The 71,492-nt window shown below is 46.3% G+C and overlaps 2 protein-coding genes and 1 long non-coding RNA gene across 11 annotated transcripts; 2 read left to right on the top strand and 1 right to left on the bottom strand.

Annotated features, from left to right (window-relative positions):
• Positions 1-165: 165 nt before the first annotated feature.
• Positions 166-11,302, top strand: LOC309702838 (H-2 class II histocompatibility antigen, E-S beta chain-like). 2 transcript variants are annotated; one of them, XM_082527459.1, is made up of 6 exons: positions 166-276; positions 750-1,022; positions 8,417-8,630; positions 10,422-10,489; positions 10,580-10,693; positions 10,940-11,302. In XM_082527459.1, exons 1-6 carry the CDS (start codon positions 222-224, stop codon positions 10,963-10,965), a joined length of 750 nt encoding a protein of 249 aa, XP_082383585.1. In that variant the 5' UTR covers positions 166-221; the 3' UTR covers positions 10,966-11,302. The 2 variants fall into 2 exon arrangements, with proteins under 2 accessions (XP_082383585.1, XP_082383584.1); XM_082527458.1 differs by having other exon boundaries at positions 10,568-10,693.
• A 3,386-nt stretch (positions 11,303-14,688) lies between these two features.
• LOC309702922 (disks large homolog 4-like) lies at positions 14,689-68,211 on the bottom strand. 8 transcript variants are annotated; one of them, XM_082527568.1, is made up of 22 exons: positions 67,910-68,210; positions 67,624-67,828; positions 64,597-64,780; positions 58,841-58,960; positions 54,658-54,728; positions 45,442-45,567; positions 32,322-32,372; positions 29,522-29,646; positions 29,162-29,331; positions 28,556-28,692; positions 28,324-28,474; positions 26,476-26,744; positions 23,171-23,273; positions 20,762-20,858; positions 19,392-19,568; positions 18,590-18,627; positions 18,040-18,087; positions 17,845-17,946; positions 17,595-17,767; positions 17,402-17,511; positions 16,839-16,930; positions 14,689-16,752 (listed from the first exon to the last, which is right to left on the bottom strand). In XM_082527568.1, exons 3-22 carry the CDS (start codon positions 64,613-64,615, stop codon positions 16,646-16,648), a joined length of 2,286 nt encoding a protein of 761 aa, XP_082383694.1. In that variant the 5' UTR covers positions 64,616-64,780; positions 67,624-67,828; positions 67,910-68,210; the 3' UTR covers positions 14,689-16,645. The 8 variants fall into 8 exon arrangements, with proteins under 8 accessions (XP_082383694.1, XP_082383692.1, XP_082383693.1 ...); XM_082527566.1 differs by having other exon boundaries at positions 67,624-68,210; XM_082527567.1 differs by lacking the exons at positions 67,624-67,828; positions 67,910-68,210 and adding an exon at positions 66,197-66,676.
• LOC309702942 lies at positions 61,068-69,234 on the top strand. Its single transcript, XR_014275797.1, has 3 exons — positions 61,068-62,675; positions 68,248-68,434; positions 68,538-69,234. It is a non-coding gene; the product is annotated as an uncharacterized lncRNA (long non-coding RNA).
• Positions 69,235-71,492: the final 2,258 nt, after the last annotated feature.

Below are 71,492 nucleotides of genomic sequence, written 5' to 3'. Positions count from 1 at the left end.
TTTTGAGTAAAGAGGAAATGTGCTGATGATGTCACAGAGTGCTGCTCTCTGCTTTTAAAGCTTTAAAGCAGCACACTCTTCATACAGGATGATGAAGAGTGTGAGCTGGTGTCACACAGTTCTTCTTGGTAACAGATGATGCTGTGGTCATGTGACCTCTCCTCTGTTTTTAGAGCAGCTCTCAGTCAGACTGAGTCAGTTTGTCAGGAGAACTCAGGAACATGGCTTCATCCTTCCTCTGCCTCAGCCTCCTCTTCATCAGCTTCAGCACAGCAGGTACTATCAATACACTGATTAATACACTAATCAATACACTGCAGAGATACACTGATCTGTAATCAGTATAGTGATCAATAAATGCATCAGTGATCAGAATCAGAAAGGGTTTTATTGCCAAATGTTGAGCAGATTAACAACAGTAGGAATTTGCTGCGGTGCTTAGTCGCCTCTGTCAGTGCGCCCCAGGGTGGCTGTGGCTACAATGTAGCTGCCATCACCAGTGTGTGGATGGCTGGATGTTGTGTAAAGCGCTTTGGGGTCCTTAGGGACCAGTAAAGCACTTTACAAATACAGGCCTTTTACCATTTACTTAGTGCAAAACATTCTGTCAGACAACGCTTAAATAAAGATAAAAATAAGAATTAAAAGTGCTAAGTAGATAGATGTATACATGATCAACATAAGTTATTTGTACATCTGTACTCAGCAGGTGTGATCAGCTCACAGTCTGATGTTGTGTTTGTCCTCAGATGGATTCAAAATGTTTGTGGTGTCTCGCTGTGACTTTAACTCCACTGAGCTGAAGGACATCGAGTACATGAGATCTTACTATTACAACAAGATCGAGGTCGTCAGGTTTGACAGCGATGTGGGGAAGTTTGTTGGATTCACTGACTTTGGAGTGAAGCAGGCAAAGCACTTTAACAGTCAACCAGGACGGCTGGCTACATTGAGAGCTGAGAAGGAGAGGTACTGCCATAACAACATTGGTGTCTGGTACAGCAACCCTCTGTCTAAATCAGGTGAGTGTGCTGGTCTGTGTGACATCATCAGGTGTTCATGTTGACCTCACTCTGAATCATTCATGATGGACTCACAGCTGCAGGTCAGACTCTGGTGATCAATAACTGTAATAAATCATTGACTCTGAACACTCTAACCTCAGTCTGTGGCGCTCCCTGCTGGTGAAACAGGCAAACTGCAGCTGTTCTTTAAGCTGAATTATTGCTCATATCTATTTTTAAATATTTCCACATAAATATTTCTAACAGCATGAAGCAGCCTGACAGGTTGATAAAACACTTTCCTTCTGACTTCCGGTTGAGCTTTGATGGAGTAGGACGCGAGTCTGGGAGCTCCCGCCGATTTCGATTAAATTGTTATTTATTCGCGCGTTTTGGCCGTATTTTCAGTCCTGTTTTGGTTTGTGGATTGTCTTGTTGAGAAGTTTTACTCGGGCCGGCGTAAAATGGCAGCAAAAAATGTTAAAACCCGCAGTACTATTCAGACACAACTGAGGCCTAGTTTGCAAACCGCGACCACACCCTCGAGTGAGCCGTCGTCTCCTGCAAAGCCCCCCACATGTCAAGCTAATCCTGATATTGAGGCTCTCAAGGTCGAGTTGCTGGCTTCGCTGAGGAAAGATATCGCCGACATCTTTAAAAAGGAACTTCAGGATACTCTGGGTGATGCTTTGTCTACCATTAAGTTCGACCTGCAGGCGGTGAAGACGCAGCTGGCGATCGATAAAGCTGCAAATGACGCTACCATGTCTGAGCTAAAAGGTACGGTGAAGGAGATGGAGCATGCACTTACTGTCTGCTCTGATGATATAGCTGAGATGAAAAACACTATCAAGGGTCTCACAGCTCATGTAGCCAAGCTGGAAAGTAAGTGTGAAGATTTGGAGTCCAGATCGCGGCGCAACAATGTTAGGATAGTGGGAGTACCGGAGGGCCCTGACACGTGCACCACTGCCGCCGTAGCTTCCTTGCTAAAAGAAGCATTTGATCTGGGGAAGGAGCCGCTTTTGGATCGTTCGCACAGGACCCTCCAACCCGCACCTAAGCCTGGCGACCGTCCACGAGCCATTGTATGCAGGTTTCATTACCACACTGACTGTGTCGACATTTTACGACGTGCTAGAGAACGCCGACAGATTAAAGTTGGAGATCGGACCATCTCAGTCTTCCCCGACTACACCGCCAGGGTGGCACGGGCTCGTGCTGCATTCAACACGGTCAGGCAGCAACTCCGTGGCATTGACGGTGTTCGGTATGGCCTGCTTCATCCAGCGCGACTCCGCATCACATATAAGGGTGTCGAGAAGGACTTTGTTTCGGCAGAGGAGGCCAGTGATTATGTCAAAACTTTGATTTCTGGGTGAGCCTCGTTAGCTCCTCAGTTTGATACTGTAATGCTGCTAAGGGTTCACGCTCTCCTTAGGTTTAACGCCACCTGTGCATTGTTTTCTTAGGCCATTGTGCTGGTTATTGTACTGTTGGTGTGCTGGTTCCTTTTATTTTCATTGTTATTTATTGAAACTGGATCATATAATATACTCTTGAACTTCGGACCAGTCCGGTACAATCTTCTCCAAGCTTGCTGCATTGATTTGCATAGGACTGAGTTGTTTTTCGTTTCTGTTAAATTTTTATTTATTTATTTTTTTGTTTGGTTGTTTTTGTTTTAATTGTTTATCTATTTATGTATGTTGTTTTTGTTTTTTGTTTTTTTAAATTTTATGCACGTTCGGTGATTTGTTGGAAAGTTCTCCTTCTGAGGAAGTCATATTTTGTACTGTGAGATCTTTTTTTGGTTGGTTGGTTTCCTTTTTATTTTTTTATTTTTTCCCTTTTTAAAAAAAACATGTTTACTGTTACGCGCACACTGTTATGCTGTAGAGAAGTTGGTGAGAGGTTATTTTTCCCTCTCTCGCTTTTATTTTTATTTAGACAACAATTAGTCCAGTCACTTCGGTGAATCATTTTTGCTACTTTGGGGGTACACTGCTGTCTCCTTTGTTCTGTTCTGTGGAGACTTGGGGGTGTATTTGTGTTCAGGGTTGGGTTGGGGGGGGGCTGTCCCATTTCGGCTCTTCATGGCCACTGGCATTTTGGTTTGGTCTTTTTCCTCTTCCTTTTTGTAAATGGTTAATGGAAATATAGACCCCAGCATTGCTGGGTCAGGTATGCCTCTTAGATTCATTAGTTGGAATATCAGAGGTATGGGTAACCCTGTTAAGAGATCTAAGGTTTTTACTCACTTGAAACGTCTAAATTCTGACATAGCATTTTTACAGGAGACTCATCTTCGCATTAAGGATCATTATAGGTTATATTGCCCTTGGGTAGGTCAGGTCTTTCACTCAAATTTTAATTCGAAGGCTAGAGGAGTGGCCATTCTCATTAATAAGAAAGTTCAATTCACTTTGACCAATGTTGTCGCTGATAGGAACGGTAGATACATCATTGTTGCTGGTACCCTAATGCAGAAAAAGGTTTTGTTGGTAAATGTATATGCCCCGAATTTTGATGATGCTGAATTCGCTAATAGATTGCTGAGTAACATCCCCTTTCTGAATACACATTTGCTTATCCTTGGTGGTGATCTGAATTGTGTTTTTGATCCAATTTTGGATCGATCTAGTCCTCGTAATTTGACTCAATCATCTATGTCTAAAACATTCTCAGATTTTATGAAACAGAATGATCTTGTTGATCCATGGAGATTTCGCAACCCTTCAATCAAAAAATTTTCATTCTTCTCTCAGGTCCACCAGTCTTATTCCAGGATTGATTATTTTTTCATCGACAGAACTCTTAATTCATGTGTTAATTCTTCCGACTATTCTGGTATTGTAATATCTGATCATTCTCCTCTGCTATTGGATGTTCATCTTTCTACCCATAAACGTAGCCCTCCACTTTGGAGATTTAACTCTCTCCTTCTGGCGGATAAAGAATTTTGTGAATTTATTTCAGGCTCTATTGAGGAGTTCTTGTCCTTCAATCAGGATGATTCTGTCTCATATTCTCTGCTATGGGAGACTCTTAAATGCTACCTGAGAGGTCAAGTTATTTCTTACTCTGTCCGTGCTAATAAAAAGATTAATGCCAGGCTTAAAGAACTTATAGCTGCAATTAGTAACCTTGATCAAAGTTATACACTGAACCCTTCTCCAGAATTACTGAAGCAGCGCCTTGATTTGCAAGCAGAATTTGATCTTATGTCAACCAAAGAGGCTGAGCACTTATTACTACGCAGTCGTGGCTCATATTACGAATATGGTGACAAGGCTAGTCGCTTGTTGGCACATCAGTTACGACGTCAGGCCTCCTCGCGTGTGATCCCCATTATTAAACACTCTGATGACAATATTACTACAGATCCCTTGGAAATTAATTCTACCTTTAAAACATTTTACTCTTTGTTGTACAGGTCCGAATTTCCCACGGATAAAGCTAAAATGAATGCATTTCTTCATAATCTTTCAAACCCTGTTATTGGTGCTAATGATGCGGGGCAATTGGACTCCCCATTATCTGTTGAAGAAGTATTAAAAGCTATTACAGCTATGCAGTCTAATAAAGCCCCGGGCCCGGATGGGTTTCCAATTGAATTCTATAAAACATTTATTGGTAAATTGGCACCATTGCTTTTGTCTGTGTTTAACGAATCCTTGGAAACCGGTTCATTACCACCTACTCTCACACAAGCAACCATAGCGCTCCTTCTCAAAAATGACAAGGACCCAACCTCCTGTGGTTCCTACAGGCCATTATCTCTGCTTAATGCCGATGCAAAGGTATTGGCTAAAGTAATTTCATCTCGCCTTGAGGATGTGCTTCCTCGAATTATATCTGAAGAGCAGAATGGCTTTATAAAGGGACGGCAATTGTTTTTTAATACCCGTACACTCTTTAATGTTATTTACTCAAAGCGTCTATCTGAACTTCCTGAACTTGTGATTTCTTTAGATGCTGAAAAGGCGTTCGATAGGGTGGAGTGGGAGTACTTGTTTGCAGTTTTAGAGAAATTTGGTTTTGGTGATAAATTTATTTCCTGGATTCGGCTTCTTTATTCGTCCCCTAAAGCCAGTGTTCATACTAATGATGTTTACTCTGATTATTTTGCGCTGGGTCGTGGTTGTCGTCAAGGTTGCCCTTTGTCTCCCTTACTCTTTGCCATTGCCATCGAGCCTCTGTCTATTACATTGCGATCTTCTTCTGTATTCAGGGGAATCATCCGTAATGGAATTACACATAAAGTATCGTTGTATGCGGATGACTTGTTATTATATATGACTGACCCGGCATGCTCCATCCCTGCTGTTTTAAGTATTCTGGAGAACTTCAGTTCGTTTTCAGGTTATAAATTGAATTTGGGGAAAAGTGAGTGTTTTCCTGTTAATACGGCAGCACGTCAACTTCAACAGTCCGATCTACCCTTTCGTCTCAGTCCGTCTGGGTTTAAGTACTTAGGGATTAACGTGACTCGCTCTCTAGCTGGCCTTAAATCAGCAAATTTGTCTCCTCTTATATCTAGGGTCACATCTGATATTCAAAGATGGGGTAATCTCCCCCTTTCTTTAATCGGTAAGATTAACGTTGTTAAAATGAACATCTTACCAAAATTTTTATTTTTATTTCAGTCAATTCCCTTATTTTTGCCGAAACATTTTTTTGTTTCACTGGACAAGATTATTGGTTCTTTCATTTGGGGAGGGAAGCCACCTAGGGTCTCTAAAACTTTGCTGCAGCGATGCAGATTTAGTGGAGGACTTGCATTACCTAATTTTTTAGTCTATTACTGGGCCGCTCACATCCATAAACTTTGCTACTGGCTAAAATCTTCTGGTTCCTCGTGGTGTAAATTGGAGCTATCATCATGTAAGGGCTCTTCTTTACCGGCTTTGCTCTATTCCTCTTTACCCGTGAGACCCTCTCTGTACACTGATAATCAGGTGGTTCTTAACACACTCAAAATCTGGTTTCAGTTTAGACGTCACTTTAATTTTGTAATGCCGTCTTCCTTGGGTCCTCTAAGCGACAACCATTTGTTTCCCCCTTCACTTTTGGACTCGACATTTTCAGTGTGGTGTGACAAGGGTATAAAACAGTTCAAACATTTATATGTGGATGGTGTTTTCGATAGTTTTCCCAACTTGTCTTCTCGTTACAATCTCCCTGTTACCCATTTGTTTCGCTATTTTCAAATTCGAAATTTTGTTGCTAAGTGTTTCCCAAATTTCCCCTCTTTGCCTCCAGAACAGCAGTGGGAAACTACGTTATCATTTATTCCTCATCACAGAGGAACCATTTCGAAACTCTATGATGCTATTCTGTCTTTTAGTAACCACTCTAATGTTAAGCTTAAGCGTACATGGGAAGAAGAACTGGGATTTCGAATACATGAGGAGTCTTGGGAACAGGCTATAGCGAGAGTACGATCTTCCACCTCCTGTGCTCGTCTTGGACTTATTCAATTTAAGGTCATACACAGGGTGCATTTCTCTAAGTCTAGACTTTCTGAATTGTATCCAGAAGTGGAAAATAAATGTGATAAATGCCATGGTTCTCCTTGTCACCTTAGCCACATGTTTTTTCTGTGCCCTGAGCTACAAGGTTTCTGGACAAGGTATTTTGCTATTATGTCAACTGTTCTTGGGGTAACTCTTCATCCTTGTCCTTTGATTGCTGTATTTGGGATTCCTGCTCGCTCACTTACACTTGATTCCACACAAAGGGATATTATAGCCTTCACATCCCTATTAGCGAGACGTCTAATATTGTTGCATTGGAAGTCTGTTAAGTGTCCTACTATTTCCCGGTGGCTTAAAGATGTCATGTTTTTTTTAAAACTTGAAAAAATTAAATATACGTTGAGAGGTTGCACAGCCAAATTTTTTCACAAGTGGCAACCCTTTATCTCTTATTTTGCTAGTCTAGAGGTATTGCCTGTTTAAATCTACTTTTGTTACTGTTATATTCCTCTAATATGTTTGATGGCTGTGTTGATCTGTGTGGGACTGGGGGGGGCGTTGTGTTTTGTTTTTTTTGTTTTTTTTTGTTTTTCTTTTCATATATATATATATATATATATATATATATATATATATATATATGTGTTAATTAGGAAAATTAAGAAAGGTTGATTGTATTTCGGTAACTGCAAGTACTGTTTTCTTTTTTCAATAAAAATATTTTCAAAAAAAAAAAAAAAACACTTTCCTTCTAATTCATTTATTTTAATTCAAACAAAAATGAGAAACACTGATGTTTGTTTGAAGGCCGTCTGCTGTTTATTTATTGATTCTGACTTTCAGAGCTTGTGTAGCAGCTTCACACCTGCACACATTACAGCTCAGATCTATGAGTCAGTGTAACAGTGGAGCTATTAAACATGAGGAAACAATTGTAAAGTTCCCATTACAACCCAGAGGAAACACACACAGATATCCCGTGTCTTATTAAATATTTCACTATTTTGGCACTTAATGTTCATATTTATTTCAGCCTTTTGTGTGCAGCGGTTTGTGACTGTTTGTCTGTGAAAAGGACTCAATGAATAAACTTGACTTACTTGAATGAAATCAGCTCCCAGCAGCAGCTCAGAGGAGCATGAGGAGAACCAGCTCAGACCTCCTGTGGAGGGGAAGCTGTCTGAGAGTGGAAACTGATTCTGCATCTTCTGCTTTTGGGCTATAGATGGCTAGATTTACGAGTGCACATAAATGCACCACGAGTGTTGACCAGGCTGTTTACAGGAGTGACTTCGTCTCTGTGCAGTGAGCAGGAGAGCAGAGCATTTTCCTCCATCAGCCAGCAGCTGTGTTGTGACCCATCTGTGTGTGACTTGTGGATCAATACGATCAAATACACCGACAGAGCGCCCCCTACTGGCTCTGGATGCTACAGTCTGACCAGACTCCCTCCCCCCGACTCTATAATTTCTGTTCAGGAACCAAACAGCTGGATGAGCAAAAATTCAAACTGGGACCAGCTGTGGATTCAGTCCTTTAGTTTCATGTTGATATTAAACTGAGTGAAAGCAGGCTGGCTTCATCTATGTGTGGATGAGTTAAGGTGTTAGTTTATCATCAAGTCTCCATGTGTCAGATTTTACTTTCAAACCACAGCAGCTGATCTGCAGGAGGAACAGTTCACTGATGGTTCACACTGGTTTCACTGGTTCAAGTCTGGTAGATTTCCAGCACATACAGCTCTGCATGTCTTACTTTATAATAATAATGTTTACAGCCTGATGATGTTTCTCCTCACAGCTGATTCATGATCTGATGTCAGACTGGTTATATGTGACTCTACTGTTGACAGTATCTTTATTAATACTCATGTATACAATCATCCCTGATGATATGACGTTAACAATAACAGAAACTCATAATATCCTCTAGTTAAGCCGTATGTCAAACTTCACTCCACAACACCTGCTTACAGTCAGCATCCTGCCATGTTGGTCTGCAGCGTCTATGACTTCTATCCCAGTAAGATCAAAGTGAGCTGGCTGAGAGATGGACAGGAAGTCACCTCTGATGTCACTTCCACTGAGGAGATGGCAGATGGTGATTGGTACTACCAGACCCACTCACACCTGGAGTACACACCCAGGTGAGTACTCCAGTATACTCCGGATTACCACACAAAGATCACTACTCTCCTCAGTGACAACAATACCTATGAAGCCTTAAAGCGAGACCACACAAGCAGCTACAAAAGAAAGTTATAGCTTGCCTTCAAGACCTTGAAAAGGACAAAATCATTGACCGCCTCACATATCACCGCCTTTACCCAGGGGATGCCATACCCTGCATAAACTGCATAGCATAAACTCAGCCACTTATAACATTGCAAAACACCTTGCTACCATCCTTGCTCCTCTTGTGGGGAGCACCCCACACCACATCAAGAACTCCACCGACTTCACCGACAAGGTCCAGAAACTTCCCCTGGATCCAGATGAAACCATGGTGTCCTTTGATGTAGTCTCTCTCTTCACTTGCATACCCACAACGGAGGCCGTGGAGACTGTCAGAAAACGACTACAAGAAGACAGCTCCTTGGAGGACAGGACCAACTTCACACCCGATCAGATCTGCACACTGTTAGACCTCTGCCTCACCACTACATACTTCAAATACAACAAAGGCTTCTACAGACAAAAACATGGCTGTGCCATGGGCTCCCCCGTGTCACCTATTGTAGCCAACCTTTGCATGGAGGAAGTGGAAAGGAAGGCTCTTGGCTCTTTCAAAGGAAGAGTACCCAGCCACTGGTACAGATATGTGGACGACACCTGGGTCAAAATCAAGACACAAGAAGTGGAATCCTTCACTGCGCACATTAACGCTGTGGATAAAAACATCAAGTTCACCAGGGAAGACACAAAGGATAACTGTCTGCCTTTCCTGGACTGCGCCGTGCACATTGAAGAGAACGGCAAACTCAACATCGAAATTTACCGGAAGCCCACACACACGGACCAGTACCTCCTCTTTGACTCCCATCACCCTCTGGAGCACAAACTTGGAGTAATTAGGACCCTACACCACCGGGCAGAACATGTTCCCTCTAAGCCTGAAGGGAAAAAGAAGGAACACACACATGTAAAGGAAGCACTCAAAACGTGCGGCTATCCTAAATGGGCGTTCTTAAAGTCAGCAAAGAGGCACAGAAAAGAAGACCAGACACCAGCGAGGGAGGATAAGAAGGACAGACGCATGTCTGTGAAGGTTCTCAGTCATCCAGGTCATCGTAGTCTATGGAGCTTGCAAAGAAAAGCGTCTGGACTTCTTTAAGTTACTTGAAGACGTTTCACCTCTCATCCGAGAAGCTTCTTCAGTTCTAAGGTCAAATGGTGGAGAGTCCCAGATTTAAACCTAGTGGGAGTTTCCCCCCACAGAGGGACAAAGGACCCCCTGATGATCCTCTATCTAATGAAATGAGCCGAGGTGTGAAAACGGGTGTGGGTCCCAAGCAGTCAGGGTTTTGGGTGAGCTCATTGTGAAACCTGGCCCCACCCTATCATGTGGTTTCCTGAGGTCAGAGGGCCCAGGATGTGAGTGGGCGTTAAGGCGTCTGGGAAGGGATCTCAAAACTGGATTATAGATGGCAGACAGTTGGTGTCGTAAACCCCCGCCTCTGTTCAAAGATGGTCGCTCACAGTGGAAATCTGGGACTCTCCACCATTTGACCTTAGAACTGAAGAAGCTTCTCGGATGAGAGGTGAAACATCTTCAAGCAACTTAAACAAGTCCAGACGCTTTTCTTGCCAAGCTACGTAGAATGAGGTCCAGGAGCGCCATTTCTGATGATGGAAACCTGAACAATTTTTAATATGAGGTCTGCAAGTTTAAATGTTAAAAGTTTAAGATCTGAGAGTCACTGATGTTTGTGTTGAAGGTCTGGGGAGAAGATCTCCTGTAAGGTGGAGCACGCCAGCCTGGAGAAACCTCTGATCACTGACTGGGGTAAATACCTGTCTGTATCTACACACCTGTACACACCTGTACATACCTACCTGTCTGACTCTCACCTGTGTGACTCAGATCCCTCCTCAGACTTGTCCATGCCTGAGTCAGAGAGGAACAAGCTCGCCATCGGAGCCTCAGGACTGATCCTGGGTCTGATCTTATCTCTGGCTGGATTCATCTACTACAGGAGGAAGGCCCGAGGTCAGAGCAGGACTCTCACTCACAGACCAGTTCATACCTGAAACCAGTTTAGAACCAGACAACTGTTAGTTACATTAATGTTTCAAACACAGGTTTTTACTGTTGTTTTTGAGGACTCTCAGACCTGGTTCAGGCCCTGAAACATGAAACTTTACTGAATCATTGCCATTGATCTGTTAAAACCAGTGTCCATGGTTTGTTTTCAGAGTGTGTTGGTGACTGTGTCCTCATCTCTTCTTCTTTCAGGTCTTATCCTGGTTCCCACTAACTGAGCCTGGGTCCTGGTTCTGTCTGATGTTATAAAATCTGCTGTTTCCTGTGTTCAGCAGACTGATGATGATGATGATCTCTGTCTGGACTCTAAACCGATCCAGGACCATCTCAGTGTTGTTGGTGGTTGTTGTGGTTTTACTGGGAAGCTTTTGGACCATGTTTAACATGGACTCTTGTGTTTGATGCTTTATGTGCACGTCTGCTGTTTAATCCATGTAATGTAATCCCTGTAATCCATGTGTCTGAATGATTTGGGTGTTTCTGCTGTTCTGATTACCATAGATGACAGATTTTTACTGGAGGTCATTGTTGCAAAATAAATGACTCAAACTTTGAGCTGTGTGTTTGTTTACCTGCATCCTGTTATTTTCAACCTGAGGATTGAATTATTGTCACAGAAACCAGTCTGTAGACCAGTTTTAACCAGTTTAAGTAAATAAATAAATTATCCATCCATCCATTCGCTTCTGCTTTTCAGGGTCGCAGTGAGGCGCTGGAGCCTATCCCAGCTGTCATAGGGCGAGAGGCAGGGACAGACAACCATTTGCACTCACATTCACTCACACATTCACACCTAGTGACAATTTGGATTATCCAATTAACCTATCCCCACAAGCTGCATGTCTTTAGACGGTGGGAGGAAGCCGGAGTACCTGGAGGGAACCCACAAACACGGGGAGAACATGCAAAAGTCACACAGAAAGACCCCGGCCTGATGTTGGTATTGAACTCAGGACCTTCTTGCTGTGCGGCAACAGTGCTAACCACTGTGCCACCGATAAAAATAAATAAATAAATTAACTAATAAATAAAATTTTAATTATATAGCACCTTTCTAGATAGAATCACAAAGTGCTGCACATAAGATAACAAGTCATAAAAATAAAAAAGAGAATGATTTTTACCTAATAAGTAAATTTGTGACCCACCACACAATTAGATTTATACTGAATATAAAAAATAACTCATAATCAGTTGATAACAAATTGGTCAAAGTTAATCACGTAAACATATATTTAAAATTTATATTCTGTACCTTTAAAGAAGCCATCAAAGTCCTTTCATTATTCATTTTAACATTGCTGCAGTTTTAATGTTCAGATAATGATGTCAGGGCAAAATGATGAAGTCCAGATTTCTGGGTGGAAATGATACCAATGAAACCAGGCGTGAACATTTGATTAAGAGGCCGGGGTTTATCCAACAACACTGACTGTATCACAGGATTAAAGCATAAATCACAGGATATCAGTTTGTATACAACAACGAATGTCAGCTGACATATTCACACAGTGACTTTGTTCAAACAACTGAAACAAAACGATTAACACTGAAGTGTTTAAAACTGTTAGGATGCCTGAGTCGTTGACCCGGAGTTTTGAGTTTATTACATTATGTATCGTTTTATCGATACATAATGTAATACGATAAATATCGTTTTATTTATCGTATCGACCTCCTTCGCCTGCATCGCCACCGCTGCCCTCTGCGAGGCCTGCCTCCAGACCGACTTCGCCTGCATCGCCTGCATGCCTCTTCGGCCTCCTCCTCCTCTTCCTCCTCCTCTACCTCTTCCTCTTCCTCTTGCTCTCCCTCCATCCATGCTTGCAAAGTTCTTGGAATGGCTACGCTGAGGGCTTTTTGTAGTTGGCTACTTGGTGTTCGGTTTTGCAAGTAAGTGCCTTCAGGTGTGTATTTGAGTGGTTGCAATTACCCGATGTGTTTTGTATTTTGGATACATGTGTTTTCCGAATGGCACCCTGACATTTCATTTTGTGAGCGAAGTGTCTTATGTATGAAATAGAGTGTAGCATGCAGGACCATGTGTGTTGCATAAAGGAGTAGGTGTGTTGCATAATTGGAACTGGGGTGCAAAGCAGCGCTTTTGTTTAAGGTAGGGGTACATGTGTTTGAGGTATGGTGACAAAAGCTTCAAGTTGTGTTACTTTAGTCTAGGCATGGGTTCATGGTGTTCAAGCAACGGGCAAAAACTGTAATAAAAGTTAACATGAGGGTTCCTGATGGTCAGGGACAAATGCAATCACATGGCAGGATGCTGTAAACGGACCAAACTTCAGTCAGGAGAACAACTGAGATAATCCATCCACAATACGAGGTTAGTCATTAATATACTGCTGCTGGGCTGGGCTGGAGTTACATCGTAAGGGTCTAAGGAGCTTGGAAGGAAAAAAAAGAAGCCATCTATGTCTACTGTGAGCGACCATCTTTGAACAGAGGCGGTGGTTTACGACACCAACTGTCTGCCATCTATAATCCAGTTTTGAGTTCCCTCCCCAGACGCCTTAACACCCACTCACATCCTGGGCCCTCTGACCTCAGGAAATCATATGATAGAGTGGAGCTAGGTTTCACAATGAGCTCACCTTAAACCCTGGCTGACTGTGACCCACACCCGTCTTCACACCTTGGCTCATTTGATTAGGAAGAGGATCAATAGGGGGTCCACTGTCCCTCTTGGAGCAGGGCTCTAGAGTGCGACCAATTTGGTCATAAATCCCAGGTCGCACCAGTGTGACCAATTGTTTGAGTAAAAAAAATAAGAAAAGTCTCTGCAAAAAAAGTCTCCGTGTGGTCAACAACAGACACACATTATGGCCCTATCATAGTCGAAACCAATCAGAGATAGTCAGGGGCGGGACCTCTCTGATTGGCCGTGGTCCAGTTGAAAGTACAGGTGGATAGAGAGAGGTGAGTAGCTTGAATGAAGCAATAAAGCTCAAAAACTATTTCAACAACCACCAAAGAGCAAATGAGAGCAGGTACATGGACTCCACACAAAGACGTAAACACAGAGCGGACCCGACGCATCAGAATCAGCTTTCTCTTTCTCGGCTTTCTCACTCAACAGCCCGCACACGGACGCGCCGTCGGGGCTGAAAGCCGACAGCTCGCTGTTTCTGATGCGTCGGGTCTGTGCTTTGTGTTTACGTCTTTTTTGCGCTAGATTCTGAGATGCAGGTTTTGTCTCTCTCGCCTAACTTTTATGCAGGTGCGCCTAAGAAAAAAAGTGTGCACCAGGACAGCTGTGGCAAACAGCTTCTCAGATGAGAGGTGAAACATCTCCAAGCAACTTAAAGAAGTCCAGACGCTTTTCTTTCCAAGCTCCTTAGTTGTATAAAGTGGTTTGAGTGCTCAGATTGATAGAAGAACCAGTCTGTTTGTCTGTCAGCATTCACACTGGAGTTTCTCCTGCACACTTTGTTCTGCACACTTTGTTCTCCAGAAACTGTTCTGGTATCCAAACTTGCAGCTTTTTAAGACTACACCACTATTACTGTTCATTCTGTAGCTTTTAAACTTTTTAAAATATTAAACTTGTTATTACTTTTTATTTCCATTCAAATGAATGAAGAAATCTTTAAATCCTCTTTACACCCACCCTACTCTGTAACCTCACTAGTTCAGCATACATACAGTTGGCACTAATAGGGATCATTTCTGTAGCAGAAAATGACCTGTGATTAGATTCATAGATGACCTGCAGATTGTTGGTCTGCTGAACAGGTTTCATGTGAGGCGTGTTCACTCATATTTATCACCTGTGGTTAAACGTGCAGGTCCTCAGCTCCATCTATGACACCACCTTGGTCATATAATCAATAATAAATTTATGTTTGTCAGGATTTTCAGCTGATGGGCGGAGTCAGCAGTCAGCTGTGCACGAACACACAGGATCCAACATGGAGGAGACTCAGTCAGCTTTTATAAGGAATTTATTTCAATATTTCAAGAGTTTCATTTATAACTAATTCATGTCATTATACAACGAGCCGCTCATCAAACTATCTCAACCCTGTGTGAGTGTGAGTGTGAGTGTGTGTGTGTGTGTGTGAATGTGAGTGTGTGTCTGTGAGACAGTGTGTGTGCATAAATGAGTGTGTGTGTGTGTGTGTGAGTGTGTGTGTGTGAGTGAGTGTGTGAGTGTGTGTGCATAAATGAGTGTGTGTGTGTGTGTGTGAATGTGAGTGTGTGTCTGTGAGACAGTGTGTGTGCATAAATGAGTGTGTGTGTGTGTGTGTGTGTGTGTGAGTTTGTGTGTGTGTGTGAGTTTGTGTGTGTGTGCATAAATGAGTGTGTGTGTGAGTTTGTGTGTGTGTGTGTGTGCGTGTGTGTGCATAAATGAGTGTGAGTGTGTGTGTGTGCATAAATGAGTGTGAGTGTGTGTGTGTGCATAAATGAGTGTGTGTTTGTGTGTGTGTGTGTGAGGCAGGCTAATCAATACTCAGATTTAATGATACATCAGTGTTTCTGTCAGTGCTCACAAACTAACGTGACCTCAGGTGACCCCGCTGAGTGCACGTGTGTGTGATGATATTACATCATCTATAAGTAGGATTACTTTCATTATAATAATTATTATTATTCACACGACCCTGATATTCAGTCTGGGAAACCCCGCTGGAACCCATCTACACCCAAAGCACTGTGGGTAACAGAGTCCTGTGAGCGGGACACATGCCCCACCCCCTGATGCTACCCCAACCTCAAGCTTTAGCTCCGCCTTCCCCTCAGCAGGGTAATTTCACAGTCTCCACCCTGCCATCTGAGCAGGGAATCATGGGTATTGTAGTCAAGCACAGACCCACAGGCAGCATGTGTGGCCTGGATCAGCTGAGACTTGTGGGTAATGTAGTCCTTCTGTGCTGTAGACATTTGTGGGTGGAGTTTATCCATCACCACAACTGGGAAGTGTTGGTGCTGCAGTCCAGACGTTTTTGCTTAAAAATGGAAGTGTTTCAATCCAAACTGTCCATCAGGAGGGGATTATGGGAGCTGTAGTCCATATGAGGGCAGTTCAGTGTTCAGCTAAGAAGGATTGTGTGCGTTTAGGTCAAGACAGAGGATTGTGGGTCATGTAGTCCAGCATAAAGTTGTTGCAGTCAAAACCAAGGAGGATTGTGGGTGCTTTAGTGGAAGCAGGGGGAAAGACAGGGAGTTGTAGTCCAAACAAAGGGTGGTTTGAGGAGTTGTAGTCCAAACAAAGGGTGGTTTGAGGAGTTGTAGTCCAAACAAAGGGTGCTTTGAGGAGTTGTAGTCCAAACACAGTGCGGTTTGAGGAGTTGTAGTCCAAACAAAGGGTGCTTTGAGGAGTTGTAGTCCAAACACAGTGCGGTTTGAGGAGTTGTAGTCCAAACAAAGGGTGCTTTGAGGAGTTCTAGTCCAGGCAGAGGAGAACAGTAGCAGATGAAGTGTGGAAAGTGAGGGCGTGGGGGTGTAGAGGTGCAGGCAGAGGAGGATTGTGGGTGTTGTAGTCCAGTGGTTGTTTGTTACTTTAAGCCCTGAAATAGACTGTGTGTTTGAGCCCCATCGTTTATTTACAGTCACACAAGTCTGTATGTACACTACACACCAACACGTGCACACTCACACACACACACGCACACACCATCTTCACATCACACAAACCAATAAATAAATAGATAAATAAATAAATAGCATGATATAAATACTTCAGTACCAGGTCTACAGGCTCTGATTCATCATGTACTGATAATAAACCAATCAGTGTGAGTCTGTCCTCGTCTCAGATTAAAAACATCCTGATCCATCAGTGCGTGCGCCCGTCACCCTCCCAGAGAAGAAAACAAAAACCCGCTGGAGGGAGGGAGGAGCCTGGGCGTGACGTTAACAGCAGTTCCCGTGAAGACAGTCGGCCAATCAGAGCCTGTCGCGTGCGGGGACCCAGATGTAGGGTCCGCTCTGCTCCTCGATGACCACTTTGACGTGGTGGTAGACTTCCTCGAAGCTGTCGCCGTGCACGATGGCTGGAAGACAGGCAAAGATGGCATCAAACCCCGAGACGCACGTACGTTTCACACGTGAACGCTCGTGAACTTAATCATTGTTTTACCTGTGAAGCACTCCAGGAAGTCCTGCTCCAGCTTGATGGCTCGATCCAGAGCTTTCCTCGCCTGCTCCTCCGACAGGCGCTTGTTCAAGTCCCTGCACCAATGTCACACGTGTTAATTCTCACAGCGACATGAAATGCTCTGTGGCTCCGCCCACAAAACAACAACACTTTGAATCAAATCTTAAAAAAAGAAAATGTAAAATTTTAATTAATTTTCTTTTAAAGAATGTAATTGAATGACATTTGAGATTTTCATGTTTGAACTTTAATTTACTTTAAGAATCAAAAATTAAGAACCTCCCTGATTCGCAACCTGTGGTGTTGGGGGCTTTTTGTCCCTGGTAGGGTCTCCCGTGGGGGCCCAGCTGGGCACCCACACTAGAGTCTGTGGAGGAGGCACAACTCGTCTATCACCAGGTGGCAGATGTCAGAATCTCATCTCTGCTTTTGCAGACCTCTGTCTGTTACTGGATCTGGGAGGTTGGTCTGATTTGACCTTTATGGGCGGAGTCAGAGAGCAGTATGATCTGACCTCATGATTTTACGTGACGTGTTAGACTCACAGGATGTTCTCCAGCGACCGCGGTCGGATGAAGATAGCGATGGGGTGGAGCTGTGCCGCCTGCAGCCTCCTCACGGCGTTGGCCGACACATCCAGGATGCAGTGCTTCCCCTGAACACACACACACACACACCGTCACAATACTGCCACTGTGGGAGTGGAAACGGCCACTGTGGGAAAGTGCGGACTGTCACCTGCTCGGCCACCTGTCGCACACTCTGCACCGACGTCCCGTACAGGTGGTTGTTGTACTGCCCCGCCTCAATGAAGCGGTGCGACTGGATGTCCCGCTCCATCTGTTCCCGTGACGCCACAAAGTGGTAGTCCCGCCCATCCACCTCGTAGTCCCTGCGAGGGCGAGTCGTATCTGTGAGAGAGAGCGAGGCACACATTAGAAACCTGTCTGTTCAGTTCCTGTTCGACCACCTGTAGGCGGAGCCTTACGGGGAACGCAGGAGCCGAACTTGTCGGGGAACTCGGACAGCAGGTCGTCGTTGACGCGGTCTTTGGTGGGTCCCAGGATGATGATGGGGCGGGCATAGTCCACTGAACACACACACAGAGGTCATGTGACCCACAGTCAGAGGCGGGAACAGTTTGATTTAGAGTCTGGGGTCAAAGGTTACTGGTGACACTGACCTTCAATCTGAGTGATGAGCTCGTAGCTGTGAACGAAGCCTTCTCTACCTGCAAGAAGAAGAAACACCTGAAAACACAGGAAGTGACATCATACGAAGATCTGACCCATGACGGGGACATGATGATGAGGAGGGTCTGAGGTTACATGAACCCTCAGTTTGACTGAGTCACGTGGTTAGAAGTGAGAGAGGTCAGAGGTCACTTCCTGTCTGAAGGTTCCTGTGATGCTGTGATGAGGTCAGAGCTGATGGACGTCTCTGTGTTTTTGTGTTTCTGAGTCTGAGTGACTTCCTCTGGATCCTCACAGAGGAGAAAACAGGAAGTAGATACTTCCACTTCCTGTATCTTCAGCACAGGCTGCAGGTTTTATTTAACTTCCTCACACTGAACATGGAGCTTCGATGAATGACCTCTGACCTCTTCCTGAGCTCTCAGGCTCCTCCTCACTGATCATCAGGAGGTCAAACTATCATCACAGGAGTGTGTGTGGAGGAGTCACTGATGAATAACCACGCCTCCTCCTCCTCCTCTGCGTGTGTTATTATTTTACCTTTGCTCTTCATCCGTGACCACTCCTTCCTCTCCACTCTGAAACACACACACACACACACTGGATTCATTGTGTATTATTGTCTTTATCTTACAGTATAAAGCACCCTGAGGTGGCAGTCAGTGTGTGTGTGCAGCATTCACTGACCTGTGTGTGTGTGCAGCATTCACTGACCTGTGTGTGTGTGTGTGTGTGCAGCATTCACTGACCTGTGTCGTGTGTGCAGCATTCACTGACCTGTGTGTGTGTGTGTGTGTGCAGCATTCACTGACCTGTGTGTGTGTGTGTGTGTGTGTGTGCAGCATTCACTGACCTGTGTGTGTGTGTGTGTGTGTGTGCAGCATTCACTGACCTGTGTGTGTGTGTGTGTGTGTGTGTGCAGCATTCACAGACCTGTGTGTGTGTGTGTGTGTGTGCAGCATTCACAGACCTGTGTGTGTGTGTGTGTGCAGCATTCACTGACCTGTGTGTGTGTGTGTGTGTGCAGCATTCACTGACCTGTGTGTGTGTGTGTGTGTGTGTGTGCAGCATTCACTGACCTGTGTGTGTGTGTGTGTGTGTGTGCAGCATTCACTGACCTGTGTGTGTGTGTGTGTGTGTGTGTGTGCAGCATTCACTGACCTGTGTGTGTGTGTGTGTGTGTGTGTGCAGCATTCACAGACCTGTGTGTGTGTGTGTGTGTGTGCAGCATTCACTGACCTGTGTGTGTGTGTGTGCAGCATTCACTGACCTGTATGTGTGTGTGTGTGTGCAGCATTCACTGACCTGTGTGTGTGTGTGTGTGTGTGCAGCATTCACTGACCTGTGCTTGGAGGGGACGTAGCCGAGCTCCTCCAGCTCCCCCTGCTGGTTGACCCTGCGTGCCTGCCACCACTCCTCATCGGCGCTGTCGATCACGTGGAAGACCTCGCCAAAGTTAAAGTCCAGCGCCTGAGACAGCACGCCGCAGTCCCACTGCTTATCGTAGTCGAAGAGCGCCCTGTAACACACACAGCACGCCATGGAGAACGCCGCTCATCGCCTCTGAGGACCTCAGGAGGTCATGTGACCACCTCAGACTGTCAGCTGACTGGGAGTCATTTAAATTTAGCTGATCTGGAGTCAGAAGTTGTTCCAGGAGTTCTCTGTGTGTTCTTCACGCACTCTTCGGACCGACAAACACAGACACACACAGTCCTGTTTTCATATCTTAGTGAGGACATCAATTGACATATTTCTTACCCTAACCATCAAAAATGAAAGCGTCCCCATAACTGTGACCCTAAAACCACATTGTGAGTCTCAAACATGTCTTCATAGTCCCCATGATGGCTGTTGGTCCCCACAAGCATAGTAGTATTTAAATTTTGGTCCTCACAAAGATATATAAACATGTACACACACACTACCTAAATGTTATGAATTCTAAACTGTATAAATACATACATGGCTTATTACAGCTCATACAGCGCTTTTCTACTCACTCACAGTGCTTTATGCAACGTGTGCATTCACCCAAGCACATTTCCTTTCTAGCTCACATTCACACACACATACTCTGATGGATGCATCGGTGAACATTAATATCTCGCTCAAGGATGTTTGGCATGCAGACCAGGGGAAGCCAGGAATCGAACCACCAACCTTGTGATCAGTAGATGACCTGCTCTACCGCCTGAGCTACAGCCACTCCTATTACAGACCTTACAATTCTGCAGTTGTTTATAACTGTTTCTATTGTTTTACTGTATTCTACCGATCTGTTCTGTGGATGTCCGTCTGGTCTCTGCTGTGTAGAGAGACAAACGTGTCTTACTGAGGATAAACCTCACACTCATAAACGTGGTGTCTGTGTTTCAGGAGGCAGAGCGGCTCGTCCTCTGAGGTTGTTGGTTCGATCCCTGGCAGCTCCAGCCTGCGTTCAAACCCATCCTGAACCTGAGGTGCTCCTGATGTGTTCATGTGTTGTTGGTAAAGGAATAATCTGCTGGATGCATCCATGTCTGAATCTAGATGGTTGATGGTTACAGCTGAGTGACACATGATGGAGTAAAGCACACCTGTTCACAGGTGTCATGACTGTGAGGTCATTCTGACTCATTCACAGTAGGAACAGATGAAAGAGGCCGGGCGTGCTGCCCTGAGGAGACCTGGTCCAGGTGTCTCAGTGTGTCACAGGTGAGCTCAGGTTACCTGATGTAGAAGGTGCGGCTGTTCCTCAGACTGCCGGACGAGCTGTTCATCATCTGCTCCCTCAGGTCGTGGATCTTTGCCTCAAAGCGACTGTACTCTGAAAACACACACTCGGAGTTTAAACAGGGTCAAGGTCAAAGGTCACACAGGTACAAGGGTCACATGATCAGAGGTCTTTACACACAGTGAGCAGGACCAACCATCAGGATCATTGCAGGCCAATCACAGCTCACAGATGGATGAGGAGACCCTGCTGTTTCTCAATATGTGTACTTGTGTGTACTTGCGTGTACTTGTGTGTACTTGCGTGTACTTGCGTGTACTTGCGTGTACTCGCGCATACTTGCGTGTACTTGTGTGTACTTGTGTGTACTTGTGTGTACTTGCGTGTACTTGTGTGTACTTGCGTGTACTTGCGTGTACTCGCGTGTACTTGCGTGTACTCGTGTGTACTTGTGATACGTCATCAGTAACAGTACTGCTCCAATTCAAAGTAGCATCAAGCCAAGTACTTTCCTTCTTTGCCTCTCGGAGGAGGCGGACACACTTTTTCTCCTCTCCCTTATCTTCCCTGCTGATGTCCTTGTCTAGTCTCGTGGTTTTTGTATTTTCCCTGGAACACTCTCTCACAGTCTGTTCTCTAAAACCTAAAAGAGGAATTATGGATTTGATCAACTGGTCTCTGAATGCAATTGACACCCCTTTCTCAACGAGAAGTCTGGGCTCGGGTGAGCCTGAGTGCTGAAGGTATCTACCTATTCGGAACCATGGTAACAGGGTTCTGGATGATCGGAGCTGGCTTGGCCCTGACTTATCGAAGAATTAAGGAAGCGGAACCGGCTGTTCAAACCCCCACAAGGCTGCCTGCTGGGATTGAAACGATGGGAAGAGGCGTGAGTTTCTCAAAATGGGCTCATTGAGTCAGCACGGATAAGATCTTGGAGAAGCTACGGCTGCTGTGAATACTCAGAATAAGACCTCTGACTGCAGACTGGATACATCTCGCAAGGGCTCGCTCGGAATAACATCTCTGGGCACAAAATTGGATGACATCTCGGGGAGGCACACTGCCGTGAGTTCTCAGAATCGGCTCCTTGAGCACAGGAAATGACAACATCACAGAGCGCAAGTATGGCGAAGCTCGCGGCTCTCCAACGGGAGATTGAGAGACCAGTGTTGGACTGTAGAACTGCTTTGAAATTCATATGAGCTGTTCGCACTAAAGTAAAAAGCACCATCACTTATGCAGAGACCCCTTTGGCGCCAGCTGCAAGGCTGGAGCTGAACAACAACACCCTGATAACGACTGTCTTTAGTCTGTTCCTTCCCATTCCATGCAAGGCCACCTGGGTTGGCTGGAAGACTGGGACTGCAGCGGTCCCAGATCAGATGTACACACTGGAACTCTTTCCCATGTTGCTGTCTGTGTTTATTGTGCTGTGGTGTGTTGATACCTGTGCATTCCTGTATTATCCTTCTGTGTTACACATTTTGATGTTTTTTTCCTCGCTACCTGGCCTGACCTGTCTCCCCAATGTGATGTTTGTATTGTATGTACGGTCGGCAAGGTCTGTCATCTCGGTTGTGGGCAAAAGACCTGCAACTGACAAATAAAGGCTATCTCATCTCATCTCATCTCATCTCAACATTCCCGAATGTGTTCTGGCTCCTCCCATTTTACCCAGCATGCACCGGTGGTGGCTTATGTGGACTTGGTGCAGCCAAATATCCCAGAATGCATTTCGTCCAAAACTCAAACACAGCAGTGACGTAGGACAGCTGCTAAAAAGATATGACTCTGTGTAAAAAAATGAACTTTTAAGATATTTTAAGGCGAGAATGTCGCTGTGTGAACTTCAAATATCAGGACATCACATATTTGTAAAAGCGCTCCGACGTTTTCAGAGACATCTGTTACCCACCAGCTGTCAGCTGACCATGAGGTCAAGGGTCACCAGAGCGAGAACAGCGGACTCCATCGTTTTTAACCCCCCGCGGTCTTTCACTGCTCAGGTTAAACATATAAGTCACTTAGACAAAATGTTCATGTTTGCTTTATTTGCCAAAGTGCCTGAAATACTGTTTTATCTTTTTTCTTACAGAAACCTCCCACACCATGAGAAATTTCCACTGCAAATATTAATCACAGTAAAATTACGAGGGGATGGCAGTGAAACCTCTGGAGCTGTGATGTCATCAAGTCATCAAGTACACTGATGTTCCAGCTGTGGAACGATCGCGCTGCGTTCTCAGGAAGTGTGACGCGTGAACTTACAACGCACGGACTAGTGAGAACACGAGTGCGCAGTCGCGTACTGGAGTAGTGACAAACGGGTTAGGTGTGTGTGTGTGTGTGAGTCTGTGTGTGTGTGAGTGTGTGTGTGTGTGTGTGAGTGTGTGAGTCCTCACCCTCAGGTCTGTACTGTGCTACTATGGTAACAGTCTGCCCGGCGTTCTTCAGAGCTGCTGCTGCCTGCTCATGTGTGGCGTACCGGAGGTCCACCCCGTTCACCTGCACACACACACACACACACACACACACACACACACACACACACACACACACACGTTAGTTGAGTGGATCTGTGGTCAGTACCTCTGCCTGACCAGCAGGGGGCAGCCAGGTTACACTTTTGTTTCTGCTGGTTACAAACTGTGACTGAGGACCAGAGCTGATGTAACACCAGACAAGTTACTCATCAGAGTACTCTGATTACTTTTCTGTTGTAGTTTGAGAGTCTAAAGCACGTGTGTCAAACTCAAGGCCCGCGGGCCACATCCGGCCCGGCGTACATTTACATCCTGCCCGCGAGATGATTTTATATAGATGTACTATTATTGTTATGCATGGCCCGGCGATATGAGGCGCTAATAACACACAAGTTGACTCTGAAAGCAGAGCCTTTCAGCACCAGTGGGAGGCTGAATATAAGTTTACAGACATGCTGGTAAACCCGTGCGTCTTATTAGTGGAGCTAATGTGGCTGTAATGAAGGAATTTAATTAAGACGGCACTACGAGACAAAACGTCAGGATAAGCTGAAAAACCTAAATGCAGAAACTACAGGAAGTAGAAGAGCTGAAGAAGAATCTGACGTTTCAGCAGACGTTTGTCACCAGAGCAAAACCACAAAGTGAAGCTGTTGTGAAAGCAAGTTTTACTGTAGCAGAGGAGCCAAATCAGCCCGGTACCGCTCTGAAGAGCTGCAGGATGAAGCTGTGCGACGCACCAGTGCAGCCTGCCTCACTTTCCCTGTTGCAGTAATCTTGAACCAAGTCAGCGCACTTTGCTGAGCTGCACCTTTGATCAGAGACTGCTGGTGGCCTTTCAGACTGTGGCACCACGGTTGTGGGATTCTCTCCCACTGTCTCTTCGCTGCACGGACTCTTGATTCTTTTAAGAAACAGCTGAAGACATTTTTATTTAGAAAAGCATTGGATGAATTTCTTCTTATGCTGTTTTTATAGTTTTATTGTTTTACATTGTTTTATTTACTGTTATATTGTTTTTATATTTCCATTTTCTGTCTTGTAAAGCACTTTGTGATTTTTATCTGTGAAAAGCGCTATATAAATAAATTTTACTTACTTACTTTTACTTGTGGCCAGACAAAACGCAGATTTTGGCAAACGTGAGCCTGAGCAGAAATACGATTGCTGATCGGGTTTGTGACATGGCCACTGATTTAAGAGCACAGTTGTGTGAAAGAAGCAAAAACTTTATTGCATACATTCTGTGGATGAAAGTACAGACATGATGGACACTGCACAGCTGGCCATCTTCATCCCTGGAGAGGAAATATTGAACATTAAATCGATGCACAACGACAGGAAACGACATTTTTTAAAACGTATGTCAAAGTGTAACCGACATGAAACTGTCCTGGGACAAACTTGTTGGAGTAAAGATGCAGCAGGAGAACTGTACCGGTGAGTTATCAGCATCACTGCATCACACACCAGGAAAGGCTGTGTGGTAAAGTCCTAAAAATGGAGCATGTAATGATCACCGTGACGCAGACCGTACATTTGATCTCAGCTAAAGGTTTAAATCACCGCCAGTTTCAGTCTATTATGTGGGAAATAGATTCAGAGTTTGCCCACATTCCTTCATGCAGAGCTCCGCTGGCTGAGCTGGGGAAAAGTTCTCAACAGAGTTTTTGAGCTCAGCAAGGAAACCTGTCAGTTCATGGACATGTATGATGCGGTGAAGGCGTTTCAAGCTGTCACAAATGCACCAGTGCAGCCTGCCTCACTTTCCCTGTTGCAGTAATGTTGAACCAAGTCAGCGCACTTTGCTGAGCTGCACCTGTGCAGATTCAGATGCAGCTGCAGTGTAACGATGCACTCAGGGAAAGTACGACACTGAACGTCCCGCACAGTTTATTAGCTCCACTCCTGCAGCAGCGCCCAGCTCCGTCTGCATGCGGCTCCAACCTTGTGTTTGCTCTCATTTACTTTTTCTGGGGTTTTGGCAGCATGTTCATATTTCTAACTTGCAGGATATATTTTTATGAAGAGCAAAATATTTAAAGTTAAAGTTTATTTTTTTAAGTTTATTTAATCTGGAATAATATTCCTGTCTGTTTTTATTCATATTTATGTTTAAAAAACAGTTTTAGTGTTCAATAAATGTTTATCTCGTTTGGCCCGCGACCTAAAGTGAGCGTTGAGTTTGACACCCCTGCTCTAAAGTACTCCTATTATTTTGGACTTCATGTCTTCATGAGATCAATAACTCCAACAGGTGTTAGTTGTTGGAGTTATTGATCACATTTATCTCTAAATAACTCACCTGCTCTGAAGACCTGCTGTGTGTGTGTTTGTGTGTATTACACTGAGGATCTGTGTGTGTTTGTGTGTATTACACTGAGGATCTGTGTGTGTTTGTGTGTATTACACTGAGGATCTGTGTGTGTTTGTGTGTATTACACTGAGGATCTGTGTGTGTTTGTGTGCATTACACTGAGGATCTGTGTGTGTTTGTGTGCATTACACTGAGGATCTGTGTGTGTTTGTGTGCATTACACTGAGGATCTGTGTGTGTTTGTGTGTATTACACTGAGGATCTGTGTGTGTTTGTGTGTATTACACTGAGGATCTGTGTGTGTTTGTGTGCATTACACTGAGGATCTGTGTGTGTTTGTGTGTATTACACTGAGGATCTGTGTGTGTTTGTGTGCATTACACTGAGGATCTGTGTGTGTTTGTGTGTATTACACTGAGGATCTGTGTGTGTGTTTGTGTGTATTACACTGAGGATCTGTGTGTGTTTGTGTGCATTACACTGAGGATCTGTGTGTGTTTGTGTGTATTACACTGAGGATCTGTGTGTGTTTGTGTGCATTACACTGAGGATCTGTGTGTGTTTGTGTGTATTACACTGAGGATCTGTGTGTGTTTGTGTGTATTACACTGAGGATCTGTGTGTGTTTGTGTGCATTACACTGAGGATCTGTGTGTGTTTGTGTGTATTACACTGAGGATCTGTGTGTGTGTGTGTGTGTATTACACTGAGGATCTGTGTGTGTGTGTGTGTGTATTACACTGAGGATCTGTGTGTGTGTTTGTGTGTATTACACTGAGGATCTGTGTGTGTTTGTGTGTATTACACTGAGGATCTGTGTGTGTGTGTGTGTGTATTACACTGAGGATCTGTGTGTGTGTTTGTGTGTATTACACTGAGGATCTGTGTGTGTGTTTGTGTGTATTACACTGAGGATCTGGTCTCCCTTGCGGAGCTCCCCGCTCAGGTCTGCTGGGCCTCCTGCGAGGATGAAGGAGATGAAGATGCCCTCTCCGTCCTCTCCGCCCACGATGTTGAAGCCCAGGCCGGTGGAGCCGCGCTGCACGCAAACCCTGCGAGGCTCCCTCGAGTACTCGTCCTCTCCCATCATGCCGCGGGGGATCGGGGAGTATCGCCGCGGTGACGGAGGAGGGAGGGCTTGTGGGTAATCGCACATATAGTCCGGCTCCATGTAGGCTGCAGCGAGGACAGAAGATTCAGCAGCTGATCTCTGACATCTAGATCAGGGACACGGGTCTAACATCTGAATAAGGGACAGGTCTAACATCTGGATCAGGGACACGGGTCTAACATCTGAATAAGGGACAGGTCTAACATCTGGATCAGGGACACGGGTCTAACATCTGGATAAGGGACAGGTCTAACATCTGGATCAGGGTCACAGGTCTAACATCTAGATAAGGGACAGGTCTAACATCTGGATCAGGGACAGGTCTAACATCTAGAAAAGGGACAGGTCTAACATCTGGATCAGGGTCACAGGTCTAACATCTGGATCAGGGACACGGGTCTAACATCTGGATCAGGGACAGGTCTAACATCTAGATAAGGGACAGGTCTAACATCTGGATCAGGGACACGGGTCTAACATCTGGATAAGTGACAGGTCTAACATCTGGATCAGGGTCACAGGTCTAACATCTGGATCAGGGACAGGTCTGACATCTGGATCAGGGTCACGGGTGTACACATCTGGATCAGGGTCACGGGTCTAACATCTGGATCAGGGACAGGTCTAACATCTGGATCAGGGTCACGGGTATAACATCTGGATCAGGGTCACGGGTATAACATCTGGATCAGGGACAGGTCTAACATCTGGATCAGGGACACGGGTGTAACATCTGGATCAGGGACACGGGTCTAACATCTAGATAAGGGACACGGGTCTAACATCTGGATCAGGGACACGGGTCTAACATCTGGATAAGTGACACGGGTGTAACATCTGGATCAGGGTCACGGGTCTAACATCTGGATCAGGGTCACAGGTCTAACATCTGGATCAGGGTCACAGGTCTGACATCTGGATCAGGGTCACGGGTCTAACATCTGGATCAGGGTCACGGGTCTAACATCTGGATCAGGGTCACGGGTATAACATCTGGATCAGGGTCACGGGTCTAACATCTGGATCAGGGTCACGGGTCTAACATCTGGATCAGGGTCACGGGTCTAACATCTGGATCAGGGACAGGTCTAACATCTGGATCAGAGACACGGGTCTAACATCTGGATCAGGGACACGGGAGTAACATCTGGATCAGGGACACGGGAGTAACATCTGGATCAGGGACAGGTCTAACATCTGGATCACAGGTTTAACTGGTTGCTGACTGTGTGTTTGACACAGTATTCTGGATTAATCTGTTATGAATGATAATCTTATCCATAGTAAAGAAAACATCCTGGACCTTCCTCTGAGTCTGAGTCTTGAGTTCACCTGCATCAGGATCAAAGCCTGATAGGATCAAACATTCCTGGAGCTTCTTGAAGGAAAACCTCATTAAACTCATTTTAAAGCCTGACTGTGTCCTGGTTTCATCTTCTGAGGAGTTTAGAATTAGTCTGAGCTGAAAGTGCACATCTGTCCTCTAGGTGGCGCTGCAGGGAAACTAAAGTCATCATTCAGAGTGAACTCACATCTGTACAGATGACTGATATGCAGTATTATTTACAATATTACTGTAGTATTATCACTGTAATCAACCTGTGAGCAGGTCTAGTCAGTGTGATGCTGTACAGGTGTACTTACAGCTGGTCAGGTCGGGGGGGCTGTATCGATCAATTGGGTGGATGTACTGCGAGGTGGGCGTGGCCACCTTCAGGTAGACCACCTCTCCTGTATTCTTCAGGGCTGACACGGCGTCTTCGTGCAGGACGTCCTCCAGAGACATGTGGTTGACCTGCCGGGGGGCGGAGCCTCATGTTAGACCACAGTCACATCAGTTTAGCGTGTCAGAGAGAACACGTGTGATGTCACGTACCGCCAGGATTTTGTCTCCGATCTGCAGCCGCCCGTCACGGTGTGCCGCCCCGCCCTCGATGATCTTGGTGACGTAGATGCTGTTGTCTCCAGGGACGTGCTGGTTCCCCACGCCGCCCGCTATACTGAAGCCCAGACCTGCACCGGGGGGCGGGGTTAGATTAACAAAACCCAGAACACAGCGAGTGATGAAGATCAAACTGACTCATGGCAAACAACGTTTACAGATTAAAAAGGTGATGAACTAAAATATGTTACTGACGTAATCAGTGCGTCACAAAATGTTAAAAATATATAAAGTAATAAATCTCCAGGTGTGACTGGCTCCAGGTGAGGTGACACGTTCAGGTGTGTTTCTGCTTCCTGTGTGACCAAACTGTATTTATAACAGGTTTATTAAACATTACTACAGTGTCCTGCTGAGGAATCAGAGTATAAAGGGTTATAAAGGTGAATCTCGTGTATGAAGCCTCTGTCATGTCTCTAATTCTTCTTTTGCTGACATAAAACATAAAGTATTTAAGAACTGTAATGACTCTAACAGTCCAGCAGAGGGCGGCAGAGCAGCTGGAATCACAGTTACATAAGAGCTGCTCTCCTGTCTCACCTTTGGGTCCTTTCATCAGTTTGATCTGTGTGATGCGTTCGCTCGGTGGGCGTCTCCGCAGCACGTACAGCCTGACAACAGGCCCCGCCTCCTTCAGCGCCTCCACAGCGATGGAGTGAGTGACCTCCCGGACGTCCACATCGTTGACGAATACGATGCTGTCGTTCACCCTGGAGATGAAGAGAGAGGGAGAGTCATTGTCACCTCCTCAAACAGCTGTTTGAAGGCTCAGGGGTGATCAGGTCCTTTAAAGGTGAGAGGCTCAGCTTCATGTCCTCAGAGAACACAAGCACAAGCAGTCTGTGTGTGTTTCTGTGTGTGTCTGTTTGTGTGTGTGTTTGTGTTTCTGTGTGTGTGCACCTGAGGCGTCCGTCCTGGGCAGCGGCTCCTCCGGGGATGATCTTGGTGATGAAGATGGAGGGGTCGTCTCCGATGTGAGGATTGTCGGTTCCTCCCGCGATGCTGAAGCCCAGACCAGAGTTACCCTGAACACACACACGTGAACACACACATGAACACACTGTACCTGATGCAGACCTGGGTCTTCCTGTATGTGGATCCTGGATGAGCCCCCACTTACACCAGCACCTGGCCCATGAGCTCAGTGAGCTCATAAATCAAATCTGGGAGTGAATCTAAGACAAACAGCCAGCCCAGGCCCAGGAGAGTTATGCAGCTGTCAGGTTAGCTTCCTGCACAGCTGGATAACCTGGAGCTCTGCAGATGTTGGCGTTTTTATCAGACTCAGACTGATGTCCAAACCAGCTGACTTTTGGATCTTCAGCTCTCAGAGGGGAGAAAGAGGAGAGAGGCTGAAGAGACATTTGGTGTTTTCTGGTTTTGTATTTTTGATAATCTTGAATTTTGGTTTATATGTTCTGTATTATTTATTCTTCTGGTCATAATGTTATATTCTGTTTTCTATGGATCCTGCTTTCTGTGCTGTTAGTTCCCTTCATGATGGAGCAACGAGGTGAAGAAAGACAAGCTGAAGGTTCATTGGTCCAGCAGACCCAGTGTTCCTCTGCTCATGGTCTCTGTTAGAGACAGGGGGAGTAAGTCGGACATCCAGTAAGTGGAGCTGCTGCTCCTTCACTTTGAAAGGACCCCGATGAGGACGTCCTGAGGAGCTGACACCTGTCACTGGGCTGAGAGGCCTCATGGTGTGAACTAGAGCTGGGCGATATATCGAGTTTTTTAAAAATATCGATATATTTTCATACGAGATATAAGATGTGACAATATCCTTTATATCGATATAGTCTATGTTACGTTATAATTATAGTTGTGGAGCCATAAGTTTGCCTCTCTTTCGTCCACTTTTGTCTTTACGCAACTTTACTCGGCCTCGCCTCTCCTTCACTGAACACAACTCCCCCTCCTCCCCCATAGCTTCACCTGCAGGCAGCGACAACATGGACACGGCAAATCTCTGTTAACGAGTTACCGCGCATCGCCCCGTGCGTGGGGCTGGACGGCGTCAACGTGTTAGCGAGCTAACCACGCTAACGAGCTAACCACGCTAACGCCATGCAGCCCAGAGGTGCTGCACAGCCTAGAATCCTTTCATTTTCTCAAAAGTTGACAGCTCGCCTTATGTATGAATTCTGCTTGTGCTTGATGACCACGAACCAATTTTCTGTGGAACACAGCGCTCAGCAATCTGTCAATAAATCTTTTAGTACGACTTTGGTAAGCTACGAAGCTGCAGCGCTTGATGTATTGCCAGAGCATTACGGCTACCGAGGAGCCTCGCGGAGTGATACACACTGTGCTTCAACGTAATATTACTGTACTGTGTGTGTATAAGGACCATAAATGGCACCTGTAAGAGACACGGTTACAAAGAGGATTTCAAACTGCAGGCTGTCAGTCACGCAGTAGAAGTTGGGAACAGAGCAGCTGCTTGTTATTATGCTCAGCGTCTGTTAGCTTACATTTTGACTGCACAATTGTGAGCTTTTTGTTATGCACAAAAACAACAGTTTTCTTTTATTTATAGAGCATTATTATTTAATAGATGCTGATCATTTATTTTTGAGTAATTTCTTCATGTACATCTGTGCTGTATGTTAATAAAAGTGCCTGTGTGACATCTGGGACACAGCTTTGACTAAGAACTCTCTGTTCGTTCTTACTTTATGGCTTTTAAAAAATATCGAGATATATATCGTATATCGCCATCCAGCTAAAACGTATCGAGATATGAATTTTGGGTCATATCGCCCAGCCCTAGTGTGAACTGAGTTCAGCCTCAGCAGCAGGTTACCATGACAGCAGTTAGTCAGCTGTTTCAGTCAGAGCTTCACTGACGGAGCAGAGGAGATGTTTCTGCTCCACTTCCTGTGATGGTGTCACCATGATAGCTGCTGTCCACATGACCGCAGGAAGCTGCGAGCTGTTGGCTGAAGACATCCACAAAGACGAGCTTCACCTTCCTGTCCTCTAACAAGGCTGAATCTAATCCTCCTCCTGCTCCTGCAGCTCTCTGGACCATCTGCCTGATGGAGGTCAGTCCTGCCTGATATTACCCAGCAGCCCTTTCACTAATGTGTCTTCACAGCAGAGCTAAACCTTCATCATCATCATCATAAGCCCTGACAGGAACATCTCATTTACTTCCTGTTTTCTTCTTCTGTGGTGTTTCTGCCTGCAGCTCGTATTCAATGATCAGCTGTGCATGAATTATGCAGATGTGTCTGCAGACTTCTCACTCACTGAGGACAGATGTTAGTGTCTCTGTCCACCCGCTGTCTCTGACACACCTCCACACTCATCCTCACCATCCTCCTCCTCCTCATCATCATCCTCACAGAGTGCATGAAGGGCTGATGGGAGGTGACTCATTAAATCACTCCTGTGTGTGCTGACAGCTGTGCCTCTGTGAGCAGATCTGAGACCAGCTGATTAAACGTCAGGTTCACTGGTTTGATTTGTAAAAGGAGCTAAAAATAACCCGCTGATGTCAGGGGGGCGTGGCTTACATTCAGAGGGTGACGGCGGCTTTTAAATCAGAGTGATGCGTCTAAAAACAGAGCGGAGACGAGCTGGAAGGAGCGCGAGGACCGAGTGTTTCTCACCACTACACGTGTGTGTGTGTGTGTGTCTGTGTGTGTCTGTGTGTGTGTGTGTCTGTGTGCGTCTGTGTGTGTGCGCTCACCCTCTCCAGTGTGATCTCCTCGTACTCCAGCTCTCCCTCTGACCCGTTCATCTGTAAAAAAAATAAACACATGAAGAGTTAAATCACATCCCAGAATATCTCTGCTCATCGCCACGGCAACTCCATGGTAACAGCTGTTGAGCCCTCAAGGGGCCCGGTTACCTGGGCAACTGTAGCCGTAGCTATAGCAACCAACTCTCATATCATCTGCTCCAAGCACTCATGAGAGCTTGGAGACACGGTTATTACATCACTTCCTGCTGTGGCGCTCTCTCCACTCATTAACCACACACCTCACTGAGTCATGTGACCAAACCCTTCACAGCTCGTCCATCATCATCCACCCGCCTTCTTCGTTTGTCCAGGTGAGGGTAGCTGGGGGCGGAGCCTATCAGTCCATGCCAGCTGTTCACGCTGTACACACACTCTACCTCACCCTTACACAGTTTATCACAGGAGGACACACACACACCGCCCAGCATGTCCTCTGTCCTTCATGTCCTGAAGCACACCTGACATCATGATTCTCATGACATCATCATGACATCACTGACAGCCACAGATGTGCAGCTCCATCAGTGCCATTTAAAGCTGTCAGCAGGCGCTGTGCTAGCTACACCTGATGTATTCAAAGCCTCCATCAGGCTGCTCTACACCCAGCCAAACACATCCAGAAGGGCCAGGCTCAGTGAGGGGGGGACATGTGCTGCAGATATGAGGGAGGGTTCAGGGTCACCTGATCCTAGACCCGCCCACACACAGCTCTGACCATCAACACATACACAGAGCTGTAAACAGGGGTCAGAGCTCCTGCAGGTGTGTGTACAGGTGAGCTGTTAGTTTTCAGTCATTCTTCATGAAATGCAAAGCGGTTACTGAAACAGCTGCTAACAGCTGGAGCAGAGACAGATACACTGTAACAGCGTCTCTGTTTGTGACACGTTCAGATGATCCAAACAGGAAACAGCTGGAGCAGCTTCTCTGACAGTAAACTGTGTGCTCGTTAGAAAACGTGTCTGAGGGTTGGACGTCCTTTAATCCGCACACTGTAATAAAAATAGGAGCTAATAAAAGCTTTAAAGCAGATAGAAATAACTGCAGGATGTTTGATGCTTGATCAAAGCTCCACAGGCAGCAGCTGGTAAATTTATCAGCTGTACTGTATTTGGAGCTCATCACACCATCACTGAGCCAACATGGCCTCCCTGTCAGGGGGCGGGGTTTGTGATTTCTTGGAAATATGTTCTTGTGTTGTTATTATTAGTTAGGACTTAGTTGAGTTTTAGTCCAGTTTGTGTTATCACCCGTGTCCCCTTGTGTCTCTCCTCTGTGTCCCTCTCTCGCTCCCTCTCTCTTGTGTCAAGCTTTCGTGTCCGAGTTCATGTCTCTCCATGCTTCCTGTTTTATTTTGAAAGTCCGTTGGCGTGGTGTTGTTGCAGACCTCTGCTCCACCAGGAGTCTACAGGAAAACTGATGTTCCATGTTCAGTGTGTTTAGCTTTGCTTCCCATGTGGCGTGATGTTCATTTGTGTCAGCTGTTTCCACTTCCCTCATTACCCTGCTGTATATTTAAGTCGTTCAGTGTCGGGTCATCTGTTTGTGTTGCTTCAGGTCACTCAGGTCTTGGGTTTTTTTGTGCTCCTGCTCAGATTCATGCTCATGTTCTTGTGTCATAGTTTTCATGGTTAGTCTTAGGTGCTCCCACTTTAGTTTTGTCCCAGTTTGCTTTGTCTTTGTTTTGTGTTTTTTTTCCCATCAGCCAAATAAATGGCCCACATTTTGTTAAACCTTCATATAACACTCGCTGTTTCCTGCTGACACACCTGGATACAGGAGCACAACATCTGTATCCTGACAGCTCAGAGAGCTGAAGCATCTTCACCCACTGATCTGCAACTTCCACCTAACCTCCACCCATGTCACACTGATGGAGGTCTTTAACACAGCTGGAGCCTGAGAAGGACCAGAGTGAAGGGATCAGGACCTCCATGAACCCACCACCTAAGCTAGCTAGCTAACTAGCACCTGCTCTACTGTACTCTACTCGGTTCTACTTGACTTTACTTGGTTACGGCTGGTTTTTGTTACAGATGAGTCCCACCTCAGTCACTTCTTTGAAAGTCTGTTTATGTCACTATTTAAAATGTTTGTCATACAACAAACAAACCCAACGTCGGGGTCGCTATAGCAACACGGCACGAGTCCTGTGATGTCATGTGTGTGACACAAACACAACAATGGAGAACTTGATGTGTTAAACAGTGGTAGACGTGTGCACGCTGTCCAGTAGATCCCAGTGGAACTGAGGCTCTAATGTAGGTGGGTGCTTCAGGGCCTCGGCTGCAGTCTGTTTTCAGGGGGCCCCAGGCCCCTGTTTTCCTTACATTACATTAAACCAACATGACGGAACCACCAGTCCCAGCCTGCAGACGGTTTTCATCGTGCTGTTGTTCACAGACAAAGACCCTATCAGGTGTCTGAACTATGCACGTTTAAATTCATGTAGTCAGAGTCACTAGAGGTGTCCAAATTCATGGGCTGCATCCTCCTGAGGACCCGGCCTTCGAAGTCTACGTGGGACAAAATATAACAGGACACTGGCGTAAACTCTCGACTGTCTCATACTTCTGTTTAATCAGTTTTCTGTTTGACGTTTAGTCAGCTGTGTGAAAACCAAGGAGGAAAACACCTGGGGGATTAATAAAGTTTTATTTAATCTAATCTAATAACTTTGATCTCAGCCAAACCGATTTACTCACGAACAAACAAAACACTGAAAAAAGCCCAACAATAACATTTTTAGGTTGTCTAAGTGACTTATATTTCACGTTTAACCTGAGTAGCAAAAGTCCACGGGGATCTGAAAATGATGTGTCGGGAGTTGTGCCGTTCTCGGCAGCTCTAGTGACCCTCGAGCTCCCGGCTTCCTATCGAGCTGGTGGGTAACAGACGTCTCTGAAAACATCGAAGCACTTTTGCAAATATGCGATATCTTGATAAACCGAGCAGACATTTGAGGTTTACACAGCTACTTTCTCGCCTGAAAATATGTTAAAAGTTTATTTTGTGACCCAGAAAGAGTAACAAGAGTAATATTAAAACTTAGCAGCGGCCGCCATTGTTGGAAACTGGAGTTTGGCTGGGCCGAGCTATGAATTCTGGGATATGGTGGGCCACGAAGGACTCACCCGACCCATCCTTCAAATTCGGGGAAAAGGAGGACGCATTTGTCGGCTGCATTCGGAGGAGTCTACGAATTTGGACAGCCTTCGTCGCGTCGCTGTGCCTTAATCGCTCTATAAACACGTCCTTAGGAGGATGCAGTCCATGAATTTGGACACCCCCACTATGTACAAACACACACCTGTAACCTCCACAGTCACCATGGTAACATGTGACATCACGGGCCTGGCACAGGTGAGCGTTTCAGCAGCTTACAGGTGTGAGTTCACACATTCATGACTGCAGTTTATATGATTAATAAAGAATATTGTGTTCTTATCACAGCTCAGTGTGGAAATCACATTATCCTGAGCTGTGGGTCGTTTCCGTGGAAACACAGTGATGTAATTTAGTTAGCAGGCTCTGTTAAAGAGTGCCTCTGTCTGTTGTTTTAGAGGCGCTCGCTGTGCGATATGAATCTGTTAATAGTTCATGCATTCATCAGCCGTGTCTGTGTGACGCTCACATGAGAAGTTATCAAGCATCAAAGATTTAAAATCAGGCAGAAACAGGCGACGACCAACGGGCCAGATACAGCAGGATGCCCACGATGAGGGTAAACCTGTGTGTGTGTGTGTGTCTCTGTGTGTGTGTGTGTGTCTGTGTGTGTGTGTGTGTGTGAGTGTGTGTGTGTCAGTAACACAGTGAACTCTGCTTCAGTCCCTGAAGGCTCGAGCATCAACACTAAAACACACAGTTCACTTCATTCAGCTCATCTCTGGAGACGCTGCAGCTCCAATACACTTATATAACAGAGAGAGAGGGCGAGAGAGGCAGGCTGACAGCAGGAGAGAGAGAGAGGGAGAGGGCGAGAGAGGCAGGCTGACAGCAGGAGAGAGAGAGAGGGCGAGAGAGGCAGGCTGACAGCAGGAGAGAGAGAGAGAGAGAGGGCGAGAGAGGCAGGCTGACAGCAGGAGAGAGAGAGAGGGCGAGAGAGGCAGGCTGACAGCAGGAGAGAGAGAGAGGGAGAGGGCGAGAGAGGCAGGCTGACAGCAGGAGAGAGAGAGAGGGCGAGAGAGGCAGGCTGACAGCAGGAGAGAGAGAGAGAGAGAGGGCGAGAGAGGCAGGCTGACAGCAGGAGAGAGAGAGAGGGCGAGAGAGGCAGGCTGACAGCAGGAGAGAGAGAGAGGGCGAGAGAGGCAGGCTGACAGCAGGAGAGAGAGAGAGGGCGAGAGAGGCAGGCTGACAGCAGGAGAGAGAGAGAGGGCGAGAGAGGCAGGCTGACAGCAGGAGAGAGAGAGAGAGAGAGAGAGAGAGAGAGAGAGAGGGCGAGAGAGGCAGGCTGACAGCAGGAGAGAGAGAGAGAGAGAGAGAGAGGGCGAGAGAGGCAGGCTGACAGCAGGAGAGAGAGAGAGAGAGAGAGAGGCAGGCTGACAGCAGGAGAGAGAGAGAGGGCGAGAGAGGCAGGCTGACAGCAGGAGAGAGAGAGAGGGCGAGAGAGGCAGGCTGACAGCAGGAGAGAGAGAGAGAGAGAGAGAGAGGGCGAGAGAGGCAGGCTGACAGCAGGAGAGAGAGAGAGAGAGAGAGAGAGAGGGCGAGAGAGGCAGGCTGACAGCAGGAGAGAGAGAGAGGGCGAGAGAGGCAGGCTGACAGCAGGAGAGAGAGAGAGGGCGAGAGAGGCAGGCTGACAGCAGGAGAGAGAGAGAGGGCGAGATAGGCAGGCTGACAGCAGGAGAGAGAGAGAGAGAGAGAGGGCGAGAGAGGCAGGCTGACAGCAGGAGAGAGAGAGAGGGCGAGAGAGGCAGGCTGACAGCAGGAGAGAGAGAGAGGGCGAGAGAGGCAGGCTGACAGCAGGAGAGAGAGAGAGAGAGAGAGAGAGAGAGAGAGAGAGAGAGAGGGCGAGAGAGGCAGGCTGACAGCAGGAGAGAGAGAGAGAGAGAGAGAGAGAGGGCGAGATAGGCAGGCTGACAGCAGGAGAGAGAGAGATAGAGAGGGCGAGAGAGAGAGAGAGCGGGCGAGAGAGGCAGATTGACAGCAGGAGAGAGAGAGAGGGCGAGAGTGGCAGGCTGACAGCAGGAGAGAGAGAGAGGGCGAGAGAGGCAGGCTGACAGCAGGAGAGAGAGAGAGGGCGAGAGAGGCAGGCTGACAGCAGGAGAGAGAGAGAGAGAGAGAGGGCGAGAGTGGCAGGCTGACAGCAGGAGAGAGAGAGAGAGAGAGAGAGAGGGCGAGAGAGGCAGGCTGACAGCAGGAGAGAGAGAGAGAGAGGGCGAGAGAGGCAGGCTGACAACAGGAGAGAGAGAGAGAGAGGGCGAGAGAGGCAGGCTGACAACAGGAGAGAGAGAGAGGGAGAGAGAGAGAGGGCGAGAGAGGCAGGCTGACAGCAGGAGAGAGAGAGAGAGAGAGAGAGAGGGCGAGAGAGAGAGGGCGAGAGAGGCAGGCTGACAACAGGAGAGAGAGAGAGAGAGAGAGGGCGAGAGAGGCAGGCTGACAGCAGGAGAGAGAGAGAGAGAGAGAGAGAGGGAGAGAGAGGCAGGCTGACAACAGGAGAGAGAGAGAGGGAGAGAGAGAGGGCGAGAGAGGCAGGCTGACAACAGGAGAGAGAGAGAGGGAGAGAGAGAGAGGGCGAGAGAGGCAGGCTGACAGCAGGAGAGAGAGAGAGAGAGAGAGAGAGGGAGAGAGAGAGAGGGCGAGAGAGGCAGGCTGACAACAGGAGAGAGAGAGAGAGAGAGAGAGAGAGGGCGAGAGAGGCAGGCTGACAGCAGGAGAGAGAGAGAGAGAGGGCGAGAGAGGCAGGCTGACAACAGGAGAGAGAGAGAGGGAGAGAGAGAGAGGGCGAGAGAGGCAGGCTGACAGCAGGAGAGAGAGAGAGAGAGAGAGAGAGGGCGAGAGAGGCAGGCTGACAGCAGGAGAGAGAGAGAGGGCGAGAGAGGCAGGCTGACAGCAGGAGAGAGAGAGAGGGCGAGAGAGGCAGGCTGACAGCAGGAGAGAGAGAGAGGGCGAGAGAGGCAGGCTGACAGCAGGAGAGAGAGAGAGGGCGAGAGAGGCAGGCTGACAGCAGGAGAGAGAGAGAGAGAGAGAGAGAGGGCGAGAGAGGCAGGCTGACAGCAGGAGAGAGAGAGAGAGAGAGAGAGGGCGAGAGAGGCAGGCTGACAGCAGGAGAGAGAGAGATAGAGAGGGCGAGAGAGAGAGAGAGCGGGCGAGACAGGCAGATTGACAGCAGGAGAGAGAGAGAGGGCGAGAGTGGCAGGCTGACAGCAGGAGAGAGAGAGAGGGCGAGAGAGGCAGGCTGACAGCAGGAGAGAGAGAGAGGGCGAGATAGGCAGGCTGACAGCAGGAGAGAGAGAGAGGGCGAGAGAGGCAGGCTGACAGCAGGAGAGAGAGAGAGGGCGAGATAGGCAGGCTGACAGCAGGAGAGAGAGAGATAGAGAGGGCGAGAGAGAGAGAGAGCGGGCGAGAGAGGCAGATTGACAGCAGGAGAGAGAGAGAGGGAGAGGGCGAGAGAGGCAGGAAGACACAGAGTGCAGCAGACAGAGCAGGAGCATGGTCCACGGTTGGTCCACGGTTGTTCCACGGTTGGTCTACGATTGGTCTACGATTGGTCTACGATTGGTCTACGGTTGGTCCACGGTTGGTCTACGGTTGGTCCACACACTTTACCACATGAGAATTTTCACATTAAAACGAGTCCCAAACATAACGAGTTCTTAGAAACCCAGACGTGAGAGTCACACATGTGACCAGCTCTTAGTAAAAGTCTTAGATGAAAAGTCATTAGAAACACTCCTTCAGCACTGAGTCCTTCAGCCTGGCCCAGACCCCCCACAGCCAGTCTGAACCATCCCTGTGACCGGCCTCCACACAGTCCTCAGGGCCACTCACCATCTCTGTACAGAGAGCAGAGCCCTCTGCTGGCCAGGTGAATAAGTCCTTCACCTCCATCCTGTTTCTTGGGTAAAAACAGAAGATTCTGTGGGACCCAGTGAAGAAGGTCCAAAAAAGTCTACGATTACTGACTGAAGTTTGGCAAATAAAGGTCGACAGGAGGGTCCACGGGAGACAGACGATGCCACAGCACAGATGCAGCAAGATTATTCATGAATGACAGCTCAGGTAAGATCCATTTCTGTTTCAGTCTGGCTTCTACCGTTTCCAAAACATGACTCCCTAATAAAGCACCATCCTTGTTTCCAGGTGAGTCCACAGTAACACAGTCCTCTGCAGTCCTCTCCCCACCATCACAGCCTCACCATAAACCTGACCCAGTTTATTCTGGCCGAGGAGGTTTCTCCAAATGTTTCATACTGTGTTTCAGAAACGTTTCATCACTTGGTTTAGTTACAACAGCATCATCTGCATACGCTGAGAGTCTGAGACCAGAACGTTCAAACCAGACCTGAGTTTAGGAGGAGGGGCTCCCAGAGCTCAGTAATAACCACGTATATGATGCTGAATTGTTCCATCTCGTGTGGCATCTCTTTGATTTGTGATTCTGGGCTATTAAATAAAACTGAGCTGACATTTGTGGGACCACAACAGAGAGGAGAAAGCCCGAACCCTCTCTGCTTTCTAAGGAGCACAAACAACCCAAACCAGCGATCATTTCAAGCTCTCAGCGTCTCCATACAGGAGATCCTGGAGTCCTGTTTAAGCCTGTAATCTGAGAAAAGTGCAGTAATAAAATGTCACTGGCACACTTAAAAACTCTGAGAGTGATCAGAAAGCTGGACTGGAGTTTTTGGACTTTTATAAAACCTCCTTCACCTGGCAGCTCACACCAGAACCACCACCAGGCTGAACTTCAGAGCTGAGAGCACTCCCTCCAGAACCTCCAACAAACCCTCAATGCCACACCACACCACACACCAGAAAACACACCACAAACTATAAACAGAGAGAGGGTGAGAGAGGTAGACTGACAGAGAGGTTTAATCTGTGTGAATCAACTAAATCTCTTCCTCGTTACCCCTGACAGCGCTCTCTCTCTCTTACTGTGAGTCTATGTCTCTCGGCCTCACAGTGACTGTGCTGCTCTCAGAGTTTAGGACCATCTGAGGTTCTCACATCCATCACAGCTCTGTGAGTGAGCAGCTGTGCAGAGTCCTCACAAGCTGAGCTGTTACTGATCTGGTATACACGCTGAAGATGAGGAGCCCTTCATCTTCATCACCATCACATCCTTCAGACCTGCTTCGTTTCCTGAATGAATGAAGCTGAGCTGAGGAACGCTGAAGGTCAGGATCCATCAGAGACATTAAACCTGCTGCAGGTTTGGAGACCCAGCTGATCCAGTCCAGGTAACCAGTAATGACTCCATGAACTTCTTAATGCAGTTTACTCAAAATCATCCCACAGATGTAATATTATCTACAGCTACTCTTAGTACCATTGATGTTAAGTTAGACTCTTTTTCTCCAATTGATCTTTCTGAGTTAACTTCAATAATTACTACGTTGGCTACCATAGCAGTATAGCACTGCAACATGGCATTTGGGTTTTCTAACTAAAATAGGAAAAAATAGGAACATAAATAGTGCCATCATTGCCAGACCTGGCCCACATGTGGTTGACATACACTCTGCCATAACACCGGTCAGTCAGAAGTGCCAGCTTGATGCCGGATCCAGGGAAGACCTGTTTTCTATGAGCCTGGGCCACATACACCAAACCACAATCAAACCAGATATGGCATGCCATCACATAAACACTACAATCTATGCCAGGACTGACCCATATCTGGATGACATACATCTTACCATGCCAGCAGTGCCGGCTTGATACCAGATCCAGGCCAGACCTGCTTGCCATTTGCCTCCAAACCATCAACGTGTCTTTTAGACCCCATTCCTACAAAACTGCTCAAAGAAGTCCTGCCATTAATTAATTCTTCCATCTTAAATATGATCAACCTATCTCTAATAATCAGCTATGTACCACAGCCCTTCAAGCTGGCTGTAGTTAAACCTTTACTCAAAAAGCATCTCTAGACCCAGCAGTCTTAGCTAATTATAGGCCAATCTCCAACCTTCCTTTATATCAAACATCCTTGAAAGAGTAGTTGTCAAACAGCTAACAGATCATCTGCAGAGGTTTATTTGAAGAGTTTCAGTCAGGTTTCAGAGCTCATCACAGCACAGAAACAGCTTTAGTGAAGGTTACAAATGATCTTCTTATGGCCTCTGACAGTGGACTCATCTCTGTGCTTGTCCTGCTAGACCTTAGTGCAGCGTTCGATACTGTTGACCATAATATCCTATTAGAGCGATTAGAACATGCTGTAGGTATTACAGGTACTGTGCTGCAGTGGTTTGTATCATATCTATCTAATAGACTCCAATTTGTGCATGTAAATCAGGGGTCCCCAATCCCAATCCACGAGGGTAGGTGTCCCTGCAAGTTTTAGATGTGTCCTTGATCCATCACAGCTGATTTAAATAGATAAATTACCTTCTCAACCTGTCTTGAAGTTCTCCAGAGGCCTGGTAATGAACCAATCATGTGATTCAGGTGTGTTGACCCAGGGTGAGCCCTCGTGGACTGAGATTGGGGACCCCTGATGTAAATGGAGAGTCCTCTTCACACACTGAGGTTAATTATGGAGTTCCACAGGGTTCAGTGCTAGGACCAATTCTGTTTACATTATACATGCTTCCCTTAGGCAGCATCATTAGAAGACATAGCATACATTTACACTGCTATGCAGATGACACCCAGCTCTATCTGTCCATGAAGCCAGATAACACACACCAATGAGTTAAACTGCAGGAATGTCTTAAAGACATAAAGACCTGGATGGCCGCTAACTTTCTGTTTCTTATTATGCATTGCATGCACAATCAGAGAGAGCATATTTCTCCTGTTTTGGCTTCCCTTCATTGGCTTCCTGTTAAATCCAGGATTCAAAATCCTGCTCCTCACATACAAGGTCTTAAATAATCAGGCCCCATCTTATCTTAATGACCTTGTAGTACCATATCACCCTATTAGAGCACTTTGCTCTCGCTCTGCAGGCCTACTTGTTGTTCCTAGAGTATTTAAAAGTAGAATGGGAGGCAGAGCCTTCAGTTTTCAGGCCCCTCTTCTGTGGAACCAGCTTCCAGTTTGGATTCAGGAGACAGACACTATCTCTACTTTCAAGATTAGGCTTCAAACTTTCCTTTTTGCTAAAGCATATAGTTAGGGCTGGACCAGGTGACCCTGAATCCTCCCTTAGTTATGCTGCAATAGATGTAGGCTGCCGGGGGATTCCCATGATGCATTGAGTTTTTCCTTTCCAGTCACCTTTCTCACTCACTATGTGTTAACAGACCTCTCTGCATTGATGGATTTTTTTCAGTTTCTTGATCTTTGTTTCTCAAAGGTTAAAATACAAATATTGATGAATTGAATTTTGTAGTTACGAGAATCTGCAGTCACTATGGGAACAGCAGGAGGAGAAACATCCACCGAGTTAGAGGCCTGAGCTTCACACACAGACCAGCAGGTTGTGATGCCATACAGCCTGTGGTCATGTGATCACACTTCAATGAGCTGTATTTAAACATTATAGTGATGAAACCAGGACAGCAGGCAAACACCACCGGGACATCCTCTTCATTAAGCTTTACACACACACACACACACACACACACACACACACATTTAACACCCCGTTTAACTACAGATCTGATGACGATGGTAAATGGAGTTCACACATGCATGCAGCATGCAGCGGTTCCCACAGCTGGAGGCAGATGCACTCGGTCCCTCAAACGCATCGCGTTGCGTTCACAGTGCCGGTCAGCAGAGGTAAGGACTTCAGGCCTCTGGGGCTTGATGATGCCGATGATGATGACAGCTGGATCGGTGTGAACCGTCGCCGTGATATTCATCGGTACTTACACATGTCATTTAAACAGGATCCAGCTGTGGTGATGTCACTGTGTCTGACATCTGGATGGATCCATGAACCTGAAACCTGCCCACAGCTACACATTTTACCCTCCACCTCACACAGACGGCCATTACACTCACTCAAACTTCACCTCGGTTACCACACGATTGGCCTGGCCGGAGGCCCCGCCCCCTGGCCTGTGGAGCCAATGGCGTGCTAATGAGGGCTATAAAATGAAGGTGTCCTACCATCATCCTCTGCCTGTGCCTCTTGGCTTTCCGTACGTTGTTGATGAATCGTCGTCCCATCTTCTTGGCGTACCACACGGACACGAACATCACTTCCTGTCTCTCTCCTCAGCAAGCGGTTACATAAAGAGCGGCGGCGTAGAGACGGATGAATAATTAACCAAGAAGAAGGAGAGAGGAGGAAGGTCGCGCTCAGCACAAACCCGCTAACCCTGCGAGGCGTCGGATCCCGTTAACGGAGCGCAGAGACATGGCCGACAGCTCACAGAGAGCGAGCGAGCATCCTGCTCCTGATGGAGAGAAATGAGACGGAGGGACGAGCGAGGAAAACTGAAGAGAGAGAGAGGCTGTTCATCACTCCTCCGCTCTCTCTCTCTCCTCGCTCGACCCTCCTCATGCTTCACTGCACACCTCTCTCCCTCTCTCTCTGTGTCTGTGTCTCTCTACCACCACCGCCCCTCGCTCTCTGAAGGAATCCCCTCCCCTCTGTGATGTCACCATCGCCAAGAGAGAGAGAGAGAGAGATAAAAGATGAAGACGAAGAGGAGGAGGGGGGCATAGAGAAATTTGGGGGGGTAATTCAGCAAACACACACACATACTCAGGCTAATGCTGTTGCCATGGCAACACCACCCCCACATCCCCTTCTTCTCATCTCTCCCTTTTCTGCCATTCTTGCCGTTGCCATGGTGACGAGCGACAGAGAGAGAGAGAGAGAGGCAGAGCATCAGATTCAGAGTGGGCACGAGCGGCCCACACTGTGTGTGTGTGTCAGTAATTAAGCAAGGAGAGGTCCCTGTGGCTGTGGGCCTGACCCCCACCACCTCACTCTCTCTCTCTGTGAATATTAATGATGGGGTAAATGAGGGACGGGGGACTGGGGCTGACCTCACCTGCTGCCTGTGACATCACAGCGACCCCAGTGCACAGATCTGACCTGGGAACAGCTCTTTGGAAGTGTTTCAACAGCGGAGCTCTGATCAGAGACCTGAGGATGTGACAGGACCTCCCACAGACCTCCTCACTTCTCCACAGAGCTCCTTGAGAGCCCTCCAACCTTTTGGAGCCTCCCTGTGGTGAGCCCCTGCACTCTTTTTTTGAGCTTCCAAGGACCTTTAAGTTCAGACCCTCAAAACCTGATAAAACCGCTTAAACCCTGTTAAGCATCATCCAGCACGTCCTCTGACACACAACGGTCCTCCTAAACACCTGGAATCTCTCATCAGTGATCCCAGGGCCCTAAAACCTTCAGATCAAACCCCAGACATCACTGGAACATGTTCAGAGACCTGAGGACACATGAAACACCTCAGAGCCCCCACAGAGACCCTCACCTGCCCCTAACAAGCTCCTCCAGGACCTAAAACCTGGACAAGGACCTCTGAGCACAGTCACCCTGACCCCCTCCAGCCTCCTCAAGGACCTTTCCAGGGATTCTGACCGTGTGACATCAGGATGAGTCAGCTCCACACCCTGTGACCCCGTCACTCTGCTGCTGATGGTGTTCTATTATTACACTTGTACCGAGCTACATCACAGCACCACACACCACACGCCTGCTCAGTCACAGCTGCAGGCGGGCTGATGCTGCCCCCTGTTGGTCAGATGAAGAACTGCATCCACACTGACACAAAACCAGAAACAATGAATTAAATATTCATTTACATGAGTTATCATTTGTGTCATATTTGTACATCTGGAATTATTTGTGCAGACCAATTTATTTTAGCTTGTCAGAAAAAACCTGACCAATGAAAAAACTGACACAACTGATACTAGATGGTTAAAACACACTAGACTCAGTGTGCATATGAGTGTGTGTGTGTGTGTGTGCACGTACTGTGATTGCAGCGGGGTGTGTGTATCCGTCCAGGTGTGTGTGGCTCAGCTCAACGCTGCGTCCTTGGGTCATGTGACCGGGGCTGGGATCAACAGGTGGAGTCTCATCGTCTTGGTAACGGTACTTCTGCAGTGAAACATATCGGGGTTAGCATTAGCTGTTAGCATGAGGACCCTGTCCCCACAGCTGAGACACCTCCACTGTCCCTGTTCCTGGACCTCCTCGGGGAGCTCCGACACATCACCAGGACTCCCTGCAGTCCATCTGAGGAACAGGGAGGAACTCCAAACTCCAGGCGAACTCCTGAAACCTCCTCTAACCCTGTTTCTATCTGCTCAGGCCGCCTCGCAAAAACTTGGAGGCCCTCTGGAACCTCCTCAACAACCCCTGAAAGCCCACAGGGCTCCATCAGCCTCCACACGGAGCTCTGTGGGTTTCTGTGGATCATCCAGACCCCCTGAGGAGCTCTGACACCGTCCTCATAATCCTGTTAAACAGGTTTACCAATGCATCGATCACACAGGTTGTCTGTCATAGATCATTATATTTGTGTTTATTACCTCTTTATTACCATGATGTCACCATCGATGAGGGGTTACATCAATGACTCATCCTCACATCAAATATCTATAATCCACAAAATAGCAATAACATTAATTATTCATGTCTAACCTCCTCCAGATCACAGATCAGAGTCTGGCATGGGAGGTCAGGGAAGAAGGAAAGGAAGGAAGGGAAGGAAGGGAGGAGTTTAAGGAGCGAAGGGAAGCATTCGGCAGAGAGCGAGGAAACGAGGTAGCTGTTGGGAAAGTAGAGAATGAGAGGCAAAGATGATGCGGTTGCCATAGTAACAAGAAGACCCTTGAGAGCTTCCGTTGCCTGGCAGCTGACATCACCAAACAGAGGGGGAGGAGCCATGTTCGATTCATAAAGATGGAGACAGACACACGGAGCGGCGGCGCAGCATTTGTAACCTGCTCTTACCCATCAGCCTCGGCGGCGCCATGCTCACCTGTCTGTGTGTCTGTGGGTTTAACATCTCTGATCCTCACTGTGTGAAGTGTGTGTGAAGCTCAAAGGACTCTAATTAAAGGCAGGAAGTGGTGACCCCTGACCTCAGGCGAGCTGACACGATGATGTGAGCGGCGGTGATTTAACGTCTGGTTAAAGCGCTGACGAGCTGCTGTGTTTACACACCTGTGTGTGACAGGTGACCCACGGGCCTGCAGGAGGCGCCACAACACACACACAGATAAAGACTCAAAGCCAGATGGAATCCTTCAGACCGTCTACTCACAACTAAACAGGAAACAAACTGCATGCACGTCATGTGACCACATTCACACCTGAAAATCACCAGACGGGTACGAATAAAAGCTGCAGATCCTGATGGTACAGACACACCTGGGTGACACTTTATAAGTGAAGGTGTAACTCCTGGACAGGTAAATGGAAGTGTAAGTACAGCGTGAGCAGTTAGATTAGATTAGATGAAACTTTATTAATCCCTCGGGTGGGTTCCTCCGGGAAATTCAGTTTCCAGTAGCAAAGCACCGAAAGAAGTTGCATGTTACAGATACATTAAGGGCAATGAGAGTAAGGATATAAGCATAAATACACCATATATACACATATATAGATACAGAATATACAATATGGATAAATAGGATTGCTCATTTGAGTGAGTATATTGCACAGTGATTATTGCACAGTCAAATATAAGAAAAAAGACAAAACAAAAAACAAATATTGCAAATATTGCACCGTGTAGAAAAGCACCTACAGCTCAGTTGTTCCCCCCTCCTTTGTCCTCCTGTTTCCCCTCCCTCTCCCCTCCAGAGAGGAGTTAAACAGTCTGATGGCGTGTGGGACAAAGGAGTTTTTAAGTCTGTTAGTTCTTGTCTTGGGGAGAAGCAACCTGTCACTGAACAGACTCTTCTGATTGTTTATGGCCGTGTGCAGAGGATGCCCAGCATTGTTCATAATGTCCAGCAGTTTCTTTAATGTCCTTTTCTCTGCCACTGTCACCAGAGTGTCCAGCTTCATGCCGACCACAGAGCTAGCCCTCCTGATCAGTTTCTCCAGCCTGGATGAGTCCCTCTTTGCTGTGCTGCTCCCCCAGCACACCACAGCATAGAAAAGTACTCCAGCAACCACCGACTGGTAAAACATCCTCGGGAGCTTCCTGCAGATGTTAAAAGACCTCAGCCTCCTGAGGAAGTACAGTCGGCTTTGGGCTTTTTTATACAGGTGCTCTGTGTTGCATGACCAGTCCAGTTTATTGTCCACCCACAGCCCGAGGTACTTGTACTTGTTGACCACCTCCACCTCCTCCCCCTCTATCTGAACCGGCAGTGGACCTTCTCTGGACCTCCCGAAGTCCACAACCAGTTCCTTAGTCTTTGAGGTGTTGAGTTGCAGGTGGTTTGTGTGACTCCATGCGACAAAGTTCCTCACCAGACTTCTGTACTCCTCTTCCTGATCATCCCAGATACACCCCATGATGGCTGTGTCGTCTGCAAACTTCTGAATGTGGCATAATTCAGAGTTGTAGCAGAAGTCAGAGGTGTACAGGGTGAAGAGAAGAGGGGACAGCACAGTTCCCTGTGGTGCTCCTGTGCTGCTGACCACTGTGTCAGACGTGATGTCCTTCAGCCTGACGTACTGTGGTCTGTCGGTGAGGTAGTCGGAGATCCAAGCCACCAGGCAGGGGTCCACCTCCATCCTGTTCAGTTTTTCTTGAAGCATACAGGGCCGGATGGTATTAAAGGCACTGGAAAAGTCAAGAAACAGGATCCTGACCGTGCCTATCCCCCATCCAGGTGTGAGTGGGCTCTGTGCAGGAGGTACAGGATGGCATCCTCCACTCCGACACCCGCCTTGTATGCAAACTGTAGTGGGTCCTGGGCATGTTGTACCTGTGGTCGGAGGAGGTTGAGGAAGAGCCGCTCTAGAGTCTTCATACGATGTGACGTCAGTGCCACCGGTCGGAAGTCATTCAGCTCATTGGGCCGGTTCCTTTTAGGGACCGGGACGATGCAGGATGTCTTCCATAGGGCGGGCACTCTCCCCAGTCGCAGACTGAGGTTGAAGACTCGTTGTAGCGGCTCCCCAAGTTCAGCAGCACACGCCTTTAGCATCCTAGGACACACCTTGTCTGGGCCTGCTGCCTTTCTGGGGCGAAGCTTCCTCAGTTGTCTCCTGACCTGATCCACTGTGACACTGGCAGATGATTGGAAGGGGGGGAGGCTGTCGTGCTGTTTAGAGAGGGGTTGGAGAAGGAGGAGGGGGGGGGGTGTCATAGTGTCAGGGAGGGGGGGAAGCGAGGTAGGTAGGGTGGGGAGAGGGCTCTGTAGTGAAGGTGAGGGTGAGGGTGGGGGGGTTGTGGGCTGGTCAAACCTGTTGAAGAAGTTGTTGAGTTCGTTTGCCTTCTCCACAGTCCCCCCCACTGTGCTTTTCTTGGTGTTGTGGCCTGTGATGGTTTTCACACCATTCCAGACCTCCCTCATATTGTTCCTCTCCAACTTCTGCTCCACCTTCCTCCTGTAGGTGTCCTTTGCTTCCCTCAGGCAGCGTTTCACCTCCTGCTGTGCTGCTTTCATCTCCTCCTTCACTTTGCTCCTGAAAGCCTTCTTCTTCATGTTGAGGACAGTTTGTGATGTGGTTGTAATTGTGCTGACATTTCCCCGTCCCGTATGATGGGGTGGATTGATCTCGACTTTTTATGTCTTCATTTAATATTCAGTCGTTAATGTGCTCGAAACATGCTCTATTATTCTTAAATGAACACAGATAAAGACGTCTCTGTCTTTGTAACAAGAACAAAACTACTGTCATAATTTGCAGACACATGTGAGCTCATGATGACGGTGGAAACTTTTTATTTTCCTTTCACCGTTACTGTGCTTTAAATCTGTAAAGGGAGGGAATGAAAATAACATATTTCATGTGCATGAACATAGTGAGTATAAGATACAGATATAAAACACAGGGATGTGAAAAGGCTCTGTAATAAACTACAGCGTACTCGTGATATAAGACGGGGAAATATGATCTGTTTCCTGTAAACATTTGTTTTACAGTCCCTACATTTACTTGTTTTCCTGTAGAAAGCAGACAGTATGTGTAGGTAAATACGATTCATTTCTAATCAAACAGACTGAAACTGTTTGCTAACAGGGGACTTACGCCCTTAGTCGTGTTATAGAGTAGAGCCAACAGCTGCACCTGCTGGACTACATCAAGGCTGTAACAGAAGAACCAGTGGTGAGCTCCAGCTCCAGTAAAACCAGTGAAAAGCACTTTATTTTGATGCCGCTCAGAGCTCTGCAGCTGTGTGGTCTCCAGTGAAAACTACCTGACAGGATGAAACCTTTGCAGTGATCACTGTTTCTAAAAACAAACGGACCTGAGCCATCGTCAGTCCTTCAGAGGCAGAAGAGAACCTCATTAAACCACTGAGATGGAGACAAAAACAGCCGCTCAAGCCTCGAGGATAATGTGTTTGTTAAACCGTGTTTCCCTGTGTTATGGGCATCGTTTTCAGCTCGCCACAATAAAGGTTCATCTTCAGTTTAATACCTCCATCATCCTGAAAGCCTGTATTTCCACGTCACAATGACATCACGAGGTCATGTGTCAGCAGCATGTTCCAGTAGTACCCAATCCAGGGCTCTAGACTAACTTGTTGCCATGGTTGCACTGGTGCGCCTAACTTTTTTTATTAGGTGCACCAGCACCACAGTTAGGCGCACCCAAATGTTTCAACCGCGGTGCCCAACACTTTACACGTTCACTTTCTAAACATGACCGTCCATACAGACAACATTGATTTGTAAATGATTACCTATCAGTCTTGTCAACACAAAGTTCTTTATTTGGAGCTCATTTCTACAAAAAACACAAGTTACCGTATTTTTTGGATTTTAAGGCGCATTAAGCGAGACAAATAGATAAGTCAGACTTTACTTGAAATCCGCTTCATAAGCATGTCTCTTATCAGGAGCCATTTTGGGCTCCTTGTACACACAATACAGTAATATTGCGTTGACGCACAGTACGTATCACTCCGCGAGGCTCCAGACCACGGTAGCCGTAATGCTCCGACAATCTATGCAGCCGTGCAGCTTCATAGGTTACCAAAGTCGTACTAAAACATTTGTGATAGATTTTTGAGCGCCATGTACTACATGAAATCAGCTCGAGCTCAGTAAACACAACCAGAACTCATACATAAGGCGCACTTTTGAGAAAATTAAAGGATTTTAGGTGCGCCTTATAGTCCAAAAAATACGGTACTGATGAAGTTCTTGTGCTTAAACTGCTTCACTGAGCTGAAATTTAAACTTAAAACATCTCAAGATATGTTAAATAAAAACAAAATCTGAGTTAAAAAAAGTCTCGGAGGCTTCAAACTGAACATCTGAACATCTTACTTGTGCATGGGAACCTGAGAGGTCCCGCCCCTGACTATGTCTGATTGGTTTAGATCACGATATCGACGAAATGTGTATCTATTGTTGACCACACAGAGACTTTCAGAGTTGCAGAGACTCTTTTTTGGGGTTTTTTGCTCAAACGGCTGGTCGATTTTTTTTAGTCGCACCTTTGAGAAATTAGGTCTCATTTGCGACCAAATGGGTTGCACTCTAGAGCCATGACATACTATGACAGTCAATTCTTTCCATTACAATCGAGTACCACCTGCAGTGGTATGCAATCTGTTGATGTCACATTTCCAGATCACCTCAGGTCACTTTGGAACCCCGGCATAGCGGGCACTAAAAACGTACCTGGTACCAGGAGCTACCACTAATGGAAAACCCTGAAAACCATGGCGAACTTCCAGAGTAGGTGCTAATGAAAAAGAGTCTTTATGGTCTCAAAGACTGGAACCAGTTCAGCTCATGCAAACATACACGTGTAGAAGAACCAGCAAAGCATTTAACTCTTTAACGTGCTGCAGGAATCAGTCCGGTCTGAGCCAGTTCTCACATGATGTCACTGGACTGGATTGGTCCATTCAAACAAACTGCTGCCCAATCAGGAGCGAGCACAGCAGAAGAGTCTGTTTGAATACACAAGACCTCAGTGTGTGTGTGTGGGTCCATTAGCAGCACTGATGCAGCTAAAGATAGACGAAGCTATTTCTGATCCAACACATCCATCTCTGTGAGCAGGAAATAGAAGAATATTCCAGCAGTGATGGAGGAGAGGAAACAGGAAGTATCAGAGAACACAGAGGGATGAATGTGCCTTTAAAATGATTAATACTCTTTAATAGGATGCCAACATTATAAACCAACAACGACTGTCAGGAGTTACTACAGAGGACGAACACAAAGAACAGAGTGAGAAAGCAAACATCAGCCCAGACGCTACATTCCTCTTCATGGCCTCCTACAGGCCTCCATCCTTAAGCACATTTTGCTCCATCTGTTGCTCCAACAACACGAACGTTACTCACACTGGCTTCTCACGTTGATGAAACACAGTTTGTGCTGCATGTTTGGGCGGACTCCCTCACAGATCTGTGTTACCAGGATCATAAACCAGTCCACGTTGCTGGTTGTTCAGGCCCACGGTCAGAAACACGTGTTCATGTGTGACATGGTTTCCTCTCCGAGCTGCAGTCAAACATCGACGCTTTCTGTCACTCACAGAGTGTTTTAGGCTTGAACCCAGTGACCAGCACCGGCCTGGATGTGTCTGTAAGGACGACACCACAGCACCGCCCCAGTGTTTCCTGTTACAGCCGGTATCCTGTTGCTGGGATAAAGCCTCTGTAACACATCCCAGGAGCCAACAAGATAGTCAAATCAAGTGTTTTATGTATCAGTGTGAACGGCTGTGTTCAGAACAGGTGAGTTTCCCCACAGGTTAGTCTGGACAGCATTTGTAATGCATGAAAATATCACAGAGCTGGTGTGTGAAGAGCTGTTAGTCATAAAACTCACTGAGCTCTGTGTCACTCTGTGTCACTCTGTGTCACTCTGTCACTGACATCATTTCACACTTCTGTGATGAACAAAGTAAATGATAATTACACTGTGGTACACTACAGAGTAACGACATGACTGACATGCACTGTAACACGACATGTCTCAGACATGAACCTCCAATCACAGCTCTGATCCACACAGACTGAGACAAGTGTTCTCTGTGTTTCCACCAGCTCATTCACATCTCTTCATATTTATATGTGTCCACTAACGGTCTTCCTTCCTCCACCTGACAGCATCCTCTCCACCATGGAGCAGCTCAGGATCAGAAAATTTAAAAACATCCCACAGCTTTGTTGCATTCCTGCTCTTTCTCCTCCAACTGCTGCTGTTTGAGCTGAAATGCTCCTGACTGCTCCTGGGCCATCAGTCACACCTGCACGCCTGTCACACCTGCACATCTGTCACACCTGCACGCCTGTCACACCTGCACGTGTCACACCTGCACGTCTGTCACACCTGCACATCTGTCACACCTGCACACGTGTCACACCTGCACGTGTCACACCTGCACGTGTCACACCTGCACGTCTGTCACACCTGCACGTGTCACACCTGCACATCTGTCACACCTGCACGTGTCACACCTGCACGTGTCACACCTGCACGTCTGTCACACCTGCACATCTGTCACACCTGCACATCTGTCACACCTGCACGCCTGTCAAGCCTGCACGTCTGTCACGCATGTCACACCTGCACATCTGTCACACCTGCACATCTGTCACGCCTGCACATCTGTCACACCTGCACATCTGTCAAGCCTGCACATCTGTCACGCCTGCACATCTGTCACACCTGCACGTGTCACACCTGCACATCTGTCACACCTGCACGTCTGTCACGCATGTCACACCTGCACATCTGTCACACCTGCACATCTGTCACACCTGCACATCTGTCACACCTGCACACCCTTGGTGAATCATTGCTGTACGACCGATCACATGATCTCCTGCTGGGGAGGTTGGATGATGCCTCTAAGATTATTAGGACCCTCCACAGACGTGACCTCGTCGTCACAGTCGTACCCACACGTGTGGTTACTGCACACCTCTGAGACCAAGTTTCCACGCTAATGATGCCACTCAGGTTCATCCTGTGATACAACAGGTGATCACCCTGAACCGTCCCGTGGCGTCAACAGTGTCTCTAACACTCGGTACTTTCCTTCAGTTTCCTGTGACGAGCGCGCCGCCGAGCGCCACAGGTCAGGGTGACAGTGCAGTTTAACACACGACCTGTTGCAGCCCGCCACCACGTCCTGAACCCAGCTTCAGTTTGGAGGGAAACATGACCGTCTCCGTGACAACAAGCACATGTGAGCCTCGACATGTGACGCGCCGATTCCACATGTGCTCAGCATCCAGCGCACGGCCCTCCTGCTCACAGCTGGCTGCGGCTAGCATCAGCTAACATACGTGCTAATGTGGCTATGCTAACACACACACACACACACACACACACACACACACACACACACACACGGGCAGAAAGAGCGAGAGAGCGAGAGACAGTGGTGTTGAATGAAAACATGAAATCTGAACACACACAAACACACACACACAAAACACTGGCTTTGATGCTTCATGAGGACACACACGAGGACATGTATGTGTGTCCTCATAAACCGTGTGTGTGTGTGTGTGTTGTGGCGGATGCGTGCGGGCGGTCTGCTCTTACCTTGGTGGTGACAATGCAGAGGCAGTCCATATCCACACACACACACACACTCACACACACACATTTCCACACACACTCATACACTCATGCTCGCTCTCCCTCTCTCTCTCTCCTCGTTCTTCTGTCTATCCTCCCTCGCTCGCCCGCTCTCTCAGCTCCTCTATCCTCCGTCTGACAGCACTGAGCGAGAGAGAGAGAGAAGGGGGCGAGCGAGCAGTGCAGGAGAGAGCGAGAGATGAAGATGAGGAAGACTGGGGTGTGTGTGTGTGTGTGTGTGTGTGTGCGCACCTTGAGTCACTCGACAGAAGGAAGACATGAAGAGAGAGAGCGAGGGTGAGAGACACAGAGGAAGAGTGAGGGGAGGGGGTGGTGGGGGCTGGGCTCCTGTTGCCATGGTGTTATGCAGCTGTTGCCCCGGCAATGCTGCTGCAGCTGTTGCTAAGTAACAGCAACGGGTGTTTCTATGTGGATTATAAGTTTGTTTTGTTTTAGGTGTGTGAGTGTGTGTGTGTGTGTGTGTGTGTATTCGTACCTGTACAGGTGTGTGTGGTTGGTCCGTCGTCTGGTTCTCACACACCGTCAGCTCGTAAAACTCCTGGATGTCTGCGCGCGCAAACACACACACACACACACACACACACACACACACACACACACACACACACACACACGTCTGAGTGTGTCACGTGCAGTTCCTCTGGTGTCCAGCAGAGGCAGCAGTGAGTCAGTCCTCATGTTAAACATGTTTACAGCTGGATACACAGATGTTTCAGTCTCTGTGGATAATTTAAAGTTCGCATCATTAGGGGCGTGGCCTCTTTGACTGACAGGTGGATGTTGATAATAGTGACTGTAGCTGCTAGCTGTTCGCTAGCTTCACCTGAACTGAACCTCTGTACCGAGTTTGTGCTGTTGGAGCATTAATAACATGAAAAAGTTTAAATCTTTGACTTACGGAGCCAAAGTCATGTAAATGACAGAGAGGCGTCTGAATTTTGAGGAAAAAGATGGAAATGTTCAGATTTTAAAGTAAGACTATGAGAGAAAAAGACATGATGGACAAACAGGCTGTGATTGGCTCACAGGAACAACTAACCAGCAGCATTTCTTGGCTGTGATTGGACAGAATAGTATAAACAAACAAACAGAAGAAGAAAATGGGCCCATGATCAGCGCTCCCTGTGCAGCAGCGCCCCCTGGTGTGCCAGCCACACAGCGTATTCTGACACTCTAAAATCAGATTAAACCTGAATGCATCATCATGAACCCCCGCCTGTCCCACAGTTAAAGTTCTGCTCTGTTTCCATTAGTCTGGTCTGCTGGTTAGTGTTCAGGCTGAGTTAGTGCAACCTCATAGAGCCAATCAGATCGCTCAGAGACCCTGCAGGCTCGCATAAAGTGAAACAGTGCTTTAAAAACGGCTCTGCCATTAACCCATCACAGAAACATCATCGTCTGAACCTTCATCACAACTGCTGCATGAACACGTGAGCTCGCACCTGCAGCAGCCAATGGTGACTCAGTAAACCCCGACTGTCTCAGCCAATCACTGCACTATAAACAGCACAGACTCACAGTCTGATGGAAACAGCATCATAACTGTGATTTTAAATAATCACGTTAATTATGAAACAGGATTTCATGATAAAACAACTCAAATCACAATATTCTACAAAAATATTTAGAAAAGATCAGAAAAAATCTCCTTCAGATGACTGAGAACCATAAAAACTGTCACAATTATAATAAATAAATAAATAAAACTAGTGATACATTCAAAGAACATATTTCTGCGAAAACATCCCCAAAATATGAAATAAGCATCAGGAAAAATCTCATTAAAACGTTTTATTTTAACTAAAAATATGGATGAAGGAGTCAAATTTAAAGTGAATTATGAACTGTTTCTAAATGTTCTACAATTATTATAAATGATAAATATAATGAACACACACATCTGTGACTCGCTATAGGAGAACAAGCTCGTTATGTTGATGTTATGTTTCTAAGAATAAAATTACAGAAAACTGCAGAAAAATAATTATTTCTGAAAAATCCAAACGCCTGAAACACGCTCTGAAAGTTTTCTAAAGAGCTGAATAATTACATTTCATTGTGAGGAAACAAACGTTGAATATTCAGATTTAGTGAGAGAACAGCTCATTACAGTAATCTAAAGTAATAACTAAATAATAATCATTCTAAAAGAAGTTAAATATGTCTTAAATTATAAACTGTCAGGAAACAAGAGTATTAAAATGTTAAATTTTAGAAAAAGTATTTATAAATATGCAGAAAGAGTCCTGGTATGTTAAATACATACACAGTAACACAAACCTGATAGGCCGACACAGAAACAGGTGATTACAGGTGAAACTCTCTGATGTGTCTGTATCCTCACCTGTAACCAGCTGAGTCACCTGACGTGATCATGTGACCTCTCTGAGCGTCTGTAATGAGCTCAGCCGATCATCAGGATCACTTTACTTAGAGCTGACAAAGCCCCGCCCCCTCCTGCTCTGATCCTGAAGCAGCGCCACCATCAGGTCACACTGAGAGTCACACCTGTGACATCTGTGTGTGTGTGTGTGTTCCTGTCTAGCTATCTTTGTGAGGACCAAAATCTGCATTGTGAGGAGACACGCACAACGGTCCTCGCAGGTTTGAAGACATTTAAAGGCATTTTTCAGGCTCAAAACGTGGTTTTAGTGTCAAGGTTACAATTAGGTTACGGTTAGGTTTAGGGTCAGGCTTTTCACAGACAGGCAGTCACAAAGCGCTGTACACAAATATTAAAATAAACAATACAATCTGTCACAGTCTGGCGAGGGCAGACTGTAGGGGTTGACAAAAGGACCCAACATGCAGACTCCAAGGAACAGGAAGAAAACTTGAATGTTAACAAAAAGCGAGCCGTTTAATATGGCTGGTAGAAAAGGTACAAACAAAGGGCAAGGCAACCTGAAGCAAAATGAACACAAACCTAAACTGGGGAATCTAAACAGACAATAAGACACACCTAGACAAGGAACTTGGAAACATGGCGTGGACAACAGACGACCTGACAATCACACACTGGAAACAGAGGACTTAAATACACAGCAGGTGATTAGGGGGAGTGGGAACACACGGAGGAACAGCTGACTGACATGAGCCTAATGAAGGGACAAGGGAAGTGAAACTAAATACAATGAACAAAGAACACACGACTCCTTCAAAATAAAACAGGAAACATGAGACAGACATGATAATGCAAACTTGATAACATAAGACACGCAGCATGAAACACGAAGGGTGAGGGGAAACTTAAATACAGGGGAAGAAAACACAAGGAGTCTAATAACCAAATGAACTTAGATAACCTAATGAACTCAAACTTAAAGGGCTGGGTCAGAAGACCCAGGACCATGACAACAATCAACAGACATTATACACAATGTAAAAGATCAAATAATGTAAAGAATATAAAATACGTAGATCAACACAAGGCTTGTTTGAGCAGAAGAGTTTTTAACTGCTTTTTAAAAGAATCCACAGAGCAACTACAGTGTGTTGCTTATGAAATCCATGAAGTGCTGCAGAGAAAATTACATTTTATTTATGTAATCAACACATTTTGAAGAAGTATAACAAAAGCAAAGACACGCAGCTGAACTAAAGTGATCCAGCAAACAGAAACTGCTGTGAGCCACCCTCATATCTCCTTTGGGCTTTTGGAGCCTTGACCTGACTTAAAAAAAAATAATTGGAAAAAAGCTCGATGCTGCTAAAAAATAGATGTTTGCAAAATTCTGCCTAAGTATGTATTTTACCTGGTTACTGTGTGTGGCGGGCGTGGTCTGCAGCGCCGCTGCAGGGGAGGCGGCCGCACCTGAGCGGCACCCGCAATCAGGCCTTAACGTCTGTGCTCTCTATGCTGTTGTGTTGGTGTGTGTCGGGCTGTGCGCTGCAAAGCTACAGCCGGCTGTGTGCGTACAGCAACCGTGTGTGTAAAGTGGTCAATAAAGAGATGCTGAAAAGCGTGTTCATGCAAACATCGTCGGGTCTGTCGTGATATGTTTACAATAAGACTTATGGTCCTGAAGCTCTGCGCACAGTGAAGTCACTTTATCTCTACAGGACTGTAAGCTGCCGTCTGTGAGGCGTGAGCGTGTTTGCTTTAACACAGTTCAGAGCTGCTGACATAATGTGGATCAGAAGATCCATAACTGGCCTACCTGGGGCTGAAAGTCTCCATAAATGCAGGCGTTTCGGCGGCTACACCGGCTTCTGCGATGTGACGCTTATTTTGAGCGATGAAAAAAATAATAAGATATAATTGTATTTTTATATTTCAATATCACAATAATCTAACAATTTAGAACTACAAGTTAAAAAAGAACTGACATAAACAAATTACACTTCAGCTAAATACTTTAATTTATTTTCCCAAACCGCGCGGAGCTGCAGTGTAAGGACTAAAGAGCCGCATCCTGCTCCGGAGCCGCAGGCTGCCGACCCCTGGGCTAGGGAAACCATTATGTCAATGAAAGTCCTCACTAAGATAGCTGAACGAGAATGTGTGTGTATTACTCTGTGTTCCTGTGTGTGTGTGTGTGTGTGTGTGTGTGTGTTCCTGTGTTTGTGTGTTTGTGTGTGTGTTCCTGTGTGTGTGTGTGTTTGTGTGTGTGTGTGTGTTCCTGTGTGTTACTGTGACAGTGTGTGTGTGTTGTTACCCAGCAGGGCCTGGAACAGGTCACTCTGGAAGATGTTGAGCAGCTTCTCTGCTCGACCTTTGACCCCGTCGGCAGCTCCAGCCTGACAGGCCTCCATCACCTGCAGAGCGCGCTCAGTATCTGAGGAGACAGCACAGCACACGCTTTACTGGACTCTACTGGACTCTACTGTGGTCCAAACCCTGTTGTGAGTCATGTATATGGAACGCCAGGACTGCCATAATCAATTAATTAAATACACCATTAAATAATTAATTAAAATTGGAATTAATTAATTAAATAAATAGTTATGACACATGTAATTAATTATTTATGTATTTCACATTTTAATTAATTATTGACACATTTAATTAATTATTTAATGATATATTTATTTATTTCATTTTGGCAGTCCTGGCACCTGGCTTTCATCATGAAATAATTTTATCTGTCAGCCTCACCCATCAAACTCAGGGGGCGGGGTTAACGCTGATCGAGTCAAAACCATTGCTTTGGCCTGGTGGCCATTGTTTCTAGCACACAACAACCGGCATGTGGAAGCTAACAGAACTGAGCTTTGAAAAACCCTGTTTGTGTGTCACCAAATACCGTTTTAATATTTTTTAGCCGAGAATGTAGTGGTTTAATCTTCATGTGTCTGGTCGGTTTGTCAAGATACAGCCTCTTTGCAAAAGTGCTTCGATGATGTCGGAGATGTCTGCCCAGTCTCACGGCAAAGCGTGGGATAGACCCGCTCGCCTCGCAAGCAATCCCACCGACAAAGCGCAGGCCCGGGTACACAGCTGTAGTAACCCCCGCTGACTTCTTTTACTGAGGTTATATTTATCTGTGTTTTATTTCCTGATGTTCTTATGTGTCCTACGTGTTTCAGTCTGAATTATAACTAACATCAAAAACATGTTTAAGGAGGAGAGAGAGCAAATAAATCTGTTTAACATCTGATCTTTGGGTTTTTGTTCAGTAATCAGCGTGACCTGTGTATAAACGCATAAAAGAGATAACGTTGGTGTTTCCGTCATGTAGTAACTGCTGGCTTTAACTGTACAAAGGTTGTTCCACACTATGAAACACATACAGACTTCATGATGTTCGGCTAATATTTTTATTGTGAATATTAATCATGCTGACCTCGCTCTGTACACCACGCAGCGAGGTCAGCATATCCACGATATCCTCAGCTCCATGAGTTAACACAAAGTTTCCCAGCTGACTATCTAACTGCCAACTATTCCAGAGACGTGAAAATATACAGCATAAAGAAAAGTGTAAGAGACTCAGCAGCAGATTAGAATAACAGTTATACATTTAATAAATCACCAAATTAACAAACCTGTTCGGACAGTTTGAGTTTGTATTCCCTCAGCTGCAGACTCGCTGCTGTTTAAATGTTTGAAAAGCAAGATTAGATATAAAAAACGTCAAACATAGACTCAGTCTGCCTTCACATTTGATATGAGGCCAGCACGTATAGTGGCTGTGTCCTGTTTTAAGATCATACGTGTAAAATTGTTGTCTGACCTCCGTCGATCCAGCCGCTCAGAGTCCGTGGTTACCATGGTTACTGCATAAGCAGCTATAATGTTAACAGCTGGCACTGAGGAAACCTACCAGCAGCATGGGTGTTTATGTTTGTCATTGCAAAAGAACCGTCTGAATGGTTAACTGAAGTTAACTTGGATCAATTATAGTTAAGGAGTATCACAGATAACGCCCACGTGAGCTGTGCGACTGTTCACCACTGAAATCAGCAGGCTATTACTGAAATACACGTGCTATATCATAAACTATGATATAAACAGGGAACTAACATGTTTAGTTTTAAAGGACACCTTCCTGCCTTTAGTCTCATTCATGAGCAGTATTAGTTTCTTCTAACATCCAGAAGTCTGCACGATGTGTTTCATAGTTTGTAACAAGCCTTTGACAGGTAAACATAACATGACCGAAAAAGCAAAAAAAAGAAAAAAAAAGAGAGAGAGAGTGTTGACATAAGAAGAGAAAATTCTCTCAATTATGGAGACAGACAAATGGTTCATTTATGTTTGATGTGTGTTTATTCCTCCCTAAATATCGTCGGTGAAGTTCGCCATGCACGTCAGATTTTCCTGCGCATTTTTATACCTCTGCCAACAGAGAGAGAAAAAAAATCACATTCTAACAGACAGCTGGTGCTTAGAATACAGTTGAATAACTATTAAAAAACAGATGATATTTAGATGATAGTTCAGTCTAACACATGTGCCACTGAACCATTAAACGTCTGTGAAACTATGCAGTTATGAGACGTAACTGTAACCTCAGCCAAACCGATTTGCTCAGTTGTAAATAAAACAGTAAACGTGAGCCGACAGACAGAACCTGAGTGAATGAAGTCCAGCGTTGAACCACTGAGAGCTGAGCTGAGCTTTCACTGCACCATCTTTTACATTGGATAGTTTTATCAGTAAATGATGTTAGTGATAAAGAAATGTGTTCACAGAGACAGTTATCAAACTATCTGAACTGATTTGCTGAGTTGTAAATAAAGCAATGACCTTTACGTGACCCGGGAACCTGATTGAATAAAGTCCAATGTTTAACGTCCACTCACAGTTAAAGACTGTGACATCACCAGGTAACGTGGGCGTGTTCCTGAATCAGCAGCAGGTGTTAAACAGCGGACAGGTGAGCAGCATATCTGCAGGTAAAGTGAGGCTCCGTCGAGCTCATGGCTGGTGTCGTGAGGAAAATGTCAGCTCGTTCTTTATGTTACAGAAGCACAGAGACACAAGACCAGGCGGAAAGAGACGATCGTTCGGTGAAAATGAGAATCTGCGAATGCAACATGTGGAACACGGAGAGTGGAATATGTAAACAAACCGGTTAACGTAACCCCCTCGGTGCACTCTGCATGCTAACTGTTAGCAGAGCTAGTGAAATCTCTGAAAACATCTGAGCACTTTTGCAAACATGTTCTATGTTGACAACCTGACCAGACATGTGAAGATTACTGCGCGACATCCGCTGGTTTCCTCTTTCTGGCGCAAAGTGGGCGATAAACAAACCTCCACCACTTGCTAATGTTACTGAATCTGTGGAAGCTCCACCATAGCCACCACACGAAGTAACGAGTAACGAGCCTCTCTAAATCCCAGTAACGACTAACGCGTTCCTGGTTTTGGCATAATAACTAGTTACCGTGCTCGTTACCACAATAATAACGTAGTTACTGTAACGCGTTACTTAATAACACGGTAGTAAATGGTAAATGGTAAATGGCCTGTATTTATATAGCGCTTTACTAGTCCCTAAGGACCCCAAAGCGCTTTACACATCCAGTCATCCACACATTCACACACACACATTCACACACTGGTGATGGCAGCTACATTGTAGCCACAGCCACCCTGGGGCGCACTGACAGAGGCGAGGCTGGCGGACGCTGGCGCCACCGGGCCCTCTGACCACCACCAGTAGGCAACGGGTGAAGTGTCTCGCCCAAGGACACAACGACCGAGACTGTCCAAGCCAGGGCTCGAACCGGCAACCTTCCGATTACAAGACGAACTCCCAACTCTTGAGCCACGATCGCCCACACTGCAGCCTGGTCACACTTTGAAGGTGTAAAGAAGCTCAAAGACGTCTCCAGGAAACATGTGGAAGAGCACTTTAACAGTCGGGATACCAGGGGCACGAGGACACTCCACCTGTACACATGAGGAGCCCCGCCCCCACACTGCACACCTGTGTGTTTTCACAGGTCGGACCTCTCACACTACCAGCATCAACAGCAGCTGTGTGACATCTGGAAACTCTGAGCACAAATGAAGTGTGAAAGAAATATATTTAAGAACAGGTGAGATGGAAATGAAGGAATTCCTCGTTATTATCAAACTGTCTGAATCAATCATTACGTGTTCAGGAAACATCATCAAAGAAATGAAATAGAACAATATTAACGTGTTTGCTGTAATAACAAACCTCTGCCAGAGATCAGCTCTCACAGCTCACCATGAAAGGAACATGAACCAACACTGCTACATCCATCGGCTCCATCACCTCGTGGGGGGCTGTGGTGCATTGGTGGAACCTTCAGCTGGTGGGGAGGTTGTTACCATCCTTTGCAGGGCGTCTCTGCTCTTGAGGAGTCCACTCCGCAGGTGGGGGAGGAGCTCAGCCTGGGTGTCTTGCTTCTTATGTAGTCTGGGAGTTGAGTGAAGTTTGGGGTGGGTGTAGTTTTTCCTCTGTGGTGGGGTCAGGTGGACCTCTGTGGAAGGTGCAGCCCCTCCAGGGAGGGAGTACTTTCCCACCCCCCAATCCTTTCCTCCCCATCTGTCTCCCTCCTCCCGCTCCATCACACCCCCACACATGCAGGGCCTCGGGGTACAGGTGTGTCACTGAGGTGCAGGGGGGCATTCCCCCTCTGGCCCCTCCACCTGTGCCTCAGTTTTATTCCACAGCAGAGACGTCCACATGACTCATGCAGGGCCTTGGGAGGAGGCGCTGCATCTGGAGGAGGGACGGCCACACCTGCCTGATCCATGAAGCTCAGATCAGCTGTGTCTGCTGTGTGTGAACATCTGTCCACATGTGCAGAGCGCTGTGATGGGTAGGTGTTGTTCCTGCTCTGCCCCTCACAGATGGAGCAGCTGTTGGAGTCTCTCTCACACCGACCTGCAGCAGGGACGCTTCCAGGAAAAGCCTCCAGCTCCAGGACCTGATCCCCGAGTGTCTGTCAGAGGAAAGGAGGAACTCTACTTCTGACTGACTACCAAAATAAAAGTTTAGAGTCAGGTGGAGCTCCCTGTGTCCTCCACACTGTCTGAGGTGTCTGTGAGGTCATCATGAGACACACCCACCTCCATCAGCTGTGCACAATGCAGGTCCACTAAGACTTAGAGAACAGCTTCCACACCCACCCACTCAGTCATGTGTGGACCCCATCAGCATCAAACCTGAGAGAACCTCAGATGGAGGAGGGGTGGAGTCAGAAACCAGCTGCAGCTGCTCCATCTGTGATAAGCTGAGCAGACTGAGCTCTGTACACAGAGCTCTGTATGAGCAGGTCATGTGACAGCAGGCCTGCCTCTCACCTGTGAGCCCGTCACCTGCTCATGCAGACTGAGATTTAATCGTGTGTGTCGGAGTCCGTCGGGTCATGAGGACAGCAGACCTCCCCCTGCCTCCTCAGCTCCTCTGAGGGGTTTACAAACCGTAACCCAGAGTGATGACCCGCCTCCTCCCAGCAGGACACACCTGACGCTCCTCCAACAGGTGGTGTCCTCAGCCTCCTCAGAGCTCCGTCCCTGAGGATCCTGTCAGCTCCTGCACCCACAGAAACCATGAAACCTGCTTTGGCCCTGAGCTCTGATCAGCTGGTCCGTCCGTCCGTCCGTCAGCCTCAAATAAAGTTTCACTTTGAATCCAGCAGCTCGTGTCAGGAGCTCAGGTCACATGATGCCCAGGCTTCCTGTATGACCCACTCTGAGGTCAGACCAGGAAAACCAGTCGAAACAAGATGAACCCCAGTGTAACCATGGTGACTGACAGAGGTTAAAGGTCACGCAGACAGTAGATTTTTATATATACCAGTGAGGAGAACAGGAAGTGAAAGACAAGAAGAAGTAGAAGAAGAAGAGGCTGAGGACGAACCACAGGAGTGAAACACACACACACACATACACACACACACACACACACACACCTAAAACAAAACAAACAAACAAACAAACAAACAAACAAACAAACAGAACGCTGATGTGGAAAAAGCGTCTCACCTTCTCTCTTCAGCGGCATGTCGTCTCTCTGATCCTCACTAATCCTCTTTGGAGATTTTACACTCGCAGTGCACTCTGGGTAACAGAGTCCTAATCCCTCTTTACTGAGGCTCCGCCCATCTCCAGTTCACGGGATTGGACGATGCTGTCCGTCTCAGTGAGAGTCACCGTGGTTTAAACTGAGCTGATGAAGGAAAACATTTAAATGAATGTAATTAAGTGTTGAGACGTGTGGGTCAAGCTCAGAGTCCATGACAGACACAGACAGACGCATCACTGAGGCATCGATCCTTCAGCTGAGAAAACTCTACACTGACACACACGCCTGAGATCAGATTTATATGACAGATCAGAGTAAATATTAAGGATGAAGTCAAAACTGATGAAAGCAAAACGTCTCAGATTAGATATGGGTCAGGTGACACTTTGAATTCTTCAAGGTGTGAATATAGATGATCATTAAAGTGTCACGTCTGTTATCACACGTTCTGAAAATAAGAATTACGTCATTATTGCTGAGCTGTGAGCTGCTTTATACTGACAAATAAAATGAAATAAACATCCATCCATCCATCCATTCGCTTCCGCTTATCCTTTTCAGGGTCGCGGGGGGCGCTGGAGCCTATCCCAGCTGTCATAGGGCGAAAGGCGGGGTACACCCTGGACAGGTCGCCAGTCTGTCGCAGGGCCAACACACAGGGACAGACAACCATTCACTCGCACATTCACACATAGTGGCAATTTGGATTATCCAATTAACCTGTCCCCACAAGCTGCATGTCTTTGGACATAAATACACTCTTTATTTTTATTTGAAGGGTTAAAATGAAGCAGGATGTTTCAGCATGTCAGTCTAACAGAGATCAGACTGAAGCGTGTTAAACAGAATAGCCTTGTTACTCTGTAACTGTAACAGTTAATTAAAAGAGCATAATAATGAATTTCCTCAATCATTGATGCACTTTGTGAATAGCTGGAGCCACCTGGTGGACAAATACTGCAACTGCACTGTTCATGTTCCCCATTGCTGCACAGTACATGCCTCAGCAAATCCCTTCTTTATTAGCCTTGTCTCATGCTTTCTTGTGCCAACACACTGTTGTTGCCGACCAGAGATGGGCAGTAACGCGTTATTTGTAACGCGTTACTGTAATCCGATTACTTTTTTCAAGTAACGAGTAAAGTAAGGGATTACTATTGCAAAAATGGTAATTAGATTACCTTTACTTTCCCGTAGGAACGCTGCGTTACTGCGTTACTAAAACCGTGAATCTTTTGCGAGAATGTCTCACGACAGTGACATAAGCGAGTGCGCCGTTTGTGACAACAGTTACAATCGCATACAAACTTTAGAGCTAGGGGTGAGCCAGAAAGCACCTGCCTGACTAGCTAACTAATATTAGCTTAGCGTGCTAACCAACAATGCTACTTGTGAATAAAGTTACTGTTAATGCACCAAAATGCCTGTAACTTTCAGGGTACATGCTAGTACTACTTATAAGAAAATACAATTACCAGCTGTGTGCAGATCAACAATGGATCACATATCGAGTGCAGAGAGAGTATGAGCGTGCAGCGTTTAAAGCGTGGAAGTACTGACCTTACTTTGAGTTTGATTCCATAAAAGTGACAAAAACATTAGTGTCCGCTGTGCGTGGGAAGAAAACTTCTTTTTACAGCGAAAAAACCCTAAACTTCCAACAAGCACCGAGTAGCTACGACGTAATGGGAAACTCACAGAGAAACTCGCGGATTCTTCCACTGACCGCGGCACACCTGCACCAGGGTAAACCTCCGCCTGCCCCACTCCTGCTTTACAGGTGAAAATAGAGCAACAGGACCGCTGAGTCTTTGACTTTATTTATTTTCTGCTGTGTTTTACTTGCATCTATTTGAAAGACTGAGTGTAAACACACAAAATATTTTATTTTATGTGCTGGAATGTGCAGAAAATAGGTTTAAATGTTAAACTAATTTCTTCCAGTCAGAGAATGTTGCAGATAATTAAATTTTTGCTTGATGCATAAAGTTAAAAGATTAAAACTGATAAAACAAGTTAAAAAGAGACTTTTCCATTTGATTACATTTTGTATGATGGATTATGCAGAAAAAGTAGAATTGGGCTGAAAGATCTATCGCTTTATCACCTCTTCAGGTTGTAAATCGGGTTTTTAAAAAGTAACTAAGTAACTAAGTAATTAATTACTTTTGAAAATAAGTAATCAGTAAAGTAACGGGATTACTTTTGGGGGGAGGTAATCAGTAATTAGTTACTGATTACTTTTTTCAAGTAACTTGACCAACACTGTTGACGACAGTGTGCTGTCATCTTTGTACCAGAATAAAGAGGCAACCCAGAAGAGCAAGCCCAGTGCCGTCCTTTCTACACGGGCATGTAACATCACATCCACCAGAGACAGCTACATAACGCGTTACAGTAATCACATTACATTTTTCAGTAATGCAGTAACGTTCACAGCAATGTGTTACTGCACTAAATTCAGTAATCACATTACAGTTACAGTTACGTTGTTACTTGAGTTACAAAGGTTCTTCAGTTATCAGCGCGAACAGTAGCGCGTTTGCGGCTTAAATTTCTCTATCTAGAAATATATGTTAAAAAACTAAAATGATTTTCAATGTTTTGTAGTTTATTGCACTTTTCTGCAATTTATGTAATTACTATGCATTTAATGCATAATAGAATAATAGAAGAGTCGCACAGTGCTTGGTGTAGCCCCATAGTTCTTGTAGTGAAGAAAGATGGGTCTGTACGGTTCTGTGTGGACCACTGCAAGGTGAATGAGGTGTCACAGTTTGATGCGTACCCGATGCCCCGGGTCTACGAACTCCTGGACCGGTTGGGCACTGCTCATTTCTTTACGACACTGGATTTGACCAAGGGCTACTGGCAGAATCCCTGCAGAGTCTAAGGAAAAAACTTACCTTCTCGCGGTTGACTATCACTCTAGATTCGTTGAGATTGCTTTGTTAAATAGAACAAAATCAAACGATATCATTACCCACCTGAAATCTTTCTTTGCCCGTCATGGCATCCCAGAGGTCCTCATGTCTGATAATGGGCCACAGTATCCAGGTCAAACCTTTGAAGACTTCGCAGCGGCGTACGGGTTTAAACACAAGCAGGCCCAAGTTTCCGTAAAGTAATGGAGAAGCAGGGAGAACTGAATGAAACTCTCCTGCACCTCAGCGCTGAGCTCCACATCACGCCCTGTGAAAGCACAGATATAAATCTGCTGCAGTGAGAAGAACTTTACCCAACACAAGTGTAGAAGTAGACATTTGACTTTACCTACAACCTGTTAACAACAAAGCTTTCATTGCCTCTGCTGTTGATGTCATGTAGGACTAATCATACTTCACATCAGCCATGCACACGTCAGAGGATCTCCAGGCTCTCAGTAATAAAGCCAAGCAGATGATGTGAACATAGCAATAGTAAAACATGCATCATAATCAGCTGTATGTGTCGACTATGTGGCACCTCAGTCTTGTTGGCATGAAGAAAAGTTGTGTAACATGTAGCATAAGGGCTGCAAAGACATCATGTAGACAGCAGTCGTCTGTTAGTCGTAACGTATCTCCTGTTAAAGAGTTAAATGTGCGTTCTCCATCTCTGTCCTCTCACAGCTCGCCGTACACCAACTCCAGCTGTGGTAACCATGGCTGTGCCCATCAACACGCTGAAGCTGAGACGCCACCCGTCACTATGGCGACTCCAATAGGGTTACCTGTCAGCTGTGGACGCATGAAAGGAAAACAGCAGAAACACAGACATGTTTACTGGAACATTTCCTATTGACAGCTTTATGGAAAAGTGGGTTTAAACACTTTTCTGTGTTTGATTTTGTTTATTTATGGATTTATTGTGAAAGGAATTTATAAGTTTTAATTTGACCTTTCCCCTGTTTTTCATACAGACTGGAGACGAATGGATGGTGCTTTCTTTGTTTGTCTAAAGATAATGAATAAAACTCTACACACATCTTAAACCACCCTCCTTTCTATATATTTTGTTATATAAATGGAAAGTATATAAGACACAAACTGAGCTTATATGATACTAAGGACCCTGGAGGTCAGTCCACCTTTATAATTCAGCACAGCCTGGAGTCTCTTAGTCAAGCTTGTTTGTGTTTTCTGTGAGGAAGTTTTCAGCAGCAGCTCTTTTCTTGGATGTTGGTTCCCTTTGTTTCCATCCTCTGTTAAGATGTTTCAGTAATGTTGAGGTCTGGGGAGGCCAATCCATGGCTGACGTCCTGTGATGCTGCATTAGCAGTTTGTTCATAGTGAAAAATGAAGCCACTGCCAATCAGACATTTGCACAGTGGATCAACTTCTGATGGTACTGTCCTGAATTCCACACCTATAATATGTTTGCACGTACTGATGAATATGTGCAGCTGATTTTCAGTCCAGTTCCTGTGTGACAGACGCCAGTCTTTCTGCCTGTGTCCTTCCTTAACAATAGAGCCATCCTTCCACTGAGACTGTTTCTGATGAGGCTTCACTGAGCAGTAGATGGATCCCTCAGCTCATCTAATCGTCCTATTTCTAACACATGACTGTCAGAAACTGTTAATCTGCTGCAGCTCTTTAACTCCTCCACTTCTTTTTTGTAATCTCTTAGTTTCCTCATCTTTTAAGGTGGCACTGCACACCAGATCCAAAGTCAACATGCTGTTATATGATGGAGATGAACCTGTAATGGAGTTTGATTTAAACCAATCTAAGCAATTAAGTGAATGATGATGAGCAAAGAAATGATGGCGGAGCCGCATTCTGCTTGGCCTGTAGATACCTGTCGGCTGCCTCCGGAGTCCCACAGGCTAACCAAGCCCGATAGGCCTCCTTCTTCAGCCTGGTGGCTCCCTTCACCTCTACACGGAGCAGGTGTAGGTGGCGCTGTCAGACAGGTGGAGGTTGGTCAGGCTCAGTCTGAGGTCTCCAGTTTCCAGAGCGTCAGTCTTCATGGATGTTCGACCGCTGTAACGCTGGTTTGGATCTTTCGGTTCGTCTCCTTGAAGCTGGTGGACGGTTGGAGGACTGAGGTCGGAGCGACTCCACACCACTGTGGGGCCGTCCAGTTCAAAAGTGGGAAACTCACAGGGCAGCAGGACAAACAGCTCTCCCTCATACAGCTCCACAGCAGAGGCATGCTGGGAAACTGAGGACACAGACAGAGTCCATGTGTCACTTTGAGGTCAAACGTGGACACAGCTTCAGTTACACAATATCAAATATCCACATATAGAAATAAAATCACTGTGCAGGTCAAATAAATAAATACAATAAAGAAAGAAATAAGACGTCTGAGTTCAGCTCGTCGGCTCACAGAAACACTGACTTCCTGTTATTAATGAGGCGGCTGTGGGAACAGGTAGGAGGCTCCTGATTGGTTCATAAGGTGTGAATAAATGGTCATGTAGCAGGAAGTAAAGCCACATCAGCCTCAGAAGGACTCATGAGAGTCTGAAGTCTGTCTGCAGTGCAGTGGAGTGATCTCCTCCCTATGAATGAAGTTAGAAGTGTGGAAGTTTAGGAAGCAGCTGCACGTCAGGAAGCACAAATGTGATGAGGAGAAGGCGTGGAGCGCTGTGTCAGGCTCTGCTGTGGAAACCAATGAACTTTTGCATGTTTTGAACTGGAAGAAGAAGCAGGATGTGAACTTTGTAGGTCAAAACAAAGCTCAGGGTCAAATTTGATCCAGTACTCATGTCACAACACTGATGTCCTGACTGCTGATCAGCTGATCGTCCTTTCATGGTTTATCAGAGGACAAAGAAACTTGATAACTTGATTTAGTTTGGACGATCCACCAATCACAGAGCTCCATCAGAGACCTTACAGTAACTACATTCACCAGCAGAGCTTTGATGGCGCTACTCTCCACGACCACTAGATGTCTCCACACTCTGTGCTGACTCCAATGAACGATCAGAGCTGCTGAGCCTGTTTGCAGACCGAGGAGGAGCTCCTGGTGATCCGTGTGGGACTAAAAAGCTCTGATAACGTCCATCCAGCAGCTGAGAACAGGGACATTTGGTGCCATGTCAGAGCTGCACAGTCAGTCATCAGTTTGGCTCTTTGGTTTGGAGAGTTCAAAGCAGCAGCAGAGAATCTAAAGTGTGTCACACAGCACCAAGTTTCCTTTGGTCACATGTGAAATGTGAGTCAGAGCTTCAGCTACACAACAACAACACACACAGCAGCTGATTGTAACACGAGCTCATCTGAAAGCCACCAAGAAGAATCCAGAGATTTGAAAGTTGCTGCTTTTAGTGGGTCTGTGTGATCAGCATCAGTGGGTTAAGGTGAGGCCGTGACTAGTAGAACGTCATGTTGGTGACAGCACATGAGCCAACATCAGACTCCGAGCGCTATAATAAAGATGTTGTTGTTTTTGAGCCCCTGTATTAAAAGTAGTTTAAAGTCAGCTTGAGTTTGATGTCTTTATGTCAAAGCTGCTCATGATGTTGAGCTGCTGATGGAATAAAAGCAGTGAAAAGTCTCCTCAATATAAAAGCATGAAGACTTCTTCAGCTTCTTCTCAAGGACATCAGCTGCTTGTTTGGCAGCAGAGGCAGTTAAGAAGCTTCCTGAAAAACACTGAACAGTGAGTTCACTGTGGCATATGACAGATTCAGCTTTCTGTGTGCAAACGTGTCTGTGTCGACCTTTCAAATGCTGTTGAATCCAAAACATCAGCGGCTCCTCGGCTGCTCACTTCATGCACTTCTGTCTGTGTGACAGTCCAATGACATCACAGCTGTTTCCAGCCCCAGTGTCTCAGGACTGGACACCTTTAAACATGTCGAGGATCAAACAGCGTCCAGCTAAACATACATGTGCATGTGTTGAGACAACGCCGGTCT

This window comes from Aulonocara stuartgranti, assembly GCF_965226115.1.
Source record: "Aulonocara stuartgranti genome assembly, chromosome: 3".
NCBI classification, from domain to species: Eukaryota; Metazoa; Chordata; class Actinopteri; order Cichliformes; family Cichlidae; genus Aulonocara; species Aulonocara stuartgranti.
The sequence above is the reverse complement of the archived record's forward strand: the minus strand, read 5'-3'. Positions and strand labels throughout refer to the sequence as shown.

What these genes read in the sequence shown, in the direction of transcription:
- LOC309702838 (XM_082527458.1), top strand. Translation starts at nt 222, where the DNA reads ATGGCTTCATCCTTCCTCTGCCTCAGCCTCCTCTTCATCAGCTTCAGC. An exon ending in CAACCCTCTGTCTAAATCAG is followed by an intron (nt 1,023 to 8,416) that starts GTGAGTGTGCTG and finishes AATATCCTCTAG; the next exon opens with TTAAGCCGTATGTCAAACTT. An exon ending in CACCTGGAGTACACACCCAG is followed by an intron (nt 8,631 to 10,421) that starts GTGAGTACTCCA and finishes TTTGTGTTGAAG; the next exon opens with GTCTGGGGAGAAGATCTCCT.
- LOC309702922 (XM_082527566.1), bottom strand. An exon ending in AGGAGATCACACTGGAGAGG is followed by an intron (nt 29,647 to 32,321) that starts GTGAGCGCACAC and finishes GTGTGTGTTCAG; the next exon opens with GGTAACTCTGGTCTGGGCTT. An exon ending in TCGGAGACAAAATCCTGGCG is followed by an intron (nt 28,475 to 28,555) that starts GTACGTGACATC and finishes GCCCCCCGGCAG; the next exon opens with GTCAACCACATGTCTCTGGA.